Source organism: Nyctereutes procyonoides, unplaced genomic scaffold (genome assembly GCF_905146905.1).
Source record: "Nyctereutes procyonoides isolate TBG_1078 unplaced genomic scaffold, NYPRO_anot_genome, whole genome shotgun sequence".
Taxonomy (NCBI): Eukaryota; Metazoa; Chordata; class Mammalia; order Carnivora; family Canidae; genus Nyctereutes; species Nyctereutes procyonoides.
Genome location: NW_026575052.1, coordinates 12,868,177 through 12,938,093, shown reverse-complemented (window position 1 = coordinate 12,938,093; position 69,917 = coordinate 12,868,177). Strand labels below are relative to the sequence as shown.

General features: G+C 51.9%; 2 protein-coding genes across 7 annotated transcripts in view; both read left to right on the top strand.

The window, feature by feature from the left end:
- Positions 1-1,045, top strand: part of IFI6 (interferon alpha inducible protein 6) — a 3,766-nt gene extending 2,721 nt beyond the window's left edge. Inside the window, exon 5 of the mRNA XM_055332179.1 lies at positions 839-1,045. Within this exon, the coding sequence (XP_055188154.1) occupies positions 839-936 (98 nt within the window). The 3' untranslated portion in view covers positions 937-1,045. The remainder of the gene's footprint in view (positions 1-838) is intronic.
- A 28,177-nt stretch (positions 1,046-29,222) lies between these two features.
- On the top strand, positions 29,223-50,681 carry FGR (FGR proto-oncogene, Src family tyrosine kinase). 6 transcript variants are annotated; one of them, XM_055330950.1, is made up of 13 exons: positions 29,223-29,385; positions 38,044-38,106; positions 39,092-39,321; positions 39,811-39,913; positions 40,911-41,009; positions 44,609-44,712; positions 44,961-45,110; positions 45,791-45,946; positions 46,024-46,203; positions 46,776-46,852; positions 47,094-47,247; positions 48,015-48,146; positions 48,253-50,681. In XM_055330950.1, the coding sequence occupies exons 3-13, from the start codon at positions 39,102-39,104 to the stop codon at positions 48,459-48,461; spliced, it is 1,584 nt and encodes a 527-aa protein (XP_055186925.1). In that variant the 5' UTR covers positions 29,223-29,385; positions 38,044-38,106; positions 39,092-39,101; the 3' UTR covers positions 48,462-50,681. The 6 variants fall into 6 exon arrangements, with proteins under 6 accessions (XP_055186925.1, XP_055186920.1, XP_055186926.1 ...); XM_055330945.1 differs by having other exon boundaries at positions 39,089-39,321; XM_055330951.1 differs by lacking the exon at positions 29,223-29,385 and adding an exon at positions 29,759-29,935.
- Positions 50,682-69,917: the final 19,236 nt, after the last annotated feature.

The following is a 69,917-nucleotide window of genomic DNA, read 5'->3' as shown; positions in this document are numbered from 1 at the left end:
TTTAATTTTTTAATTAAAAAGAAAGATGCGTTCACTTCTGTCTCTCCTCCACCCCTTTATCTTTCTCTCCCTCTCTCTCTGAGGCCTCCAAAATCCTAGAGAAAAGTTGTCCCTGACAGGCTCCCCTCTGCCTTCCTGAATCTTCCATCTGTTCTCAATTCTGGATGACAAAAGCTCAAAGAATCAGCCCAGAAAAATAGAGCCCTTCACAGAAGGGGCAGAAGGGAAGACAAATCAGGCCACACTCCAGCAGTGGGAGGTGAAGGGTGTGGGCAAAGCTAGGGACAGTCCTGTGCTTAAGATGCTTATGCTCCTGCATGTGGCTCACAGGGTGGTGAGGAGGATGAAAACTCTTACTGGTGAGCCCCCAGACCCCACAGGGAGGTCTCCACTAGGTGGCTGCTATTAGCGTTATTAATAATACAGTGTGGGGATACCTGGGTGGCTTCATGGCTGAGCACCTACCTTTGGCTCAGGTCCTGATCCTGAGTCCCGTGTCAGTCTCCCCGCAGGAAGCCTGCTTTCCGTCTGCCTCTCTGTGTGTCCTTCATGAATACATAAATAAATAATCTTAAAAAAAAAAAAAACAGTGTGTTTACAGCAGATGTGACAATGAGCTATGATTTGTGTATTTTCCATCTCTGAAACACATCTCTGATTTGAGATGGCAAGTAAAGGGGGAGCTAGGATTCTCTTTGTGGAAGTCCTGTTCCCTCTCAGGGCCCCTGTTCCTCTAACTGGAAATAAAGAGGCTGGACTTAACTAATGGTTTCTAGGCGTTTGGATTCCCAGTTCTGGTGCCTGGGCCCCAAGTGACCTGGCTGTATTTGCTTTCCAGGGACTGGTGGTGGCAGTGCCCTCATGGGCAAGATTGGTGCCTTTCTGGGCTATGTCGTCCACAAACAATTGGAAAAGAGCGAGGAGGATGAGGAGTAGCCAGTGCCTACCAGGAACCCAATCCCTCTTCCTGTCGTAGCCCAGAGCTTTCTCTGTCACACTCAGCAGTGACCTGCGTAAAAGCACAGAATAAAATTCTATCAGAAAACGTTTTGCCCTTCTGGAGTCACCCTTGCTATGAGAAGCCCTGCAAGATCTGGCTCTGATTTGTCTTATCCACACACCTCCAAGCCCTTCTCTCCTAAAGCCAACCATAGCTCCCAGAACACAACCAAGTGGTTTTATCTCTGGGCCTCAGCACGTGCTGTTCTCTCTGCCTCAAATGTCCTTCTGAAGCTCATAACCCAGCTGAGACATCCCCTCCTCTGGGATTCCTTCCCAGCAGAGCCTCCTGCCACAGCGTGAACACTCAGGCTCGATTTCACAGGGCGCCTGGGGAGGCAGAGCTCAGTCTGTTCTCAGTGGGAGAAGCTTCCAGCTACTTTTCTGATTAGGCAGAGATGGAGAAGACGGATCTCCATTCTCTGAAGAAGCTCTAGAGTGGTCTCCCTGAGATGGGGAATATAAGGTCAGACCTTTTCCTTGGGGAAAGTGTGTAACAGCAGCTTTCTGAGGGCTCAGTAAGGTTTCCTTCCCTCCAAGAACTCTGAGGATAAAGTGGACAGTTTGCATATGGAGCCTTTACACCTTCTGAGTGGAACAGGAAGGCCAACCCAAAGCTTTGGGGAGATCCAAAGTTAGCGAGGCCTGTCCAGGTGAACCCAGGGTGCCTGGACCTGGGGGTGGGGATGGAGTGGGCACAGAGGTCCTGGAAATCAAATAGCAGTGAAGACAGGGCTTGTGCCAGCACTATAGTTCTGGTCTGTGAGCAGGCACATCAGCCTCCATGCCAAATTGGCCACCCTGGGAAGTAGTCATGTGTGAACCACAGAAGCTGGTCACCAAAGGGCCACAGCAGCTGTGCTCAGCGCCATCCCCCCACTTATAGTCCAGAAATTCTTCTTCAATTACTGATGTGTGTGGGCGGGTGGATGGGTAAGAGTTCCCATCCTGCCTGCTCCTGCCCCCAATCTAATGCCATCTCTGCAGCTGGCAATTGCTTGCCTCAGCTGGCTTGCCCCAGGCCCCAGAGAAGCACTGCCTGTGGAAGAGGTCCAGAGGCAGTAGAGACACCACCTGCTCCTCACACACTCCTCATGGCTTGTGTCCAAGAGCAAAAGCTGGGCTGAGTCCCCTGACCTGATACTCACCAGAGGGCCTCAGCAGAGTCCTGTCTCGGTGACGGCCATCCACAGAGGAGCAGAGAGTGGACTTCTGCCTATGGAGGGAGGTGGAATCTCAAGCATCACACTCTACTGAGGCCTGTACCCCAGTTTGTCTATAAGGTTGACATCCCTTGACACCTTCAGGGAGGGCATTGTCTCTAATTTATCTCTCCTCCCCAGTGCCTGGCACAGGCCTGGCACACAGTAGGTGCTAATATATGTGGGTAGAATCAAACCTGAGGTCAGTCTCCTCCCATCTACCTATCCCTTCACCTTCCTCAATGTTCATGGGAAGGATGACTGGACCTCTTGTACTTTCCCTGGGTGACTCTTGATAATACTCACTGTCACTATCATGTAGGCGTGGGGGTGGGAGACCTGAAACCCCTTTTACACTGTGGTATGAGTAAACACAGGCCTCAAACCTTTTAATCAGCATCCTCCAGCATAGATAAGGCTGGGGTTTTCAAACAAAGCAGTGGAACATAATAGTTAGGAAGTTCCCCTGGAGTCCTATACACCTAACATGAGTTCCTTCACTTCATGTTACTCAGTTTCTTCCTTTTTAAGATTAAAGCATAAAGCAGAGAGGAGGGATGCCTGGGTGGCTCAGTGGTTGAGTGTCTACCTTCTGTTCAGGGCATGATCCCCGATTCCCGAGATTGAGTCCCACATCAGGTTCCCTGCATGGAGCCTGCTTCTCCTTCCTCTGCCTGTGTCTCTGCCTCTCTTTCTGTGTCTCTCATGAATAAATAAATAAAATCTTGAAAAAAAAAAAAAACAGAGAGAAAAAAGCCAAATAATAGCCAGGAACTAGATCACATGATCTTGGGGTCAGGGTTTATTTTCAGGAGCTCACAGACCCTGTTCTTTCTTCCTCCCAAGGGTGGGCATCCTGCCCCCAAGAGCATATACTGCCCCGCACTTATTCCCTTGGCATTAAAAAAAAAAGTATTTATTTAAGACACACACACACACACACACACACACACACACACGAGGGACAGAGGAAGAGGGAGAGAATCCTTAAGCAGACTCCATGCTGAGTGTGGAGCCTGATTTGGGGCTCAATCCCAGGACCCTGAGATCATAACCTGAGCTGAAACCACAAGTGGATGCTTTAACCACCTAAGTCACCCAGGCGCCCCCTCCATTGGCATCTTATTCCCTTGGATAGCTTCAAGGCCAGAGAGAGACAGACAGCTCTGCCCCCAGGATTTCAGATTTGAGGCCTCAGCACTTCTCAGGCTGAATGACACTGAAAATGACCCGTCTCTAAGGAGACACTCTTCTTATCAGAGGATCCCTTGGGTCTGTGCAGGATAACTCCCTGCTTTCATTCTGCAGGCATTCACTGGGCACTCAGTCTGTGTCAGGCACTGTGCCAGCTGCTGAGAACACAATGGTGGAAGAGACCCAGTTCCTACCTCCTTGGAGCCCACAGTGCACACACTAGGAGCCTCCACGAAGCATCTACAACCTCCTTCGACCTCCTTGCCCCCATCTCCTTTCGCGCATCCTGACCCTTGTGAGCCATCATGGATCACAATCATCCTGTCTACAAAGTGTGAGGCAGAATGATGAACACAAACCAGAATTCACTAACTCAACAAGTCAGGAGATGCTAATGCATTTTTAGACTCCTCCGTGGCAATGGCCGTCAAAGAGACAAAAAACTGAGTCCTGGCCCAGCAATAGGTGGTGCTGCTGGCAGGTTACCTGCCTTCTCTGAGTCTTAGCTTCCTCGTTTTCACAACAAGGGGGCTTGGATAGTATGGCCTCTGAGGTACTTCCTGCTCTAAAACTGCTGAGCCTGAAGCACATGCTTCAGAATCCTCTCAGTCCTGTCTGGTCCCAGCCCTCTGAGAGTGGATTTTATTTTTAGAAGCTGCCAAAAGCCACCTTGTGGTGCCAACTTTGGTGACTAAGGTGGGTGATGGTGCCGAGGGCTGCCATGTTTGGTCACAAATGAGGGTGACTAGAAACCAACAGGGCAGTTCCTCACTCTGAGACCACACCCTAAGACAAGTCCAAAAATAGATCCCATCTGTGTGGCTGACTTGATGGAAAACAACACTGAGGTCCTCTGTCCTCATCATTTCTCTCCGGACCTCTCAGTATCCTAGTCTATGAAATGGAGGAGGGGAGGAGTTGGACTCTCATCTAGACCTCAAATGTCTTTCCCTAGTACTCAAGTGAGAGGTGCCTTTCTCTTTAATAAAATCCCTTCACGTAGGGATTCCTTTTATTCAAGAGCCTCCCTGGCCCGCAGACCCTGGAAAAGTCAGCTCCGTCCCTCTCAGGGCAGCCCTCCCCGCATCCCATGGTGCGATGTGCTACTGTGGCCACCAGGTGGCAGTACAGTCCCACCCTGAATCTTCCTCAGCCTGAATCATCCTTTAGCTGCTCCACAATTACCAACAGCCCTCCCAGGGGCAGACCCCACAGTGGATGCTGAAGACCAAAATGAATCGACCTTGCCCCTGCTCTTCCGCAGGAGCTCCTGAAGCTCGCAGGAGTAGTGAATCCTGAGGATCCCTGCAGGGCCTGCCCCTCGTCTCCCTTGCACTGCAGGCCCTCAGTCCTCTGAGGATCTGAGGATCTCCACACTCCCCAACAGAGCATTAGGGACCCTCTGCAATCAGATCTCACCTTCAGGGCTACAGCCTGTGCTTCCAGACCGCTGCTACAGGGATTTAAATGACATGAGAACACTCCACAAACACTTCCCCTTGGCTGGGCAGTAGAGAGTGATGTCAGATACAGGGTATCCCTGGACTCAACCTTGAAAAGGGCCTGGGCCAGCAGAGGGTCTGGGTCAGCAGTAACTGGAGGGAGCAGAGGCAGAGGAGGCCTGTGGCTTCCTGTGAAGAACTAAAGAGCCACTTCCTTTAAGCAGATTGCTGTGGGGGAGGGGCAGAAGAGTGGGGGTGTGGGCTTCCTGGCTTAAGGGAAAAAGAAAGGGGCCCCAGGAAGGCCCCCTATAGAAGTTTGGAGCAGGCTTCCCTTCCCTCCAAGGTTTCCATGGAGCAAACAGTGCAGACAGGTAGGGTCACACTCTTCTCATGTGTTATGAAGCCACAGGGAAGAGTCAGGTTAGGGGCAGGCTCATTTGTCTAAGGCCAGTCAAGAAATGGAGCCTGGGTTACTCAGCCCCAAGTAGCCAAGTCCAAGTACTAAGCCTCAGAGTCCAGTCCCAGACCTCTAGATCCAAGGTATTAGATATATTAACTCATTTAACCCTGACAACAACCCTCTTGGGTGTTATTAGGATACTTGCTTCATAAATGAAGAGGATCAAGACTGAGAAGGGAGGTTAAATGACTCCCCTAAGGTAAACAGCTAGCAAGTGGTAGGACCAGGATTTGAATCTTGACAGGCACTGTAGAATAGTACTTGGCACCAGAGAGGACCATATAAATAATTGTCCAATAAAGGTACTTAATCTCCTTTGGTCCCATCCATCCCCCCACACTCAATCCAGCAATCAATCAGCCTGTAGAACCTATCTTCTAATTATTTCTGGAGTCTGTTCACGGCTCTCCACCCACATGGCCCCTCTCTCTCTCTCTCTCTCTCTTTTTTTAAAAAGATTTTATTTATTTATTCATGAGGGACACAGGGAGAGAGAGAGAGAGAGGCAGAGACATAGGCAGAGGGAGAGGCAGTCTCCATTCAGGGAACCCAGTGTGGGACTGGATCCCAGGACCCCAGTATCACCATCTGAGCCAAAGGCAGACGCTCAACCGCTGAGCCATCCAGGCATCCCTTTGGCCCCCCTCTCATCATCTAGCTCACTACCCTCAGTCCTGGAGGTCACCTACAAGGTCTTCCTAATGGGTTTCCCTGTGTCCACTCTTGTATATTCTCCACAGAGTCAAGAAGATCTTAAAGCAAAACAAAGTGACCCCCCCTTCCAGCTTAAAGCCCCCCAGTAGGTGCCCATCACACTTAAAATTCTACTACCGGGATCCCTGGGTGGCACGGTTTGGCGCCTGTCTTTGGCCCAGGGCATGATCCTGGGATCAAGTCCCACGTCAGGCTCCTGGTGCATGGGGCCTGCTTCTCCCTCTGCCTGTGTCTCTGCCTCTCTCTGTGTGTGTGTGTGTGACTATCATAAATAAATAAAAATTTTTAAAAAAATTCTATTCCCTAAAAAAAAAAAAAAAAATCTACTCCCTTACTCTGGTCTTCACAGTCTTGAATAATCTGCTCCTCCAAAGCTCCAGAGTCTTTCTTCACCTTGCTTCCCCTCCCCCAACTCTCTTCCAGCCATACTGGCCTCTTTTCCCTTTCCAGAACCCTCCAAGTGCCTGCCAACCTCAATGCCTTTACACAAGCCCTTCCCTCTGCCTGGAACACTTTTGTTGCTTCAGGAGTCAGCTCGAATGTAACTTCTCCAGAGATCCGAGCCCCCAGTCTAAATTAAACACTCCGTTATCCCAGCAGCCTGTACCTTATGTTCCTAGAATGGATCACGATTGTAATAAAAGCATGATTGGTGTAAGCATTTGTTACTGTCAGACTCCGAGCTCCCTGAACACAAGCACAGAGTTCATCATTATTTATCGCCAGCACCCAGCTCAGCTCCAGGCACACAGCAGGCGCCCGATAGCTAGGGTCGAGTGGATGGTCCAGATGGATGGACAGACGGATGGGTGGATGAAGTGTGATCGAGTGAGCACATACATTTTAAAGTTAGGAGACTATTCCCCCGTCTGTATTTCTCAGGGCAGGTATACAGTGTGCGATTCACACGGGAGTTATTGCCACCCTAGAAGAGCCCGCTGCCCCCGCCCCGCAAGGCCTTTCCCAGGCACGGCCACTGGGCGGGGCTTCCTGGGCTGCTGCGTGACGTCACGGAGGAGGCGTGGCCGGAGCCCGCCTCTGCTCCCTAATTGGCGGGCGCGGGGTGGCGGCAGCCGCGCTCAGCGGCGCTGCGGGCCGAGCGGCTGTGCCGGGATGGGGAGGTGGACGAGTGTGGCTTCGTGTCCGCATAGACGGCCGCCAGGCCCTGCCGCAGCGGCCCCGGCTTCAGCCCTCCGGGGCACCCGGGGCACGTCCACGGCGCGCCGAACGTTTAGCCAAGTTCAAGCCGTTCTCGGGGAAGATGGGACGCGCGCTGTGTCTAGACCGCTCCCCCCATCGGGCGGGGCAGATGACGCGTGGCCAAGCTTCGGGGGCCCACTGGAGCGCAACTGTTTCGGGGCTCTGACCTCAGAGGAAAGTCCCAGAAACGCAGCCCCACCCTCCCCCTCACTCTCGGAGACGCCCCGCCTCCTTCCCCCCTCCCCCCCACCTTAACGTAGACCCGAAAGTGCTGCAGGACAAGGAGTCTGCACACTTGGTTTCCAGCCCTATCCAGTCCCGGGAACGAGAGCCCCACCATCTGCACCTCAGTCTGCTCATCTGCAAAATGAAGCGGTACTTGCCTCACGATCTGGTGTATAAAGAGCCCAGCACTGAACTGGCGCTTGCTGGGTGCTCAGTAGATACTAGTTTCCTTCTCCCTGGCCCTGCCCCTGCCACTGATTTGCTCTGTGGTCTGCAGCAATTTCATTTCACCTCTGTCTGGGGGGCCTCACTTCCCCATCTTATGATGAGAGAATCGTCCTTCCAGCCCCCCTACCTTCTGAGAGCTCAGACTTACTGACTCACTGAATCAGCGATGAACTGAGACCAGAGCCCACCTCCAGGTGTCACTTGACCTCTCTGAGGTTCCTCTGACAAACCAACTTCCTCATCCTTCCTGAGATGCCTCTAAGGGGGTTTCCGCCAAAGAGAGCTGGACTCCTCAGAGTTTCTGCAGGGTCTTAGGGTCTGCAGGGACTTAAAAGGGCATCCCAGACTACCTTCCTCAATGTTTTTACTGGGGTTGGGTCACTACCCTCCCCCCACTTCCACGACCAGGTAAAACCCTTTGTTGGGTCCCAGTGGCCCTCAGGCTACTCAGCAAGACCCCTAGGCTCTAGTCTCAGCCTCGCAGCTCCCCTCTCTCCCAGCCAGGCTCCAGCCAGACTGAGGAGCTCTCAGCTTTCTCTCCTCTCTTCCAGGTATTTTCAAAGATGTGCTCTATGTTCCCTCTATGTGCTATCCTCTCTCACCTGGCTCACTCCTCATCCTTGACCATCATGGGACAGGGTGGATCCTGACCCCTAAGATGGGTTCCCCTTCTTAGATGAGGACTGGTGACTTCTGACCTCACCCAACTCAGCCAGTTTGCTTCCTACCTTCCCACTATGCTAAACCTCTAGTTCCTTCAAAATGCAGGGCTCTCCCTTGCCTCTAGGCATTGCACTTCCTGTTCTCTCAGACCTAAACACTCTTCTCTTCCCTATTTTACCTCATACTGTTCCTCCATATCTCAGTTTAGAAGCCCTTGACCAGCCCTCGCACATCAAGTACCCACTTTCTTGCCACTACATGTCTGTTGAGCAGTGAATCCTTGCCCAGGGCTTGTCCAGTCTCTGCTTACACACTTCAGAGACAGGGAGCTCACTACTATTGAAGCAGCCTACTTCATCTGCCTATTTTTTGTTAAGATTTTATTTGGGGACCCCTGGGTGGCTCAATGGTTTAGCCCCTGCCCCTGGAGCCGCAGGATCGAGTCCCACATCAGGCTCCCTGCATAGAGCCTGCTTCTCCCTCTGCCTGTGTCTCTACTTCTCTCTCTCTCTCTCTCTCTCTCTCTCTCTGTGTGTGTGTGTCTCATGAATAAATAAATAACATCTTTAAAAAAAAGATTTTATTTATTCATGAGAGACACAGAGACAGAGAGGCAGAGACACAGGCAGAGGGAGAAGCAGGCTCCATGCAGAGAGCCCGATGTGGGACTCCATCCTAGGACCCCGGGATCACACCCTGAGCCTAAGGCAGACGCTTAACTGCTGAGTCACCTGGGCATCCCATCATCTGCCTATTAGAGGGCCTCTAATTCCTGCCCATTCTCAACCAGTACTCAAGAAATTGCCTGGAACTGAGGCCCAGAGTGAGCCAGTACTTTGAGGTAATTGGTGCAGAGCGGGGTCCACCCACCTGTCCTGAGGGCTTGTGGCAGCTCCCCTGACCCTAACAGGCATCAGCACTGGCCAGATCCCCCATAGTCTGGATCCATTCATAGGCCTGGGACTTGAGACAGGGATACAACTCATGTTCCCTTTCACCTAGGAGGAGTGGATCAGCCTCTGCTGGCAACAGGACACCAGCACCCTAGTCTGGGTGGGGAAAGACCAGGAAGGAAGCACTTTCAGGTAGCACTGGACTCCTATTACCTCATTCAACCCCATGCCAGCCCTGTGAAGATGAGATGCTGTTCCCATTTTACAGATGCACAAACTGAGGTTTCTGGAGAGATGCCATTTACCTAAAGTCACACAGTGAGATTGTGGCAAAGCCAAGCTCTTTTTCCTCTGCCCGTTAGCTTGATGCCTCTTATCTACCTGCCCTGCTCCCAGGCCCATTCTGCTCAAAGCATCCTGAAGTCCTGAAGGGTCCCATTCTCCTATTCCCCACAGCTGAGTCCTACCCCCCACTGGGGCATCAGCAGATGTGCCTGGGCAGCAGCTAAGGGCTGGCTGAATGCCAGGAGTCACCTCTTCCTTCTGCATCTGCTCACTCCCCCAAACTGCAGAGGGGCCCAGACCAAAATTAGGCACTGGCCAAGGAACTATCTTATACATACCAAGTCCCTGCAACTGGACTGGGCCACTTATTTGCAGTGTGACCTTGGGTGAGTTCCTTTCCTTTTTGGAACCTCAATTTATCATCTGTAAAGAGGACAAATTATCCCTCCCTAGGGCCTCAGTGTGCCAGAATTCAGGAAAGCTGCTCTCTTTCCCAGGCTATCTCACCCTTGAACCCTCCATCCTTGAGGAACAGAGCATCTCTCCAGGGTCCCTGTGATAGCAAAACTCCAGCCTAAACTGCACCCTGCCTGGCCTCCATGTGGGGGTTGCAGATCCTGGGTTGGGTGGGCACCAGGTTGGGAGGACTAGCTTCACCAGCTTTAGCCCTTTCCAGCCTTCATCCCTGCCGGGCAGCGCTGGCTCTATTATCACCACGTCTGCTCCCTCTACTGTCTGTGGCCTTTGCAGAGCCATTCCCCAGGGAGTGCCTCTCCTGCCTCCTCTCGAGTCTCTCCTCCCTCCCTTCTTCCTCCCACAAATGTTTGTCCATGCCTACGCTGTGCAGAGTAAGCTCAGTGCCTGTCCTTGTAAAGCTCACAGTTTAGTGGGGGAGACAGACAAAGAAACTGAGTTACAATCCACTCACCCATCCTAAATCCTGCCGCCTTCCCTGCTGCTGCCCTCTCCTGTATTGCTCTGTTCTCCACACTGCAGCCTGCTGAAAGGGAGGTCAGAACCAGTTACTCTGCTGTTCAGTCCCCTCCCGTGGCGCCCCATCTCCAAGGAAGAGCCAGCGTCCTTGCTGTGACCTGCGAGGCCTGCATGAGCTACCTCATCGCCTCCCACTCTCCCATCTGAACACTCCGGTCCGGCTGCACTCTCTGCCCTGCTGTTTTCAACATGCCAGGCATGCTCCTGGCTCCGGCCTTTGCATTTGTCCTTGGTCCTGCTAGGAATGCCTTCGGCCAGGTATCCCTGTGGCCTCCATCCCTTCACTCAGGTGTATTCACCTCATCCAGGAGCCTTCCCTGGCTACCCACCTAAATAGGACTCCCTGCTTGCCTTCTGTCCTTTTATTGGCTTTATTGTTTTTCTTGGCACTACCAAGTGACATGTAATTATTGTTTATTGTCTGTTCCCCCCTAGAGTATAAGTCCTATGATATCTCCTAAAGTTCCTTACCCTCAGAAAAAAAAAAGGGGGTGGCGTGGGGGGGAAGAATACCAGGAAACTGTATGGTGGGGGAGAGAACAAGTACACTAACTTCACTACCATAGATAATATTTAAACCATTAGTAATTAAAACAACTTGATTTGGATGCAGGAGGAGACAAACAATCCAATAGACTGTCCAGAAATAGACTCAATGCACAGTTATTTAGGATGTGATAAACGTGGCATCTCAAAGCGGAGAATGGCCTCTAAGTTGTTAAGACAACTAGGTAGCCAACTGGAAAAAAAAATTAGATCTGTACGTCACAGCGAGTACCTCACCAAGGATAAGCTCCGAAGGGATCAAATATTTAAATATTAAAAACAAAAACAAAAACAAAAAAATAAAAAAATAAAAACAAAATCATAAAAGCACTTGAGGAAGACATTAGAGAATCCATAATCTCAGAGTGGAAAGGTCTAACCATGACTCAAGACCAAAAGTTCTTTTTTTTTTTTTTAAAAGATTTTATCTATTCATTCATGAGAGACATAAAGAGGCAAAGACATAGGCAGAGGGAGAAGCAGGCTTCCGGTAGGGAGCCCACTGTGGAACTCAATCCCAGGACCCTGGGATGAGGACCTAAGCCAAAAGCAGATGCTTAACCACCAAGCCACCCAGGTACTCCTATAAGGTCATTTTTAAAAGTTTGATTAGGGAGCCTGCTCAGTCAGTTAAGTGTCTGCCTTTGGCTCAGGTCATGATCTCTGAGTCCTGGGATCAAGTCCTGTGTGTCGTCCTCCTAGGGGTTCCCTGCTCAGTGGGGAGCCTGCTTCTCCCTCTCTCTATGCCTCTCTCCCCATTCATGCTTACTGTGTGTGTCTCTCTCTTAGATAAATAATCTTTTTAAGACAAATGACAAACTAAAGGAACATATTTGCAACTCAGATCACAGACAAAGGGTCATCTCTCTAATTTATAAAGCATTTCTGAAATATCATTAAAGGAACCAACAACCTAAAAGAAGCAGGCACAGGATATGAATTGACAGTTCCCAGAAAGGTAAATACAAATGGCTTCTCAACATATGAAAAGAAGCTCAAATTCAGAAGAAAGGAAAATCAGGAAAAACACACTAAGATACCATACCATTTCTTATCAGTCTGGCAAAAGATCCCGAAGTTTAATAATATAATCTGTAGCTATTTCTGTAAGGAAACCATACTCTTGTACATGGTGTCAGAGAGTATTCTCACACACATGAATATAAATCGGTACAGGCCCCCAAAAGGGCATTTTGGCAAAATCTATCAAAATTCTCAATGCATCTGGATATCCTGATTCTGGGAATTTATCCTTCAGATATGCTCGCACAAGTGAGAAATGAAATCTGTATAAAGTTATTCTCTGCAGCACTGTTGGCAATAGCAAAAGACTCAAAATAACCCAATTGTCATTAGTAAGGAGTTAAGTTAGGTAGAGGACAGTCTACTCATTAAATGGGATACTAGGGAACTATGAAAAAGAATGAGGGAGAACTATATGTCCTGGTAGGGAAAGGGAAAGTTCTTTTTTTTTTTTTTTAAGATTTATTTATTTATTTGAGAGAGAGAGTATGAGCAACCACAGGGGCAGAGGGAGAGAGTCCTCAAGAAGACTCCCCACTAAGGGTGGAGCCCAAAGAAGGTCTCAATCCCATGACCCATGAGATCAAGACCTGAGCTGAAATCAAGAGTTGGTCATTCAGGGCAGCCCAGGTGGCTCAGCAGTTTAGTGCTGCCTTCAGCCCAGGGTGTGATCCTGGAGACCCAAGATCAAGTCCCATGTCAGGCTCCCTGCATGAAGCCTGCTTCTCCCTCTGCCTATGTCTCTGCCTCTCTCTCTCTCTCTCTGGTCTATCATGAATAAATAAATAAAATATTTTTTTAAAAAAAGTTGGTCATTCAACTAACTGAGGCATCTCATTTTTAAAACTTAGTATCCCTTAAAAACCTTGCTGGGGTACCTGGGTGGCTTAGTCAGTTGAGCAACCAGCTCTTGATTTCCACGCAGGTCATGATCTCAGGGTCCTAGGATCAATCCCATCCCCACTACGTCCTCCCCATGGAGTCTTCTTAAGATTCTTGCTCTCCCTCTTCCTCTGCCCCTCCCCCTGCGCAGGAGCACTCTGTAAATAAATAAATAAATAAATTTTATTTTATTTTATTTTTTTAAGATTTTATTTATTTATTCATGAGGATACACAGAGAGGAGAGAGAGAGGCAGAAACACAGGCAGAGGGAGAAGCAGGCTCTGCGCAGGGAGCCTGACGTGGGACTCGATCCCGGGTCCCCAGGATCACGCCCTGGGCCAAAGGTGGTGCTAAACCACTGAGCAACCCGGGCTGCCCAAATAAATAAATAAATAAATAAATAAATAAATAAATAAATAAATAAAATATTTAAAAAGTAAAGTATGTGGTGCTTGCCTGGTTTGATGGGTAGAGCATGCTACTGTTGATGTCAGGATCCTGAGATCAAGCCCCACACTGGGTGTAGATCTTACTTAAAAAAAATAAGCAGGGGTGCCTGAGTAGCTCAGTTGGTTGAGCATCTGCCTTTGGCTCAGGTCATGATCCCGGGATCCTTGGATCGAGCCCCATGTCTGGCTCCCTGCTCAGCAGAGAGTCTGCTTCTCCCTCTCCCTCTGCCTCTCCCAATGCTTGTGCTCTCTCTCTGTCTCAATAAATAAATACATTAAATCTTTAAGAAAAAATAAGTAAAAGGCAAGGTACAGAGAAGCATATATGATATTCCACTGTTTGTAGAAAAAGAGGATTTTAATATTTTTTGTTTATATATATTTATAATCCTACTGAGTGACAGCATAGCCAGTGATTAGGAGCACAGACTCAGAAGCCAGATTGCCTTAGTTCAAATACACATTCTAGTACTATACTGGGTTGAGTCATGTTGCAGTCCACCTGAAACCTCTTAATGTGACCTCATTTGGAAATAGGATCTTTGCAGGTCAAGTTAAAGTCATACCTGACTAGGGCAGTCTCTTAATTCAACACGAGGGACGCCTGGGTGGCCCAGTGGTTGAGCATCTGTCTTTGGTTCAGGGTGTGATCCTGGGGTTCTGGGATCAAGTCCCACATCGGGCTCCCTGTGAGGAGCCTGCTTCTCCCTCTGTTTCTTATGAATAAGTAAATAAAATCTTTAAATAAATAAATAAATAAATAAATAAATAAATAAATAAATAAATAAATAAATCCAACACAACTGGTGTCCTTATAAGAAGAGGAATATTTGGACACAGACAGACATACAGTAGAAAATGCCATATGAAAACAGAGGCAGAGATGGGGGAGATGCATCTACAAGCCAATGAATGCCAAAAGTTGCTGGCAACCACCTGAAGTGGGGAGACAGGCATGGGACAAATTCTCCCTAGAGCCTCTAAAAAGAATGAACCCTCTTGACTCCTCAGTTTTGGACTTCTAGCCCCCAGAACTATGAGAGAATAAATTGTTTGTTTGAAGCCATCCAGTTTGTGGTAATTTGTCACGACAGTCCTAGAAAACAAATATGGGGGGATCCCTGGGTGGCGCAGCGGTTTGGTGCCTGCCTTTGGCCCAGGGCGCGATCCTGGAGACCCAGGATCGAATCCCACATCGGGCTCCCGGTGCATGGAGCCTGCTTCTCCCTCTGCCTATGTCTCTGCCTCTCTCTCTCTCTCTCTCTCTGTGACTATCATAAATAAATAAAAATAATAATTAAAAAAAAAGAAAACAAATATGGCTATTTAGATAGCTGTGCAATCTTGGGCAACAATTTAGCTTCTCTGTGCCCTAGTTTCCTCATCTGTGAAGTAGAGCTAATAGTATTTACTGTGTAGGGTTAAGAGGATTAAATGAGTTAATCTTTTAAAGAATTTAGAATAAAGTCTGAATAGTAAGTGCTACATAAATGTTAATTAAATATATTCATGCATTTGTATAAAGAGATCTTAGGGCAGCCTGGGTGGCCCAGCGGTTTAGCGCCACCTTCAGCCCAAGGTGTGATCCTGGAGACCCAGGATCAGGTCCCACATCCGGCTCCCTGCATGGAGCCTGCTTCTCTCTCTGACTGTGTCTCTGCCTCTCTCTCTCTCTGTGTCTCTCATATATAAATAAATAAAAAGTTAAAAAAAAAAAAAGAGCACCCACAACAAAGAATCCTCAGATGGAGACTTCTGTGCTAATAGCTGACATGTCCTACAAGCTCATGATGTGCCAGGCACACCTAGTTCCCACAACAACCCTAGGAGGTAATGGTATTTAGTGCCCCATTTTGCAGACAAGGGGGACCCTGAGGCCTCTTGGCCAATCCAAGGTCCGGCTCCCTGCATGGAGCCTGCTTCTCCCTCTGCCTGTGTCTCTGCCTCTCTCTCTCTGTTTCTCTCATGAATAGATAAATAAAACCTAAAAAGAAAGAAAGAAAGAAAGAAAGAAAGAAAGAAAGAAAGAAAGAAAGAAAGAAAGAAAGGAAGGAAGGAAGGAAGGAAGGAAGGAAGGAAGGAAGGAAGGAAGAAAGAAAGAAGAAAGAAAGAAAGAAAGAAAGAAAGAAAGAAAGAAAGAAAGAAAGAAAGAAAGAAAGAAAGAGAAATCTTAGAAGGACAACCAAGAAACTAATACGTGTGATTGGTGCAAGAGAAGGAATAAGAGGATAAAGGGGAATAAGACTTTGCAGGGCCTTTGCATTTTGCGTATTATTACCCAATGTAATATCTGTTTAAAAATTAAATTAAGGGTGCCTGGGTGGCTCAGTTGGTTGAATGTCTGCCTCAGCTCAGGTCATAATCCCAGGGTCCTAGAATGGAGATGCAAGCTGGGCTCCCTGCTCAGTGAAGAGCTTGCTTCTCCCTCTCCCTCTGCTGCTCCACCAGCTTGTGCTCTCTTTTTCTCTCTGACAAATAAACAAATCTTAACAACAACAACAAGAACACCTGACATCATAAATTTTTTTAAAATTAAAAAATACAAATTAAATTAATGGGCGCCTGGCTGGCTCCGTCAGTGAGGTGTGAGACGCTTGATCTCTTAGGGTCAAGATTTTAATATTGTAAGTTATCAAGATTGCTTAAAAATAAAATCTTAAAAAATATTTTAAAAAATAAATCATATTATTGTCCTTTTTTTATTTTTTATTTTTTTTAAGAGTTTTGTTTTTTTTTTTTTTTTTTTTTTTTTTTTATGATAGAGAGAGAGAGAGAGAGGCAGAGACACAGACAGAGGGAGAAGCAGGCTCCATGCACCGGGAGCCCGATGTGGGATTCGATCCAGGGTCTCCAGGATCGCGCCCTGGGCCAAAGGCAGGTGCCAAACCGCTGCGCCACCCAGGGATCCCTATTGTCCTTTAAAAAAAAAAAAAAAAGATTCTATTTATTTGAAAGAGAGAGAGAGTACAAGCAGGGGAAACAGCAGGAGAGGGAGAAACAGGCTTTCCACTGAGTAGGGAGTCCAACACAGAGCTTGATCCCAGACTCCTGGGATCATCATGACCTGAGCCAAAGGCAGACAATGGACTGAGCCACCCAGGCACCCCCATATTACTCTCCTGCTCAAAAACCCTCCAGTGGTTTCCCATCACATTATAACAAAATCACATACCATGCTGTGGCTGACCAGTGCACACCAGAATGTGTGCACCTCTCTCCTCTCAGCTCTGGTTCACATCCCTTATTCACACTCACAGGCGGCTTGCTGTTCCCAGGGTCTACCAGGCACACTCCCACCTCAGGGCCTTTGCACTGGCGATCCTCACACTTTATTCAGATCTCTACTTAATGTCACCTCTGTAAAGAGGCCTTCTCTCACATACATACATACATACAGGGCAGCCCTGGTGGCGCAGCCTGCAGCCCAGGGTATGATCCTGGAGACCCAGGATCGAGTCCAATGTCAGGATCCCTGCATGGAGCCTGCTTTGCCCTCTGCCTGTGTCTCTGCCTCTCTCTCTCTCTCTGTGTGTGTCTCTCATGAATAAATAAATAATAAAATCTTAAATAAATAAATAAATAAATAAATATACATACATACATACATACATAATAAAGCAGTCCTGACTCCCAATTGCCACCTTGCTCCATCCCCTTCCCTGCTTTACTTTTCTTCAAAGCATGTATCACCTTTGATATTACATATGTGTTGATTGTCTCTTCCCCCTTCTAAGGTCCAATGGGAGAGGGACTGTGTCTGCCTTGTTCACAGCTATAGCCTTAGAGCCTGGCCCACTCCATAAATATCTGTTGGATGGATGGATGAAACGGCACACCACATGTAAAGTGCCAAGTGTGGTTCTTGGCATACAGCCAAAGGTTTCCTATTGGGACACCTGGGTGGCTCAGTGGTTGAGTGTCTGCCTTTTTTTTTTTTTTTTTTTTTTGAGCGTCTGCCTTTGACTCAGGTTGTGATCCCGGGGTCCTGGGATCAAGTGGGGAGCCTGCTTCTCCCTCTGCCTGTGTCTTGCCTCTATGTGTCTCTCATGAATAAATAAATAAAATCTTAAAAAAAAAAAAGATTCCCTATTACTCCCTTCACTTGCCTTGGAGATCCTCACGCTCTTGTTACCCAGGAACACCTCCCGTGTGATCCCATGAGTTCCTTTTCTCGGCCCCCATCTCCCTCAATTCTCCTCTCTCCTCTCCGGTTGCCTCACACTTGGCTATTGTCCTGGGGGTGTGATAAGTCTCCTCCATTAGGCAATGCCCCCCCCTTTGCAGGAAGTGTGGGGACTGTGATTCAGCCTCATTCTGGCTCCCTCCTTTCCCAGGTCACGGCCTGTGGAGCCACCCACAGGGACCACCTCGTCATTTCCTAACTCTAGTAAGGAACTCCAGGCTTGTTCCCCTCTCAGTTGGTAAGTCCCTTCTGCAGTCTAACAGAAATCAGGCTCACTACAATAAAGAATGAACTTCCTCTTAGTTCCCCAGGATTTCTGAGAGAGCAGCTGGGCAATGTTTTCCTATGTTCTTTGTTGGTTGTCAGAGACTTGGAGATGGGCCCTCACCATAGAATTTCCAGGTCAGGTTCTCTGGTAGAGCCACACCGGCCAGATGCTTGGCAGGAAAGATTTCTCCTTTATTCACCTCAGAGGATGTCAACAGGCCCCACAGAGCTGCCAGGTCTCTAGGACGGTGTCCATCAGGTGGTCGGGGGCCAGGCACAAGGTGTGGTGGGCATGGTTGTGATAGTTAATAAAGCTGGATGAGGGGAGAGACTGACCCCTGTGACCTTCACCTCCTTGCCTCCACCTCCCCTTCTTAATGTGTCCATCCATTCATTCAGCCTTTCAGAGTAAAAGGAGCACCAACTGCGTGCCAGATACCCACCTCTTATCATCTCTAACCTCAATTTCCCTGTCTATAAAACAGGAATAGTAATGTCCTCTTCTATGGCCACTGTGAAGATCAAATGAGTGAATGTGCAAATGTACAAAAAGCCCTTAGCGTAATACTTGGCTCATTGTAAATACTCAATAAACATGTTGTTTTCAACATAATCAGCATTGAGAGATGCCAGCTCTGGGCCAGGCTGTCAAGGATCCAGTGGGAAAGGCTCATATAGAAACAATATTTAGGAAATAAACTCCAAGCAACAGGGTATAGTACTTGGGGGCAAGGTGAGGCTGGGAGCTTATGATCCATTCCTTAACACCTCCTCCCTTCTCCTGCACCTGATGAACTCACAAGTGGAGTGATTTCTGCCACCTTGATTAGCCTCTCCCAAGGCAGGATCCCTAGGCAGGATCCCTAGGCAGAGCTTTGTCTCTTTCTTGAAACTGCGGGGCAGGGCTTTGTCTCTTCCCTATGTTCCAAATATTGGCATTACCTAACATTTACTCTGAACACTGAAGTACAACAGGTACTTCACATGTATCATCTTAGTTCATCATATGACATAGATTTTTATTAATATATCCATTTTACAGATCAGGAGACTGAGGTTTCAGGAGTTAAAGAATTTGTTCAAGGTCATTCAGCCAATAGGTGGAGAAATGAGGATTTGTCCAGTGGCCCACAACAGGGTTATGGATGAAGGCAGTGCTAGTCAGTTCAGGTAGACCCTGGGCCAAAATCCAGCTTTTTTACTTATTTGTTAGCTGTGTGACCTTGAGCAAGTCTCTGGAGGTCCCTTGCCTCGGTTTCCCTATCCCTATAAATGGAAGAACAACTCTACTTCACAGGGAAATAATGCATGTAGAATGTCTAAAACAAGGCCTGATACACAGAAGGTGCTCGATACAAAGTGATCCCTCTTCCCTTTCTTCTTTTCTTCCTCTGTCAGGGACTCCATGCCTGGGCATACGCCAAGCCAGGCTGACCTAGCTGTCTCAGAGACAATATTTGTGTTCTGTCTTCCCATACTGATAAGTCCTGGAGGACTGCAGAGGGCCCCCCACCCTCACCCCCACCATCTCTCCATTCCCAGGGAGCCTCAGTCTGCTGGGAGGTGAGAAGATAATCTTTAGTTTGTTGGAGACAGCACATTCAGAGAGGGGAGATACTGGCCCCAGGCCTGACACTGGTGAGAAACCACAGCATCGTGCCACATCATTGCACAGAGTGTGTTGCTAGGATGTAGACACAGAAGGTAGAAATGTTGGTGTGCTGGCAGGGAGGATATGTGGGGCTTTGTCCTATGATTTTTTTTGTTTGTTTGTTTTGTTTTTTTTGTTTTTTGTTTTTGCTCTGTCCTATGTTAAGTGAGCTGGGGCCACTCACCCTTTGGAAGGTGGAGCGCGTCATGCGTACAGCAGTTGGAAAAGTTGGCATAGTCCAGCTGATACTTGGTGAAGTGACAGCCCAGTGGGTAGCTAAAGTCTGCACAGTAGAACAAACAGGAATTGACCTCTGAGGGCTGAGGCAACCCAGAATTGGCACATGATCTTCTGCCCACTGCCTACTGACACCCTCTCCAGCACTGAGCCCTCCTGGCCCCCATGGGCCTCAGATCTCACAGGCAGCACAGGGCACCAGGGAGCACTGAGGCAGAGTAGGATCCCCCACCCCAACAGGGCTCCCATACTGAGGAAATCAGCAAGCTGTCCCCCTATCAGTGCAGAAGGGACTGTGGGTAGGCTGCAAAGAGACCCCTGGAACCAGAAGGGTCTTTGCCCATCAGTGTTCCCTACTTCAACTGGGAATCTCACTCTTGGAAGGGAGTCTTGCCCAGAGGCAGAGGAATAGTCAAGTTGGTCTGACTCTTGTCTGAAAACCCTAGAACTCAGGTGGGAGTCTGCACTGGGACTGGCTTCTCCTTGGTGCCATTGACTTGGAGGCAACAGCGGATGTTGGTTCCCAAGGCCATGGTCACTAGCATCTCGTTGTAGCCCCTACCACCTATGACTCAAGTGGAGGTGATGACCTGTTCTGGGAGGAGGCAGGAAAGAGCATGAGACTAGACTCCCAGGGATGCCCCTGGAATCCTTGGACTGCAGATTCAGGGCTACGGGGGCTTTCCAGACAGCCTCAGGGCCACGTGCAATCCCCCCTACCATGCTCACTCACCTCTGAGATATCCCATCCCACCTTGTAAAGGACTCCAGCCCCCTGTGAAGTACTCCTGCTCCCTCAAGTAATCCAGCCTTTCCCAGGAGACTTTAGCCTTCAGCATAATATCCCAGCCTCCCTCTGAGATGCTCTAGATCTTCCTCTTTCCCTGTAACATTCTAGCACCTTGTGAAATAACCCAGCCCTTAGTGACATTCTGAAAACCCCCTTGTACAATACCTTATTTTCTCTGAAGTACTCCAGACCCTGCTGTGAAGCTTCAGATCAACTTTTTTTTTGTAATTGTTTTGATTTTTTCGTATTTTTTAACCAATTCTTTTTTTTTTTTTTTTAAGATTTATTTATTTATTCATTCAGAGAGAGCGAAGAGAGAGGCAGAGACATAGGCAGAGGGAGAAGCAGGCTCCATGCAGGGAGCCTGATATGGGACTCGATCCTGGGTCTCCAAGATCACACCCCAGGCTGCAGGCAGCGCTAAACCGCTGCGCCACCGGGGCTGCCCTCTTTTTGTTTTTAATTATTTATTCATGAGAGACACACACAGAGAGAAGCAGAGACACAGGCAGAGGGAGAAGCAGGCTCCATGCAGGGAGCCCGACGTGGGACTCGATCCTGGGACTCCAGGATCACGCCCTGGGCTGAAGGCAGATGCTCAACCGCTGAGCCACCCAGGTGTCCCCAGATCAACTTTTTTTGGGGGCGGTGGGCCGCAAAGTTTGTTGAGCAATAGTAAAGCAAAGTTTATTGAGCTGTAGTACAGAGCTCCTGAAGAGGGAGGGGACCCAAGAGGGTTGCCTTTTATTTATTTTTTTATTTTTTTATTTTTTATTTATTTATTTATGATAGGCACACAGTGAGAGAGAGAGGCAGAGACATAGGCAGAGGGAGAAGCAGGCTCCATACACCAGGATGCCAGTTTTCCCACTGTCCTACTCTGGGACACCTGTCCTGGGGCTCCATGGGTCTGTTGATTAACAGGCAGCTAAGCCAAAGCCAAGCTCCCTCTCTGTCGAAGGAGCAGAGCCTCTAGGCTATCAAGGAGCAGAGTTGAACCCCTAGACTTCGGGGGGAGGGGGGCTATCTGTCCCGCTTTGTGCTTGTCCAAGTACTGCCTGCCAGGTCACCCTTATGTGAGGGTGAGTATGGGCAGAGTCTGGCAAGTCCCTGACCACAAATGGCTGCATGGAACCCATAACTGCAGGGTCTCAGGTATGGGTTCTGCAAGCCAAGGAGCCAGGTTCCAAACCTAGCTCTCCTGTGTTACATTAGGCAAATCATTTTCCCTCTCTGAGCTGCAGTGTCTTTACCCTTGCAACAGAGAAAACCATTATATTGCCCCTTCCCAGTTTGCTTCAAGGCTCTGAGACAGTGGTTATAGAATATATCTTTCATTTATCAAGTATTTAGGTGCCTACTATGTGCTAGGTCTGCTTTAGACATAGACAGAGGGATGCCTGGGTGGTTCAGTGGTTGAGCGTCTGCCTTTGGCTTGGGGCATGATCCTGGAGTCCCAAGATCGGGTCCTGCACTGGGCTCCCTGCATGGAGCCTGCTTCTCCCTCTGCCTATGTCTCTACCCCTCTCTCTGTGTCTTTCTTTCTTTCTTTCTTTCTTTCTTTCTTTCTTTCTTTCTTTCTTTTTTTTTAGATTATTTATTTATTCATTCATGAGAGACATAGAGAGAGAGAGAGAGAGAGAGAGATGCAGAGACACAGGCAGAGGGAGAAGAAGGCTCCATGCAGGGAGCGCGACGTGGGACTTGATCCCCGGTCTCCAGGATCAGGCCCAGGCTGAAGGCAGCACTAAACCACTGAGCCACCCAGGCTGCCCCTCTTTCTTTATTTTTTTAGTCTCGGTGTCTTTCATGAATAAATAAAATCTTTTTAAAAAGATATTATTTATTATTTAATTATTATTTATTTATTATTAAAATATTTTTTTAAAAGACATAGAAAGTATTTATGATTTTTTCCCTTATCAATCAGCTTATGAGCATGGAACGACTAGGGTAAGGAGCATTTGGGGGAGAGATTCTAAAACTCCCGGTAGACTGCCCTCCCTGGCTCCTGGTGGCTGGTTTCTATATCTGGTAAAGGTGCTTTCAAAGCGATCTTTTCTTCTACTCCTCCTCCTGGAAGATAGGTATTACTGTTCTGATTTTATTGGTGTAGAAGCTAAAGTCTAGACTTGTTAAGTCACTTGCCTAAGATAACACAGCTGGTAACTTGTAGGGCCAGAATGAACCACGCTGCCTTTGACAAGGAAGGAGTTCAGAGCATCACCACAGACACAACAGCCACCACCCCACCCCACCCCACCCCACCCCACCCCCCTGGTTCCTGTGCTCTGTGGAGACCAGCCACTGTCTCTTCCTGGGTGTCTGGCAGAGGGGCTTCAGCCAGTACTCTCCCTGTCCTCTGGGAGTCCCCAGTCATCTATAGGCCAAGAGGACCAGACAGGCTTCAAGCAAGACGTCTGGAAATTGAAGAGCCCTCGTTGGATGTCTTGTTTCACCTTGTCCTTGTACAAATCAGGAAGCAGAAGCCCAGAGACAACATACTTTCTCAAGGTCATACAGCCTTTGAGAAGCCCTGCCTCTAAACCTGATGGACTTAACTGCCCATAAAAGGCAAGCATGCCGAACGCCCCCTACTGGTGCAGACAAGGAGTGCTTAAGGTTCAGAGAAAGGAGAAACCACCTGCCTAGAGTCTGAGCCTGGGCAAAAAAAGAGACCAAATATGGCAGGCACCTTGGTACAAAGGATTGGTGGTGGGACTTGTTGTGATGTGTATTATCATGCAGGCCCACCCCTTGCCCACTTGTGGATCTCCTCTGCTTGCTCACTCTGGGGCCTCCTGAGACCAACAACTCTGGGGCTGAGCTGTTCTGACCATTGTAGTTCTTCCTTCTCTTAATCTGAAACTCTGCCTGCCTGAGCCTCCACCCACTAGTCAGAGTTCTGCTTGTCGCCTGGGGCCCCCGGAATGAGTGTCATCCCTGGCCTCTGAGCCGGGTGGAGTTGTGGTGGGGGTCGTATCAGAAGTTTTGCCTGTGGGCAGTCTCTTTTTTATCCTTCAGAACCCACTTAGATGCTCTCTCCTCTGGGAGGTCACCTCTGTCCCTCAAGCAAAACTGACTCCTTTTTTCATTCCTATTTTCAACCAGCATCTATCAAGCACCTACTAGGTGTCAGGCACTTGAAAGGTGTTGGGTAGATTTAGAGACAAAACTCCTGCCTTAGTGGAGCTGAAAATCTAGGAGAGAGAGAAAAACACTTTGACCACTACCTTCAATAGTAGGTTTTTCTCCAAAAATATCTAACCAAGGTTCACACGCAATGTTTGGTGGTGATGCCTCTTTGGTCTCTTTTAGTTTAGAATGGTTACCCCCTTCCTGCCTTTTTTTTTTTTTTTTAATGACAGCAACTTTGAAAGTGAGCAGGTCAGTTGTCTCATAGAATATTTCATACTGCAGATGGGTTTGAAATTCCCCTCCTAAAAAAAAAAAAAAAGAAAAAAGAAATTCCCCTCCTAGTGTTGTTTACCTTAGCCCTCTAACCCCTGTATCTCTTGTACCTGAAGTTAGGTGGAGAGCAGAGGTTGGCACACTTTCTATAAAGCCAACTAAATCTTTTTGGCTTTGCAGATCATAGAGCCTGTGTTGCAACCATTCAATCTGCATGGTAACATGAAAGCAGCACAAGTCATACGGATGTCACTGGAGCATGGCTATGCTTCTATACAACTTATTTATAGACATTGAAATTTGGATTTACCCTAATTATCATATGTCATGCAATATTATTCTTTCTTTGAGTTTTTAAAATATTTATTTATTTGAGGGAGAGAGAGAGAGGAAGAGGAACCAAGCAAGAGGTGGTGGGGGAGGGGGCAGGGAGTAGAGGAAGTGGGACAGGCAGGACCCTGAGCTGAGCATGGAGCCCCATATGAGCTGAGCAGGACCCTGAGATCATGACCTGAGCCGAAAACAAGAGTCTGACGCTCAACTGACTGAGCCACCCAGGAGCTCCTCTTCCTTCAATTTTTTGGAACCACTTAAAAATGTAAAAGCCAAAAAAAAAAAAAAAAAAGTAAAAGCCATTCTTAGATTAGAGGATGCACAAAAACAGGCAGAGGGTCATATATGACTTATAATTTGCTGACCCCTTGATTGCTTTTAGATTAAGCACCTGTAGTGAGAATTCTCCCCAGTGATGATGTATACTTTAATAGTCATCACAAGAGAAGGCACATAGTGCCAGCTTACTCCAGTTATGAGATGTCTACTGGGGCTCTCCACTGAAAAGGAGAGGTCCCTTTCGCAAATACCAGGTCAGTTGTTTGGTGCTCCCTCAGCACTGTGTGAACATTCTGTTCTTTAAAACCTTTTCACCTGGTATTTTTAGCATCAATTATTCACTGAATTGTGTTCCCCCAAATTCATACGTGGAAGCCTTAATCCTCGATGTGACTACATTTGAAGATAGGGCACTTAGGAAAGTAATTAGAGTTAAATAAATTAATGAGGGTAGGGCTCTAATCCAAGCAAACAGGGGTCCTTCTAAGAAGAGACACCAAAGAGTTCACCTTCCCAGGTGCCTTGGTGGTGCAGTCATGGAAGGACTGGACTCTTGATATATCCACAGCTCTGCTTGTGGTCTCAGGGTCATAGTCTCAGGGTTATGAGACCGAGCCTGAGAAATGAAGCCCGTGGAGTCTGTTTGTCCCTTTCCCTCCCTGTCTCTGCTCCTCTCTCATGCTCTCTCTCTCTTTCTTGAATAAAATCTTCCCCCCAAAAAAGTTTTTCTTAAAAAAAAGAAAAAAGAAAAGAAAGAGTTCACCTTCTCTCTGCCATGTAAGAATGCATCAGGGGAGTGTCTGTCTGCAAGCCTGGAAGAGAACGCTCACCAGAAACCAGTCCCACCAGACCTAGATCTGGGACTTCCAGCCCCCCGATATGTAAGAAATAAATTGTTGTTTGAGCCACCCGGTCTACACTCATGGTGGCCCAAGCTAACTCACACATCATTGATGATTCTTGACTAAATCAATTATCTAATTGGAGCTGCAAATGGGGTTTTTCTAGTTCTCACATTCCTCCTTGTGTATTAGTTGGCATTTTTCTGCACACACACACACACACACACACACACACACACACACAGGCTTTCCCTCATCAACTAGGAATGAACTGCAGTTCCTCCTAAGAAGGCAGGATAAATGCTTAATTCTCTAAGGGAAGGTTTTTGTTTTTTTGGTTTTTTTTCTTTTCAAATGGGAAATTCTAGAACTTATTTATATGCTGCAAGGATAATTCTGTGGAGAGGGAGAGATGGATGATGCTTGAGAGGGGGTTACAGAAGGTGGGAAGTGCTCAAAAGGTGAGGGCATTTAGAGGGCCAGTGGGGAGCAGGAGGGGGAAAGGTGGAAGACAAGGAAGGACTTGAGCTGGTCCTCTGGGCAGACATATAGGGCCAGGTTACTAGGAAATGCACTGGAGGATTCCTGGATTAGGTTCATGTCCTTTTGAGGCTGGTAGTCGTGACCCTGCCCGCCCGGTAGGTGCTTTTCTCCTCCACACCCAGAGAAGGTGGGTGGTTGGATTGCTGCAGGCTTGGGGACTTCCAGGCAAGTGTGCTGGAAGGGAAGGGCGGCAAAACAGAGACCAGGGAGGATATAAGGACTGATGACAGAATGTAGGCTGCTTCAAAACAGAAGTGAGAACAGGAGAATAATGGCTAGATGGAAAATGGATGGCAGGTCTCAGCGGGCTTGCTGGATTTTGATATTTGGTTTTGGTAGAGCTTTCAGAATTGTTTTAAAGGAAAATGTGAGTGGGGGGGCTAGAAGGATAGTGGGGGATTTCAACAGGCCTCTCCTTTTTTAAAGAAAGACTTTATGTATGTATTTATTTATTTGACACAGAGAGAGAATCTGCCTGTGTGCACACAAGCAGGGGAGGGACAGAGAGGAAGGAAGAAGCAGGCTCCCTGCTGGCAAGGAGCCCTATGTGGGGCTCCTTCCCAGGACCCTGAGATCATGGCCTGAGCCAAAAGCAGATGCTTAACTGACTAAGCCACCCAGGCACCCCTAATAGGCACCTTTGCCTATTAGGCATGGCCTCTTTGCCCCTATGGCTACCAATCTTCTGTGCCACATAGAGGGCAAGGACTGGAGCTGATTCCTATTTGAGACCTCTGCACCCAGCCTGGCACAGAGAAGTCTCAGGAAAGATCTGAGGTTTGATTAAATATTTTTTTAAAAAGATTTATTTATTTATTCATTCAGAGAGAGAGAGAGAGAGGCAGAGATACAGGTAGAGGGAGAGGGAGAAGCAAGCTCAATGCAGGAAGCCTGACATGGGACTCGATCCCGGGTCTCCAGGATCACACCCTAGGCTGCAGGTGGTGTTAAACCGCTGTGCCACCGGGGCTGGCCTTGATTAAATGTTTGAATGAATGATAGCAAACACTCCTATGGCACTTGCTACGTGCCTAGCACTCATCTAACAGCTCATTGATTTTTCCCAAGACTCCTATAAACTGGGGTGTACTAGTACTCCCATTTTATGGATGGAGAAACTGAAGCACAGAAAGGTAAAAGGTAAAATAATTTGTTCAAGGTCATAGAGTAAGGAAAAGGCAGAGTTGGTCTACAAATCAGGCAGTCTGGGCTCAGCGTCTGGGTCCCTGGGCACTTGGTTATTCTGAATAGATAGATGAAATTCCTAGATTCACTCTGCCTGCCTGCCTGTCCTGAGTGATGCTGGTTATCTCTTGAGGTCAGAGCCCTGACCTGAGAAATATATGAACCGAGACTCTTGGAGTCTCATATTTATATATGAAATAAATGAACTGAGAAATATACAATTTTAGATTGTGACAACTGCCACGAAGGAGACAAACTAGGTGCCAAGAGCAGACATGAGGGGACCTCCTCCTTAGATGAAGTGATCAGAGAAGGCTTCTCTGAGGAGGTAGCATTTTGGGTCAAAGAGTGAAAGGAGTCAGTACTGTGAAAAGCAAGAAGAGTGTCCTAGGAAGAAGGAACAGCACATGAGAAAGCCCTGAAGCAAAAATTCAATGTTTTTCTGGAAACTGAAGGAAGATTCCAGTGTAGCTGAGGGGAACTAGACAGGGAGACAGGGATAAGGCCCACAAGGCCTAGGAGGCCATGACAAGACACTTGAATTTTATCATCCTTTACTATTAGTGCATTTCATTTTATGTTTATTATTCCAAGCAAACTGGGAGGCAAGCCATTGGAGAATTTTAAACATGGAACTTATGTGGTCCAATTTGTATTTTAATTTTTTTTAATTTTTATTTATTTATGATAGTCACACACACACAGAGAGAAAGAGAGGCAGAGATACAGGCAGAGGGAGAAGCAGGCTCCATGCACCGGGAGCCCGACGTGGGATTCGATCCCGGGTCTCCAGGATCGCGCCCTGGGCCAAAGGCAGGCGCCAAACCGCTGCGCCACTCAGGGATCCCCCAATTTGTATTTTAAAAGTATAAGCAGTTTTGTTCTTCCATTCATTTGCTTATTCAGTCATTGATTCTTAAATTTTTTTCATTCATTCCTTAATTCTTACCTTCAATTATTTATTTTTTCATTGGGCTTCATTTGTTCACCTGTTAATTCCTTTGTTCCTTGATTGATTCATACATTCCTGTGCCCAGAGAACATGCTACTCTGTGTCAGTACTACTTTGGGTGCTGGGAGCATTGATGAGAGTCAGATTCACTCTGAAAATAATAAATGATATGTTAATTAATTGAATTTAAATTTTTTTTAAAAAGAGGCAGATTCAGCCCTTGTCCTTGAGGAAAACCCAGGAACCAGTGGTCACTGGTAGAAGTGAGTGCTTCTCACTTCATTCACTCACGGAATAAGTGCTCATTCTGCTGGGGATAAGGATGGCAGTCAGGGAAGACCTCCTAAGGAGCCAGAACTTGAAGGATACCAGAGAGAACCTAGTAGATTGGGGGATCCCTTAGGGACAGGGACCAGTCTCATTAATCTCTGTATCCCTTAAGCCTGGTACCTGAGAGGCAATGATAAATATTTGTTTGTTAACTGAACACATGGACCAATAGCCAGGTAGGGAAAGCTTGCTGGTGGCTGTGATGCTGCCCAGCTAACCTGAGACCACCATTCCTAAGCTCCTGTGCCTCCACCTCGTCCCCTGTGTCTTCTTCACAAATCCCTCCTTCTGTTTTCCTGAGAGAAACGCATTCTTACCTACATTTCACAATCACATTGGGACATACCTGAGCAGGCGTGCTCACGAGTGCACACACACACGGACATTCACACACATCCCTGCTCATACATAGAAAACACATGTGTCTGTAAAACGTGTCCCAGTTGTTGATTACAAAATTGCAGTCATCAATTTCATTGCCTACAATCACTCACACACACACACATCTGTGCTCACACACCCTCTCTCCTTTCCCATCATATGCCAATAAACATACTTCTCCACCAAACAGCCCTCCCACACACACACATCTCCTCCTCCCCAGAGGAGGAGGGATTTTCCTAGTTGGTTAAAAGCTGAAGTAACAGTGGTGGGAGGTAGGATTGAACTCCAGGTGGGGGGGGGGGTGGTGTGGATCAGGGATCCTTCCTAGTCCCATAGGCTAGGGGAACCATGTTAAAGGATGATGCTCAGTTTCTCTAAATCTTGGGTGTAGGGGGGGGAGGTTGACAGCTTCTCCTTCCTCAGTGTGGCCTGAGGGTTGATTCCTCTCAAAAGCAGTCTCCTGAGAGAAAAGTCCCCCGCTGCTCCCCAGTGTTCTACATCCCTGTGCCCCCCACTTGTCCAGCTCCTGAGGGAGACCAGGGATCTTCAGTGGCTCTGGTGACAGCAATCTGAAGCCAACGAGCTGTGGAGAACTTGGGTAAGGCCTGCCCGCATCTGGTGCAGTTTCCCCAGCTGCGAAAAGGGGTGGGGGTGGGCTTCAGGGCTAGAGAAAAGCTGCTTCTTAACCTGAAATCCAATCGATCTAAAACAGCAGGTGCTTCTGGGATTGAGGAACCTGCCCCGTCGGAGGGGACCTTTGGGAAGGCTGCGCTGGGGGTTCAGGTGGGGGGGAGGGGAGGAGTTGGGGTGCAGGCAGAGACGTTCAGGGCTGCGAGGGGGGAGGCACGGGGGAGGCTGGCAGTGGGAGCGGGCGGGCCTGCGATCCCGAGGGCCCCTCCCCGCCTGGGGCAGCCGGCTTGGGGCTGGGGCGTGACTGTGAATTCTCCCCGCCGCCGCCGCCGCCGCCCCGCTTCAATAAGAGAAGTCCGAGGCTTCCTCCTCCCGGCCCAGCGCAGGCGGCGGGCTGAGGCGAGCAGCGCCCCAGGGGCCCCCCGCCCCCCACGACGTCGGCTCTCGCGGCTGCCGGGAGCCCGGCCGGCTCGCCTGGGGTCCGTCGGCGGCGGCCCCCCCCACCCCCCCGGGACCAGGTAGGAGGCCGTCAGGTGCAGCTGGACGCGCCGCGCGGCGCCCCGGGGGTACTGCAGGGAGGCGGAGGGCGGAGCTGGAGGAGCCGGGACCTCGCCCCGGAAAGGACCCCCGGAGGACACCCGGAGAAGGGGACTGACAATCCCCTGGGGAGGGGGCCGGAGGAATACGATGAAGCAGAGTAAAGGGACCGGCCCCCTAGAAAGGTCTGGTAGGGAAAGCGGAGGGAACCTGTCTAGAGGAATTGATAGAAATTGGGAAGGGGGCTGAGTCAGGGGTGAGGGACCAAGGGGACCCTCCCCAGAGGGGCAGGAGAATAAGCTGAGGGCGCCGTGAGAGGGAGGATGGGGGAGAAGCTGAGGGTTCTGGAAGAGGGTAACGGGGGGGAGGACCAGGTGAGGGAGTTCGCTGCAGGAGGTCAAGGAGAACCACTTCTGCAGGATGCAGAACAATTCCGAGGGTCCAGGAAGTCCCCTATCCCAAAAGAGCAGAAGTCGCAGGGGAAGCCTGTAGCCCGGTGGGGCGGGGAGGCTGCCCGAACTGCCGCCACCTGCACCCTCCGGCAGGTTCCTGGTGGGCGGATCCCGGATGGCGAGGGGACTCCTCCAAGGCGCTAGAGGCGTGGGTCCCGGCTTCCTGGGGAAGTCCCCGCCCTCCGCAGGGATGGGCCTCTCTGGGTGCCCCCTTCCCGCCCCCAGTGGCGGCCTCGGTCCACGTTCCCCCTGGGATCCGGGAATTGCTGGCAGCCCCGACGGAAATCCTGCTTTTGACCGCAATTGCCCGGAGAGGCTGTCTCCGTAGCAACCAGAGGGTGGAGAGCCGGAGCCGCGAGCTCCGCTGCTGTTGGGCACGTCGCCCACGCAGCCCCCCTTGGTACCCCCACCGCCCCCATTTGGGGGTCCTCAGTCAGGGGTAGGCTTTTGGACAGAGGAGTAAGGCCATGATGCTGAGTGTTCAGGCATCCTGGGGGGAGGCTCTGCAGTCGCAGGAACTTAGCCAGCCCGGGGCCCTTGATTGCTGTGTGACTTTAGACAAGTTACAGGCCTTCTCTGGGCCTGTAATTAGTGGGGGGGGGGCATTACCTTTGCCCCTACTCAGCCCCTATCCCCCACCCCATCCCAAATCCCCAGAATCAGGTGCTTTAGAAAGCACTTTTTGCAGAGTGTCCTGGAGGGGTTAAGAGTTCTTACTGCCCTGGAGGGATCCTTTCTTTCACCTTCTCAAAAACATGGAGGGGGTACAGAAAGCCTGACGGGGCCTCCAGGACCAGCACACGAAGTGACATCTAATAAATAAATGTTTGTGGATCTGTTGAAGTCCCATCCTGGGAAAGTCAACAGGTTTGAGGGTCTATCCTCAACCCCTACGGTACCACACCCAGTGACCTCTGAGTCTTTTGGCATCCTTCCCCTGTGGTGGTGGTGGGAGAACAGAGCTGTTCTCACTTCACAGATAGGAAGAGGGAGGTTCAGGGGTCAAGGGCTGATAGGGCCAGAAGTGGGGACTTGGAATCCAGGGCATCTTGCCCGTGATGTGGTGAAAGAAGTAGGTGGAACCGAAGCTTGAGATCCCTCCTCATCCCTACTAAATCCCTTGAAGCCTTGTGGAAAGATGAGTGGGTGACTGGCGAATTGTTGGAGAAGGTGGGGAGTGTATGGGCTGCATGAACCCTGTGGGCTTGAAGCTATGAGCGAGGTGTCAGTGTTTGTGAGTCTGGTTTGGGCTTTGAGTGAATGAGCCCGAGCAGCTGTGTGGGTGTTTCGGTGTTCTCTACAGCCACCTGGAGCTAATGTGGCAAAGGAAGTGGCCAGACCTTGGGAGGCTGGTTAGGGGGACCCCAGAGCTGGAGAAGGAGAAGCCAGGGCCCTTTGTGCACCAAGCATACCAGCAGACGACCTGGTTTGAAGGTTTGACCTGGTATAAGGTGGAACCAGGGGAGGAGGCTTCCTGTCTGACCACATCATGGAATCTAGACTCCTATTCCCTCAGATCTCCCTGGACCACCCATGGCTCCCATCTCCTTAAAACCAGAATCCCTGAAGACCCTTGAAATAGAAGCTGGTGTGTGGGTTTTCAGAAACAGATGAGAAACCACCATGACCCCATACAAGTGGAGAAAATTCAGCTGACACCTTCAGGATCATGTGGAGGATAAAGCTAGTGTGGCAAAGATAGGGCCCCTCCCTCACATGCCCCCACCACACCTGGTGGTAGAGTCAGACTCGGGAATGTCTTCTTGGGGCCTGGGTGTTAGGGGTGGGGTGCTATAAGGCCTCAAGAAAGAATGGTGTGGGATGGGTAGAGGTTCAATGAGAGATGAGGTCTCAGTGAAAGAGATGAGGGTTAGTAAGAGACAGTGGAGTTCAGTGAGGGACAGAGGGCCTCTGCGAATGAGAGATAAAAGCCTCTGGTCAGAGGACTCCAGTCTTGGTGAGGGGATGGGGCGCAGTGCCCTGCCCCTGGCCAGCCCAGAGCCCTGAAGAGTAGCCGGAACTCTTGCAGGATGGTGGTTTCCTGCTGCTGCCCAAAGTCCCAGTTCCCTCTTTCTGAAATCCCCCCAGCGACCTAACCAACTCAGCCCTCCCACCTCACTCTGGGAACTTCTCTTTCTTCTCCACCCTGCTGCTCCCCCTCCCTGGGCCTTGGAGGGGCCTTCCTCGAGGGAAAGGAGCAGAAGTGAAAGTTCACTGCACACCAGCTGTGTGCCTGGTGCTTTCACATTTGATGCTCCGAAACAACCCCATGAGGTAGAGATTTATATCCCTATTTTCTATAAGGCAAAGAAACTACAGCTCAGAGAGGTGAACCGACTTCCCCAATGTTTCAAGCTAGTTGTCAGGCTGCATAGAAATAAGCTTAAATCTGTCTCCAGGTTCCACAGACACTTGGCAGGGGTTAGGGGGGAACAGGACATCCTGTGTCTACATCGAAGCCCTGACATGGCTTCGGGAAGCATGGACCTCAAGAAAGAATGGGTGGGCCTAGGACTCCTATGTTCAGGAGTAGGGCTAGGCCTAAGGCTGGCTCCCTGCTGAGTGGCCAGCTGCCCTTTGGCAGGAGTGGCATGTTCACTTGGCCATGGGCTGGAAATATGACGTATACTAGTCAGAGACAGCATGACCTGCGCAGGCTCTGAAGAACACAGCCACGGTGTGAACTGAACTCTGGACCTGAATTAATGGTCCTGGCTTTGAATCCCCTGTGGCTGTCTGACCTCGAGCAAGTCTCTTTCCCTTCTACACACAAGAGGGAGATGAAGTGATAAATGGTCCCTGGATGGGGGGCATTCTAGCTTTGCTGCTTATGGTTTTCAGCCTCACTTGGCCACTGCACACTGGGTAAAAGCCACATCTCTTCAAGCCTTCCCAGCAACTGCACAGAAGGTACAGATGCAAAACCGGAGGCTCAGAGGGCTTATATCATTCATCTAGAGTCCCGGAGCTAATAATATAATATAAAGAACAGGGATGCCTGGCTGGCTCAGTCGGTAGAGCATGCGACTCTTGATCTGGGGGTCATGAGTTCAAGCCCCATGTTGGGCATAGAGCTTACTTAGAAAAAAAAAAAAAAGTAAAAGAACAGAGCTAGATAAGGCTACACAGAGGGAGATGTTGAAGGCAGGAGCACCCTGGTCCAGGGGTGGACCTCAGCTCTAATACCTACCACTTGATTTTGACACAGATGAGGCTATGGAAACTAACTCCTATCAACCAGATATTTAAGAGACATACTCTTAAATATCTGTGCAGGCTCTGAAGAACACAGCCATGGTGTGAACTGAACTCTGGACCTGCAGTAACCAGAATGAACCTGAGTAACCAGAATGCTTATGGCCACTCTTTGAGCTGCTTCCTTTCTGGTGTTAGTAGGCAGCTGGCTCAGCTCTGAGGAAAGAGAGGCCTGGATTCAGATTCTAAGGCTATGAAAATCACAGTTGCCTGAGAGAACCCAGGCTTCCCCTCTCTAGGCTATCATGAGGACTTAGAGCATGTAGCACAGGGCCTGGCTCGTTGTACCTCTCAGAGGGACACATATTATTGCTTCTACAGGGGCTACAAAATAGAAGAGTGCTTATTGTGGGATTGGAGCCAAATGGATTGGGGTTGCATTTTTGTTTTATTTATTTTATTTATTTTAAGATTTTATTTATGAGAGAGAGTGAGAGAGAGCGAGCCCGAGAGAGCACTCACAGGAGTGGGGGGGGGGGTAGAGAGAAAAGCAGACTCCCTGCTGAGCAGGAAGCCCCTGGGATCATGATCTGAGCCACCCCAGGCCCCTGGGGTTGCATTTTGGCCTCCCCTTACTTGCGGTGTGGTCTTGGAGAAGTTACTTACCATTTCTGTGACTTGGGTTGCTTATCTGTAAAAGAGGGGGTAGTAATAAAACCTATTTCCTCGGGTAACTAAATGAGATCATGCATGGGAATGCGTGCATAATGCCAGACACTGAGTATTTAATAAATTAGAAACTTTAAACTCATAGTTATTGCCACCCAGACTTCTAGGAAGTCAAATTACTCTCCAAAGAGGGGGGGCAACCCCTTAGGACATGAGGCAGACAAAGAGGAAGAGTCCTGGGGGCTGTCTGCAGACACCTGAGCCCAACCTGCTTCTTCTGCCTTTTCTCCTCTGCCTTTGACTCTTTAATTCTCCAAGTTTCTCCTAATTTCTCCCTATCTCTTTTTCTGTCTCTGTCACTCTCTGTTGTCATTCTGTTTCTCGTTTTTATCTCTGTTTGCCTCTTTTTATTCCTTCCTGACAGTGAGCTGCTGGAGCCAGCTAGTCCTGGCTCTGGAGAGCTGATTGTGTGAATCTCTTCCCAGCCCAGTGTCCAAGAAGTCACCTCAGTTACCTGAAATCAGCCATGGTAGGAATATTTATACAACAGAAATCAGCAAATGCTACAAATCAGGCCTTTTTTTTTTTTCATTTTGAGAATCAGTATGCCAGCACACCACGCTGTGTTTCTCTTTGTACTTGTCTCACTCTTACCTCTCTGTATCTCTCAATCTCTGTCTCTGTCTTCTCTTTCTCTGTCCCTCCCATCTCTCTCTTTCCTCTGACAGAGCCACATGAGTATGGTCACACATTGCGTGTCTCCCTCAATGCCTTGGATTGTGCAGATGCCAGACCTTGTGCCCAACCCCCCTCACCCATATCCTCCAACCACTTCTGCACGCTGGCACCCAGAGAGCCATGCTTAACCCTGGACTTCAGTCCCCATCAGGCTGGGAGTGCCAAGTCCTAAGAGCTGCTCCCTACTGTCTGTTCCCTGCACTCTCCACCCTGCCCAGAGCTCTTCCTCAGCCCACAGAACCCTCTGGCTCCTTCTCAGAGGCTCACAGTTTTTGAACCATTCCCCACCCCCATTCCAGGCATGCAGAACTTGGGAATCTCATTAGGCTGCCTTAAAAATGTTGTGATAGGGCACCGGGCTGGCTCAGTTAGTGGAGCATGCCACTCTTGATCTCTTGTGAGTTTGAGCCCCACGTTGGGCCTACAGCCTACTTTTATTTTATTTTTATTTATTTATTTTTAAGATTTTATTTATTTATTCATGAGAGACAGAGAGAGAGAGAGAGGAGGAGAGGGAGAGAGAGAGAGAGAGAGAGGCAGAGACACAGGCAGAGGGAGAAGCAGGCTCCATGCAGGGAGCCCAAAGATGCAGGACTCTATCCGGGGTCTTCAGGATCATGCCCTGGGCTGGAGGGGCGCTAAACCGCTGAGTCACCGGGGCTGCCCTACAGCCGACTTTTAAAAAAGAATTAAAGTGCACCTGGGTGGGTCAGTGGTTGAGTGTCTGCCTTTGGCTTGGGTCATGATCCTGGTGTCCTGGGATCGAGTCCCACATCAGGCTCCCCATGGGGAGCCTGCTTCTCCCTCTGCCTGTGTCTCTTCCTCTCTCTGTGTCTCTCATGAATAAATGAATAAAATATTTTTTAAAAAAGAATTTAAAAAATGTTGTGATATTTATCTGGGTATTTTAGGAAGTGGCAACCTCGTATCTATGTGGGGACCCAAGAGGTTGCACACATTTGTGTCTCTTATAGAGAGGTGCTCTGTGTGGGTCTGTGAATCAGCAGAGGGCTCTGTATATCTCTGTGTGTCCCTCTGGGGGCTCTGTGCATCTGTGCATGCTTGCAGGAATGGCTGTAATTATCCATGTCTGTAACCAGGCATGGGAGAGAAGTGGCTCAGATTCTAGAGCCAAACGTCAGGATTCATTATGTATGTGACCTTGGGTCAGGCTCTAAAACTCTCTGTGCCTCAGTTGCCTTATAGTAATAGGCAGCAATAGTAATAGGTCAGAGTGTTGTTATGATAATAAAATGCAGTAATATATATAAAGTGTTTAATGCAGTGGCTGGCACCTAGTAAGTGCTAAAATCCTGTATATGGTATTCTCGTGGAGAGGCTGTGTGTATGGTATGTGTATGTGCATGTGTGTAGGTGGGTGGGGGCCGGGGGTGTCTGTATGTGGGGATGTGGGTATTTGAAGATGTCTGTGTATAGAGGAGCTCAGAGTCTCTGTGAGGTGCTGTGTGGAGCTGAGCTGTGTGTATCCAAGAATGTGTCAGGAGGGCTATGTGGATCTGGGTAGAGGCCCTGTGTGCCATTTGAGATGGGTCTGTGTCTTTCTGTGAGAAAACCTCCATTCTCACCCTGTAACCTTTGTTTTCATCCTATCCCCATCTGTCCCCTCAGTGCCTGAAATCCCTTCCTTTCCCAGGTCCGGGATGCCCCCCACCTCTACCTATTTTCTCTCCTCAGGCCCAACCAACCCTCAGTGTCCTGAAGACTTTCAGACACAGTGGTTGCACCCCAGGGGAGGGGTCCTGAGGTGAGAAGCACGGCAATGGCTTAGTGAACACAGGCTATTTTAGGGCTCTTACCACAGCCTGCTTCGCAGTTCACCAGATGGGTATCACCCCCCCTACACACATGGGAGAACAGTTACATTGAAGAGTGAGAGGGGCTGGTGGGTCTAGAGGAAGGGTGGGTCTAATGTGACAGAGCCATCCTCTGAGCGGCTGGATCTGGTGGAGCCAGGAAGGCTTCCTGAAAGAGGTGAGTATCCTCAGTAGGAGGGGCAGGACCCGGAGGGAAGATGAGGAGGATGTCCCTACGGGAACTGGACTTGGGGGCCGAGAGATGTCAGGTGGGAGCACCTGTCACAAGGGTCCTTCCTCAGCCCTCTGGGGGAAATCAGGGTTCACTGGGTTAGCCCCACCCTACAACTCTCCATTCCTCTCACATCTTAAGAAACTGAGCCCTCTCCCCAGCAGTTCCTCTCTAAGTGTTGCAATGGCAGAGTTTCTGGTGGGGTGTGGGGAGCCCTTGCTCAATGATCTGCCTGCCCCATTGCTCAGAAGATATCACTATCGGGAAAGTCTTGGCTCATTGGAGGGGCTCCTCCCCAAGGGATCCTGGGGGCCCTGGCTTCTGATCTGGGCCTTTACCTGATGTGTGGGAATAGGAGCGAGCTCTGGAGGTAGGTGTCCACTTTCAGCTGCCACCAGATGTAACCCTGGGACTGCTGGGGCTTACGGAGCCCAGGTGGGAGCAGAGGCAGCATGAGAAGGAAGGGCTGGTTTTTAGGAGCCAGTGATTGGGGAGCCTGTGAGTGAGCTGAGCATGGCTTGACAGAAATCCAATGAGAGAGGTGGGCCTAACACAAAATTGTGAGGATGAGTCTGTCAACCTATCAGGCAGCCTGTGTGCCTGTGTATGTGTGCGTGTATCTGGCGGCAGAGCTTGGACTTGCGTGAGAGTTAGTTTGTGTCAGCGTGTTGGTGTTATTGGTGAGCACACTCATGCGAATGTATGCTGTGGGTGTTGGTGTGTGACTGTGTGCTGGGGTGTGTGTGTGTGTGTGTCAGGGAGTTGGTGTGTCAGGTGGATATGAGTGTGAGAGAGTTCGTGTGGGTGGTGTGTCCTGTGTGAGGGTGGACATGTAAGTTTGCCAGGGGCGGTGGGAAGGAAAAAGAAGGCAGAAGTCATGCTGGGACAGAGCCCAGGCCTGGCTTCCTGAAGAGGGCAGAAGCTGGCAGCTGGCTTGCAGGAACCTTGGCAGAGCCTTCATCTTCCATGTCCTTCTCTCTCGCCCTCAGGTCTCTGGCCCCTCCCGAGGACCATGCCACAGCCCCACTGACCCAGGAGTAGGGGCCTAAGGGGTAAGTGGGGAGAGAGGGGGCTGAAGGCTTTCAGGGTCAGGAAAAGGGGTGGGGTGGCCTTCCTGAGCCCCACAACTCTGCATGGCTCCCTCCTCCTACAAGAGCCCTGTTGCTAGGTAACAGATGGGGGAGCCACAAAGAGGCAGCTTGAGAGGCCAGAGGCTGGACCCACAACAGGAAATGGCCTTGATCCCCCTCTGCAGGGAATCTCCAGGTGCAGAAACACGGAGCCGTCACACACACTCACACACCAACATGTCTCCATACATAGACATGCACATACACAGAGGGCTACACACACACATACACACAGGGACATTCACACATACTTTCACAGACCTGTATGGACAGATACACACATGCACAGACAGGCATGTAGGATCCCATGCAGGGTTATGCATGTGGTCATACACACGGATGCAGAGGCACCTACTCACACAGACCACCTGCACGCACAGATATACATGCGCGCACACACATAGGAACACACATATATACTTGCACGGCAACAGTGTACATATGTATATGCTCCTAAGACATGAACACACAGAACTACCACGTGCACAGGGACACGTACCCACCCACACTTTATACTCACACAGACACACAAATATCCACAAGAGGCTGCGCACACATAGGCACACCCACAGGCAAACTCACAAATACTTAGAGACACACAAAAGACACACATGTACAAGCACTCTGAAGAAGTGACAAAAACACAACTTTATCGAAGCAATAGGAGGCAGAAATATATAAATAAACACAAGCAGCATCCCAAAGCTGAAAACCAGCCCATTAAGGATATACATCCTCCCTCCAAACATACTCAGGCAGCTGGGAGGTAGACCAAAGGTGGCCCTGCCCCACCTTTATCCTTCACCAGGGAAGACCCTGAGAGGGGAAACTGCATGCCTGTGTGAGTGTGCGAGGGTGGCGTATCTGGTAGGGGCCCCAGAGTAAAGCATACCCCGTTCTGTAGCAGGGCACCTGGAATGGGCTGTGTGTTCTGCAAGAAGTCGGAGCCGGGGCTCAAGGACGATGTTGGCCTGGAAGGGGAATTCAGGGGCAGTGGGGCTGCGGACCGCTATGGCCCTGACCCTACTCAGGCCCGGGGCGTGTCCTCCTTTGCCCATATCCCCAACTACAACAACTTTCCCACTCAGTCCACCAACCCCACCTTCCTCGATGGGGGCACCATCAGGGGCATCTCAGGTGAGTCTCATGGCTGGAGGCAGACGCTGCGTGGACCCTGGAAGAACTTGGGGGGAAGGAGACAGCTGTACGGGGCTCCACTATGACGTGGGAGACACAGCCCCACTTTCAGACCACAGATGGAAACTGTACGGCCCTACCTCAGAAATCCCAGCCTGAGGGGAAGACATAGCTCTGTTTCCATCTGAGATAGGGACCCTGATGACAGGCCTGGGTGGGAAGTCTTGATGGAGAAGAGGAGGAATGGGTGACTTGGGAACTCCCCAGGGTGGGAGGGATGAGCTGGAAGGCATGTGCCCTGAATCCATGGGGAGCCAAGCTATGAAACCCAAGTCAGAAATCCACTGGACTCCAAAAGCCTCTGGGAAGCAGGCACTGCAGCTGTGGGGAGGCACAGCACCTGGCTGGGGAGCAAGACTCTGGGGGGTTCAGGCCCCTTGGAGCCCCTTGTCCCATGCCCTACTCTGCTGAGTAGCCCTGACTCTGCAGGGACTGGGGTGACCCTGTTCATCGCCCTGTATGACTATGAGGCCCGGACAGAGGATGACCTCACCTTCACCAAGGGTGAGAAGTTCCACATCCTGAACAACACGTAAGTAACCAGGCCACCTGGCTCAGGACACAGCCTGGGCTGGGAGCAGGACCCAGAGAGGAGTCCTACCTAGTCCCTCAGAAAGCTCCAGTCTAGTTGGGGACACAGATATATGACAATAACAACTCAGAGTAATCGCTACTATGTAGGGGGGAACATAAGGACATATGGGCCCAGAAAAGATACTATGGTCTTAAGGCTAGTGATCAGGGCAGGCTTCCTGGAGGAGGTGATTTCTAAGGCGAGACTAGAAAAATACACACAAGAAGTGAGGAGAAGAGGAAGAGAGAGTGAGAGAGAATGAGAATAAAGGATGACTTCTAGAAACCACCAAATGGTTCAGTCTAGGTAGATCATAAGGTATGAAGTGTAGAGTGGAGAGGCCAGAAGCTAGAGAGGCAGGTGGAAACAGATTCTGCAAGGTCTTTTTTTTTTAAATATTTTATTTATTTATTAATGAGAGACAGAGAGAAAGCACAGAGACACAGGCAGAGGGAGAAGCAGGCTCCATGCAGGGAGTCCGAAGTGGGCCTTGCTCCCGGGACTCCAGGATCAGGCCCTGGGCCGAAAGCAGCACTAAACTGCTGAGCCACCTGGGCCACCCTCTGCAGGCCTTTTTAAGCCATGTTGAAGAATCTAGATTTTATCCCGAAGGAAATATGGAAATCATTGGGGGTAGGGGAAGATTTCAATGGGGGACAAAGTGACTGAGTTAGCTGTCCACTGCCTACCCAAACCCCAGCCCAGCTGAGGAGCCAAAGGAGAAAGCCAGGAGGCCCACATGTCCCCAGACATGTTGCTTCTGCAGGGAAAAGTTTCCTGGGGCAGCATCAGTGGCTGAGAGCAGAACAGACAATATCCTGGAGGGGTGTGTGTGTGTCCAAGGTGAGGGGCTGGCAGGGCTAGTCTCCACCTGACCCTTCACAAGGCCCTGCCTGGCCCCAGGGTACTCCAGGGGGCTGGGTTGCCACTGACCCACTGCGTTCTGTGCCTGCAGTGAGGGTGACTGGTGGGAAGCTCGGTCTCTCAGCTCCGGACGAACTGGCTATATTCCCAGCAACTACGTGGCCCCTGTGGACTCTATCCAGGCTGAAGAGTGAGTAGTGGGAGTGGGAGGTTGCAATCCCTATGGACAGGACAGGATTCTGGAATCCAAGGCCACCTCTGAGTCACAGCCCCATTCTGAGCCTATCTTCTTACCTATAATTCTGTGAGGTCATTGTAAGAATAAGAGAAGAGAATAATGATGATTATGACAATAACTAATATTGATGTAGCATGTATTATGTTCTGGGCACTATTCAAAGTGCTTTCTGTGCATTAACAGAGTTAAGAACTAATATTATTCTCTTTGTGAATGAGGCAACTGAGGCACAGAGAAGTGAAATATCCTACCCAAGCTCATATGGCTAGTAAATAGGTGTAGTTGGTATTTGAACCCAGATAGGTCTGGCTGCACTTGTTATGCATTATACATGTTGACTCAGTGATAACAACAGCATATGAGCTTTTAAAAATTGTAAAAATGCTACACAAATGCAAGGGGATATTGCTTAGAATTAATTCTGTTAAAGGGGTGCCTGGGTGGCTCAGTTGGTTAAGCATCCAACTCTTTTTTTTTTTTTTAAGGATTCATTTATTTGTTTTAGAAAGAGAGTGTGTGCATGCACCAGCAGGGAGAGGGACAGAGGGAGGGAGAGACAGAGAGAGAGAAGTAGACTCATGGCTGAACTCAGAGCTGGATCCCATGACCCTGAGAATACAACCCCAGCCAAAACCAAGAGTCAGATACCAGCCGACCAAGCCACCCATGTGCCCCGCATCTGACTCATGATTTCAGCTCAGGTCATGATCTCAGGGTCCTGGTGTAGAGCCCTGAGTCTTGCTCCTAGCTGAGCAGAGTCGCTTGTCCCTCTCCATCTGCCCTTCTCTCTGCTTACACACACACTCTCTCTTGCTCTCTCCCTAAAATAAATAAAATCTTGAAAAATAAAGAATTAATTCTGTTCAGGAGGCAGGGAATCATCATTCGTGGTGTACCATTATAACCTGAGATATGACGACAGGGACTTTACCTACCTTGAGTCATTTAATTCTTACAGTCACACCATTGATATTTTGCCCCATTTTACAGATGAGAAAACCAAGGCTCATAAAAAACTTTTTTATCTATGTGCATATATATATATATACACACACATATATATATAATTATATATATATGGATCGGAGAGACTGCAGAGCAGGAGTCACTAGGATTTGTTACTAATTTGCCATTGGTTATAAGGAACAGGAGGAATTAAGTGTGATCCAAAGTCTTCTTGAGGAACTAAGTGGGTGATGGTGCCATTTGCTAACATGGGGAACACAGGAGCAGGTATAGACACCTGGGTTCTGGTGGGGGACTTGCTGAGTTGAGGTCTGTACAGAAGAACACCCAGGTGAAGGACACTGCCAGGAATTGGACTAGGCTGTGCTTCGTATGAGAGGGCGAGGCTGCTGACTTAGCCCAGAGGAGAGGTCATCTTTTCCTACTTGGCACTAAGGCTCTTTGTTTGCTGTAGCTCTTGCAGAGGGCACAACTGGGCTGGCGTAGAAATCTGGGAGTCTCCAGGATGGAGGTGACAATTAAAGCTGCACAGGAGGGTGAAGGAAGAGGAGGAGTGTGAGAAAGAAATTGGCCCTAGGACTCAACTTTGGAGAAAGCTGCCTTGAAAGAGAAGTTGCCGTTAGGAAACCAGGCCAAGCCAAGTCAGAACAGCCAAGAGGGTGGAGGAGAGGTTTCAGGAAACAAGAAAGGGAGTGTCAGAGGCTGCCACTGGATTTGGCAATGGGGTGACCTTGGTGAGAGATGTCTCTGTGTGAAGTGGGGGTGGAGGCCAGACAGCAGAGCCTGGGAGGGAGTAGGAGGTGAGGAAGTGAAGACCCAAGTGTGAAGTGCTTTTTCAAGTGAAGAGAAGGTGAGAGATATAACAGAATGTTGATGGCAAGTTAGGGCTTAGAACAGTTTTTTGGGGGGGAAGGAAGAAATGTGGGCATATGTAGAGGTTGGTGGGATGGAGAGGCTGCAGGTGGGGGCTGGTTTGTAGGGGAGAGGTGTCCCTGAGCGAAGGGAAGTGGTTGGGGTCCTGAGCTCAGAGGAGGTGAGGCCTTCATCCAGAGAAAGTGGTAGGAGTCTTGGAAAAGAGAGGGGTGATGATGCAGAAGGTGGGAGGTGTGGGAGGTTCATGCTTGTGTCCACATCTTAGAAGCAGTGTCACGAAGCTCTGAGAGACACTCATTGCAGTGCCATGGTTAAGAGCAGCGTTGTGGTTAAGACTGCAGGCCATTGAGCGACAACTGGTGTTCCTATTCTGGCCAACACAGCTTAAGAGCGTGTGGCCTTGGGCAAGTTGCTTAACCACTAGGTACCTCAATTTCCTCATCTGTCTAATGGAGGTTAATAATAGGACCTACCTCACAACGTTGTTATAAGAACTAAATGAATATAAGGTGTTTTAAAGCAGAGCATGACATAAAATAAGTACTGTTATTATTAAATTAATTATTAAGGAGGTAACTACTCCCATGGGTATGGGTGGGGGCACGGCTTTGAAAAAACTTGGGAATGTGTCCTGTCTACATAGGCCTTCTACAGTTCCTCTTTCCCCATCCTGCCTGCCCACCTGGACACTCTACTTGCCAGTACCTTCCTGTCCCCCAAACTATGCCCAGTACCCAGGTGTAGACTGGTTTGTTTATTTATTTATTTATTTTAAATATTTTATTTAGTTATTTGAGAGAGAGTGCACACATGTACACACACATAAGAGCTAGTGGGGAAGGGTAGCTAATGGGAAGAAGCAGAGTGAGAGAGGGAGAAACAACTCCTCACTGAGCAGGAAGTGACACAGGGTTCAAGCTGAGGACCTTCCAGATCATGACCTGAGTTGAAGGCAGCCAGGTGCCCCAGATTGGCCAATTTTGTAATCAAAGGACATCTGAGTCTTCTATGGCACTTGTGGGGCCACTCTGGTTCTCCCAGTGTATTTTCACAGTTGATTTAAGGCTACAGTTCAGTCTTAGGAAAAATATCCAAGACAAAGAAGGAATGCCTGACATCTGAGGTTGAAGTCTAGCTTTATAAGAATATCCAAGTTAAAGGGAGTGGAGGAAAACCAGCAGTCAGAGCCAGGCAGGAGCAGTCATGAAGAGGGGAAGAGAAGCAGGAAAGGCTGTTGTTTGGAAGTCATAGGAGGAAAGGATTTGGGGGTAGGGATGGATGGGGAGAAGGATCTGAGAGATTGCCTAGGTGGTGGGAAAAGAACTAGGCTGGGAGGTAAAACATTTCACGTAGACCTCATCAACCAGTCCTGAGGGAAGGTCACTTCTCCTCTCTGAGCCTCAAGTTCCACATCTGCAAAATGAGCCCTTGGAGGAGCGGTAGTGAGATGAATTCAGAAACTGGTAGCACCCTGATGAGATCACTGGTGACTGGGGTCCTAAAGATTTTAGTTGAAGGGAAACCCGGAGAGTGGAGAGAAGTCTAACCTTTACTGGGTGGCTACCACAAGCCAAGCATTCCACATTCCTAGTCTCTGTGCACCTCACTGAGGAAATTGAATCTTGGCGAGGTGGTTTTCCCCAGGAGGCTGAGTTGTGGATTGAACTGGGTGTATCTGGGTGTATCTGACTCTTGCTGGCCCTTCCCAACAGGTGGTACTTTGGAAAGATCGGGAGGAAGGATGCTGAGAGGCAGCTGCTCTCCCCCGGGAACCTCCGGGGGGCCTTTCTTATTCGTGAGAGTGAGACTACCAAAGGTGGGGGCCTGGGAAGGGGCAAATGGGAAGCTCAGCTGTTAGGGTGGGACTAGGAACAGTGGTGAGGGGCTTGGGTCATGGGGGAGTGGGGGGCAGATGGGACAGGGGTGGAGGTTCAGAGATTTGACTAGGACCGAGTTCAAGGGATGTAGCCATCCAAGTTCTGAGTCACCAGGCATTTGGGTGTCTCAGGCTCCAAAATGAAGAACAAGGAGGAAAGCAGACTCGAAGACAACCCTTGCCCACAGGTGCCTACTCCCTGTCCATCCGGGATTGGGACCAGACCAGAGGCGACCATGTGAAGCATTACAAAATTCGCAAACTGGACACGGGTGGCTACTACATCACCACACGGGCCCAGTTCCACTCGGTGCAGGAGCTGGTACAGCATTACATGGGTGAGGGCTGGTTTCCAGGGCTGGTGTGTGCTTTGGGTCCCTGAACTAACCCACTAAGAATTAGGGCCAGAGAAGGAAAGGGGTTCCCAAAGCAGTAGTGGCTGGAGCAAAACTGGAACCCAAGTGTTTGGGTTGCCAGCCCAGGATTCTGCTCTGTAGGATTCCAGAGGGAACAGGTGTGAGACTGTCCACGTCAGAAGGGCGCCCCCTAATGTCTAGCTGGGCAGGAAGCCAAATAGACCTGACTTGGAGGATGGGCTGTAGGGTTGAGAGGAAGCTGGGAATCAATGCCCAGGTTTCTGCTTTAGTTATACCAAAGGTGAGGTGCAGGGAAGGGCGAGGGCCTCATGTCCACACCACTGTCTCGAATCCCCAACTCATTTCTACCTGTCAGAATCCCACCTTAACCCTGAAGGCCCAGCTGGAGGCCACCTCCTATGGAGAGGACTCCAAACCCTGCAGGGGTCATCCTTCCTTCCCTGGGCACCAACATGTTCACCTACTCAGTGGGTCAGGTTGCCTTTGGCCCCGGCGTGTGACCTCCCCTGTGGCCTAGTTCCTTTCCACTGATGGGGGAGGGGAGCAGGGAAAGGGCTGCGCCTGGGACTGGATGAAGAATGGGTGGGGCGTCCTGGCCTGCCCACGACATGCAACACCCCCGCACCCCCCACCCCCGCCAGAGGTGAACGACGGGCTCTGCCACCTGCTCTCGGTGGCCTGCACCACCATGAAGCCGCAGACAATGGGCCTGGCCAAGGATGCTTGGGAGATTAGCCGCAGCTCCATCGCGCTCGAGCGCAGGCTGGGCACCGGCTGCTTCGGGGACGTGTGGCTGGGTACGGAGGTCCCGGGGGCGGGGCGCGGGCTTGGGACCACCGGGAGCCGGTGCTGACGAACCAGGACCACCTGGCAGGCATGTGGAACGGCAGCACGAAGGTGGCGGTGAAGACGCTGAAGCCGGGAACCATGTCCCCGAAGGCCTTCCTGGCGGAGGCGCAGATCATGAAGCTGCTGCGGCACGACAAGCTGGTGCAGCTGTACGCCGTGGTGTCGGAGGAGCCCATCTACATCGTGACCGAGTTCATGTGCCACGGTGAGGGGCGGGGTCAGGAGGCGGAGTCTGGGGGTGTTCAGAGACGTGTCTCTGCGGGAGGGACCCGAGTGGCGATCAGTGATGGGACAGGGGACTTTGGGCAGAGTCCGAGAGTGAGGCCGGGGTGAGGGAAACCACGTGAGTCCTGAGAGTGGAGGCGGGCCCATATTTAGACAAGGCTGGGGCCGGGGCTGGGGGCGGAGCCTCGGTCGCTGGGGGCGGGGTGGTCAGTTGGTGGGTGGGGTTTGGGGGAGCGGAGACCGAATCTGTGATGAGGGAGGATCTGGGGCGGAGTCTGAGTGGGGCGTGTCTAGGGGGACGGAGGCAGGGAAGAAACGAGCTGTGGGCCGAGTCTGGGTGTCTGTGGGAGCGGGTCCTGGGCGAGATCTGTGAGGGTTTGAGGCAGCTGGCTGGATCCCGAGTGGGGGCGGGTCTAAGGGAGAGGGCTGGGGCCAGGGGGCGGGGCCAAGCTGGGTGAGAAGGAACCTGGCTGGGGGCGGGGCCAAGCGAGGGAAGGCTGGCTTGGAGCTGGGGGTAGTCTTGCTGCTGATTTTCTGAGTTCCTTTCCTCAGGTAGCTTGCTGGAGTTCCTCAAGGACCGGAAAGGCCAGGATTTGACACTGCCCCAGTTGGTGGATATGGCAGCCCAGGTAAACTGGGACAGCAGCCTTTATCTCAGACTGCCCTCCTATTAACCTCCGCAAACCCCTATGCCCTTAAACACTTGCCCCTGGAAGTACAGTCCCATCCACTGGATCATCTGTGCTACCTGAGGCAGGGCAATGCTCCTCACTGAGCTTCAGTCTCCTCATCTGGAAAGTGGGGTTTTCAAGTGATCTCATGTACAAGCCATGGTGTTCCCATCTGTCCATACCTTGGCTCCCCCCCTAGGTAGCTGAGGGCATGGCCTACATGGAACGTATGAACTACATCCACCGGGACCTGAGAGCAGCCAACATCCTTGTTGGGGAACGACTGGTGTGCAAGATAGCTGACTTCGGGCTGGCCCGTCTCATTGAGGATGATGAGTACAATCCCCAGCAAGGTGCCCTGCCTCTCCTCACCTTCCGAGAGTTCCCCAGTGCACCAAGGGGCTGCCACGGGGTCCCACATATTCTGGAACCATTCCTCCTACTCCTAGACCACCTGGGGTACTCCCATCCTGAAGTAGTATAAGAGGCCACTCTAAGTTTGAATCCCAACTCCTCTACTTACTAGCCAAGTGACCTTGGGCAAGTCACCTAACCTCTGTGAGCTGTTTTTTTCTCATCTATAAAATGAAAATATTCAGACAAAAGTAAGTCAACAGATATCTATCAGGCACCTACTATATGCCAAGCATTGCTATAATTCTCAAGTGAAAGACAATAGAGTCTAGCTAGAATGTCTGGGAATGAATCCTAGCCACTTATAAACTATGTAATCTGGGCCAGTTACTTAACTAGTCAGTGCCTCCTTTTCCAAATCTGTACAATGGAGTTAATAATAAAAATAATATTTATTTCACGGGCTTTTTGTAAGGTTAAGTGAGTTAATGCATGTAAACCACTTTAAAACAGTGCCTGGCAGGGGCGCCTAACCAGATTGGTTGGAAGAGCACGCAACTCTTGATTTCAGGCTTGTGAGTTTTTTTTAATTTATTTATTCATGAAATCTCTACACTCAACATGGGGCTCAAACTCACAACCCCAAGATCAAAAGTCACATGCCCTTCTGACTGAGCCAGTCAGGTGCCCCAACATGCCATTCTCTTAATCCAGCTATCCCCAGGGACCTCCCCAATACCTTTCCCTTCTCTCCCAATCTCTGCAGGGGCCAAGTTCCCCATCAAGTGGACAGCCCCGGAGGCTGCTCTCTTTGGCAAATTCACCATCAAGTCAGATGTGTGGTCCTTTGGGATTCTGCTCACTGAGCTCATCAGCAAGGGCCGAGTCCCCTATCCAGGTTTGCTGGGGTGGGGAGGTGGAAGGGTGGGTGGTCATGGAGGGGCTTTCCTGGTTGCCTCTTTCAGAGGGACTAGGCCCCTGAGTGACAAAGCCCCACCCTCCAGGCATGAATAACCGGGAAGTGTTGGAACAGGTGGAGCATGGCTACCACATGCCATGCCCCCCAGGCTGCCCAGCATCCCTATATGAAGTCATGGAGCAGACCTGGCGTCTGGACCCAGAGGAGAGGCCTACCTTCGAGTACCTGCAGTCCTTCCTTGAAGACTACTTCACTTCTACAGAACCCCAGTACCAGCCTGGGGATCAGACATAGCCTATTTGGGCATCAACCACCTTTCTGGGGTACCCACCAATCCCTTCCAATCCCCAGGGCTCTGATCCCAAAGCTCCCAGGCTTAGAACCCTTTAGGGTCCTAGCATTTCAGAGCAACCTGCTTGCCCCTCTAGGGCAACAATCCACTCATTTTAAAGATGGGGCCAGTAGAGGCTTAGAGATCATCCCTCACTCCGGCTCCAAGCACTATTTCTCCTCTTCCCACTTAGGCTCCTACCTCTAGATTCTCTTTCCACCTCTCCCCCAGAAGAAATGCTCAGACCTTGTCTAGTTATTTATAAAACTGTATATCCTTTCCCTCATTTACCTTCTATCTCTGCTTTTTTACCCTATCCATCCCACTCTGAATTTACCTCCTACTCAATTCTCTTGTGTCTGTTAATTGCAAGACAGGGAAAGTTTTTGCTGGATCCCTTTCCTGCTGGGTGGACACTGTAGTACAGGACTGAAGTCCAAGCCCAGGGTGAGGGAAGGCTTGCTGAGGGCTCACCACCTCTCTGAATCATGTGTGTGTTTATTGCTTTTTGTAAATAAGAAAAGTGACAATATGAATCCTTGAGCCATAAAAATCCCTTCTGTTAGGGGAAATGGTGGCCAGAGGAAGGGGAGTGTGACTGCTTTGGCTGCTGGGAGGAGGGAGAGGTAAAAGAGTACCCTAATTCCTACTGAATAGAGGGAACTCAAAGTGTGTTTTGGGATACTCAGAAGTCCTGATGCTCATCCCCATGTGAGTTTAGGACAAGCTGAGAGATGGATACAGAAGATAGGCAGGCAGAGATCAAAATGTCCCCCTTCATTACTAAAGTGGCTTTCAATCTATGTGCAGTAGGTCTGCTAATTCTCTACTTGATTTCAGCAGATATACCATTCATCACAGGCAGAAGAGCATAACTTGTTAGGCCTCTTTTGACAGGGACAGTGGGGAAGACCACAGAGGACTCTCTGCAGCTCCTCAAAAAAAGACAGAAGGGAAGGGAAAGGAGAGGTCTGAGAGCTAGTCTACCTCATTGGATTTCACTCCAGGCAACTCTGCTCCCTAAGGGGCTTTGGAGAGGGTGGAAGGCACTTTTGTTGGTCACAGGGACTGGGGGCTCCTACTGGCATGTCATGGGCAGGGATTGGGGATACTAAACAACCTGCCATGCACCTGTGCAATGAAGAATATTCCTGTGCCCTTGCTGCCACTTTGAGAGACTCTGGCAGCTGATGTGCTTCCAAGCGGAAACAAAAGTACCAGGGAATAAGGGTTCCCACTTCTCCCATCAGGAAATCACAGACCCCTGACTTCCTAAGGGAATGGACTGGGGGAGGGGTGGTGGGGAAGAGTCTGGGAGCTAGGAATCACTGCTGCAACTGGCCAACAGTTACTAAACATAACTCTGGGAAGGGCCCTTTGGTAGGTAGGACCCCAGGAAAACAAACTCCAACAAGACCTATCTGTCCCAGAGGAGTTCACAACCAGGCTGGGGAGAAATAGTAATAATAACTCACTTGTTAATTGTCTGCTGCATGCCAGATGTGTTTACATCCATCTTTTCATTTAATCCTGAGTCTGGTTCTATGTCCAGCCCCCATTTACAGATGAGGAAACTCGAGGCTCAGGGGTTACATGATGTATCAAGGTCAGCCGGGTGCATGTGACAGAGCTGGGACTTGAACCCAGGTCTCACACTAAAGACCATGATCTTTCTAGGCTTCAGTCTTTGAAGGGATCTTATCTGCCCCACGTAGATATTTGGAAGATCTTTCTCCCTCTAGATATTGGTAGAAAGGTTCCCAGAAATCCCTCCAAGTTGAGGATCCTAAGGAAAGGAGACAAGGTGACCAATGCAGATGGAGTTTCCTGCGCTGAGCCCTGTGTTGGAGACTGCTGCATGGGAGCAGTAAGATGAAGAGGCCAACTGGCTGCTGAGAGAGGTGGTCAGAGGGGTGGGAGTCCTGTACATTTGTGCTCTCTGCACACTTGAACTCAGGGGCCATGGCTTTCTGAGAGCCTGTTTCTGGCTGACTAAACTCAGAAGAGCCTGACACAGAAGCCAGAGGCCAGTGTGTTCGCTTGCCATGGAGTAAACCGATAACTGCACAGCTCTGGAGCTGCAGTGCCTGGTGTGAAACCTGCCTCGACCATTCACTTGTGAGTGAGGCAAATTATTAATCTCTCCAAGCCTCAATTTCCTCCTCTGTGAAAGGACAATAAAATGTTCAACTCATGTTCACCCTCTTTGTCACGTCCATTTATAAATTACTTATCCTATTTATTTCAAATGAAGGCCCAGCAGAATAGTGAGCCTCCTGGAGTTTACCAGGCCCTTGGTGCTCCCCAGCAGAGACCAGAGCCTGGAATCCCTGTATCTACTGGTTCCCTGTCCCTCCCTCTGGTGCAGCCAAATGAATTCTCCCTTGTACCCCCTTTTCTGTGTATCCTTCTGTTCCCTTCTGATAGAGCACAATGCAATTGATTAGGCCTCTGTTTTCTCAATTTCAATCACATCCTGGCCCTGCCTCCCTGAGATTACAGGCGGGTCACCTTGATTGCGGTTTCCACTGTTCACAAAACTCTTCAGTCGTTTACAAAACCATCTCTCGCCTCATTCACTCCCCCACCTGGCTCTTCTCCTCCGTGATGCTGTGTGGATTTTACTGGCTTAAGACTCAGAGGGCAATTTTATTTCCAAGTTCATGGTGGGGGAGGAGGATACCTAATTGGCTAATGCTGGGTGTTTCACATGCATCATCTAATTTGATCCTCACCACAAGGAGTGCAGAAGGGTGATTATTCCCATTTTACAAAAGAGGAAATGAAGACTCCGAGAGGCTACAACATTTGCCCAAGGTGACACAGTTGGATGATAAGAGTCAGGATTTTAGCCTATGGACTTCAAAGTCTCATGCATTGCACTGTATCATATTTATTCCTTATTTGATGGAGCAGCATGGGAACATATAATACTAACCCAGAGTCAAGTTCAGGGAGAGCATGGTGCAGACAGGGGTCTGGAGTAGCCCCATATATACACATAGGATTATATTCATAAGAGAACCAAGTCATTTATTAATTTTGCACACATTTACTGATGTCTCCTGTAGGCTGGTCCTGTCCAGGAGGCAAAACAGTAAACCATTACAACACTTAGGGGGCAAGGCCAGAGTGGAGGCCGGGGGAGACTTCTTGGAGGGTGTGAAAGAAAAGTCAGCCCAATGAAGCAGCCAGAAGGTGAGATCATCTCCCATGGAGGGAACAGCATGTGCAAAGGCTCAGAGATACCGTAGAGCATGGCCAAGTGCAAACAGTTATGTATGGGAGGACTGAGGGTGCAGATGCAGCGTGGAAGAAGGTTGGAAGGTCAGAGGCAAAACGTAGAAGGGTCGGGAATCCAAGGGGTATGGAGTGTGGAGAAAAGTAAGAGAAGAAATGTGTGGGCAGGACTTACTGTGGGGAGTCTATCCTGAATCCTATTGTTCCCGTACTGAGCTGGGTGGACCTATTATCTACTCCAGTAGTTCTCTCCCCCTTCCCATCTCTCTCTCCTCCCTCCCTCCCCATCTCTCTCTCTCTCTCTCTCTCTCTCTCTCTCTCTCTCTCTCTCTCTCTCTCTCACACACACACACACACACACACACACACACACACGCCCCAGCTCCTGGATGGTCCTGCAGTGATGTCCATACTCCCTCTAGTGTCCATTCTGGGTTCTACACCAAGAACTCCAGGAAACTTTCCCCTGGGATGGGAAGACTAAGGTCCCTTTAGGAACTTCCCACCACAGGACCGGAGCTAAGGCACAGTTCCTGCTCTCAGAGCTCACAGTTTAATGGCGGTGAGGTGAATAGGACCGGAACGGGCTGAAAATTAGAATAAAGGGCGTGTGGGAGAACAGGGGAGAGTCCTAACCCAGTTGGACAGGGGGAAGTCTGGAAGGCTTCTCAGTGGAGGTGTTGCTTCATTGGAGATTTGCAAAAGGAGTAAAAGTCTGCTTGATAAAGAAGAAAGAGAAGGACATTCTAGACTTGACAAAATTAAGTGAGCTCAGAGGCAGGAAATAGGACCGTGCGGGGAGTTTCAAATAGGTAGGTTGACTGGAGTGTGAAATTTGAGGGGCATTAGTGGCTAAAGATGAAGAGAGCCAGGTAGGCATGGGTCATGTCTGCCATGCATTCAGGCTGGGATTGCAAGCCTTGGACAAGGGGAAGCCATAGGATTTTGATCAGGGGAGTAACAAAGTCAGATTCCTTTTTCAGAATGAACCCTCTTGTGACCAGAGGAAGGAGGGGAGGGGAAGCGGCAGGAGAAGGAGATCCCTCTTGATGCAAAGAATCACACCGGGTCATACTACTAGGAGGATACATAGCTCTGAACAAATCTGTGAACGATACATATCGATACATGTGATCTCACCTACAAACATGTCAGTGAGATTCCAGGCTGAGCACCCACAGACAAACAAATCCATACTAATAAACACTCAGATGCACAAGGCAGACCCGTGAGCCCAAGGGAACCAAGGACATACAATTACCTCCAGACACAGGCTGATAGTGAGAACCACGTGTACCCTGACAGACCCAGGAATTCACACACACACACACACACACACACACTCACACACACTCACACCCGCAGGGTGGCTGTCAAGGGTCCTACCCTGCCCCCTTCGTGTCCCCATCCCCCTCTCCCACCCCGTCCTTCACCACCTCCAGCAGGAACAAAGCTGACCTTTGCCCTCTGGCCTCTGGCCTCTCCTCCCACACCCCCTGCCCAGAGGGAGGAGCTGTTTGAAGTCTGGGCTGCAGCTGGGGTTTCCTGTTGCCTGGAGGAATGTGGAAGGACCTGTGAAAGGAGGGGGGGCGCCTAGCCCAGGAGGAGGGATAATGGGGGCCCGGGAACCTTAGTTCCCCTGTACCACAAGGAGGAGGGGCTTCCTGCTTCCCTGGTCTCTTGAGTCCCAGCTCTGAGCTGTTCCCATCCTAAGGAGGGGAAGACCAAGGCCAATCCAGTGGGCCTCTTGATCCTGGATCTGTGGCTCAGAGGCTTAGAAGAGTCCTTCAGTCTCTCTCGGCCTCAGTTTCTCCTTCTGCGGACTGGGCTGAACCACTCTAGCAAACCACACCTCCCCTGAGGTGAGCTCCAAGAGTGGGGCTAGCCCTCAAACTTCTGTAATCAGGGAAGGCGGTGTCCACTCCCACCCAAGGCTCACTTCATTCTGCTCTCTCCATGAGCCCCAAGGGCCTGGCTCCAGGCTGCTGTGACCTCATCGTTATAGTCATGATTATTATCATGACTCAATCCCTCAGCAGGCCCTTGTCAGTTTTCAAAGTGCTTTCATATCCTTGTGCTCAATCTCCCCAGCCCTGCCTGTAAGACAGGGAAGGAATTACTCTTCTATTTTATACATATGGGAATTGAGACTCGCAGAGGTGAAGGACACACTAGTAGAAGCAGAATCAGAACCAGGTCTGGCTGGCTCCTCTTCCATATGGCCTCCAAAAGCCTATAGCCCCACAGTTTTATCCCTAGAATCTCACCTCCACTTCCCTAAGGTCTAGGTATACCTCCTTCTGCTACCTTGAAACAAAGGGGGTTGGAGTGAGCTGAGCTCAGAAAGGGATGATGCAGGCTTTTCCAGAACCTGGGTCCTCTCCTTCAAGCCTACCCTCTGGGGGAACTTCCAGCCACCCTGCCCAGCCTGCGGTGACCCTGACACCGTTTCTGAAGACTGGGTTAGCCCCCTTTCAGTCTGCAGCTTCTGGAGCAGACATGGAGATTAGACACTAGGTGGCAGCAGCAGCCCATAGGAAGAATCAGCTTGCGCTCCGCTGGGAGACCCCCACCCCCCCACCCCAACACAATTTAAAGAAGCTCCAAGAGAAAGACCAGCCTCTAAATGACTGGAAAACCTGGTAATGCTTCAGTTCCAGCGATGTTCAATACCTAAGGGGCTAACAGTACCCACCTTCTCTGTGAAGGGGGCAGCTGAAACAGCCTGGAGCCGAAGGTGCTTGCTTGGAAAACACAACCAAACTTCTCTGACTTTCTCACACAAGGGGCCATGGCCCACCCATCTGATCTTGCCCTCTGCACCTCCTCACCAAACTTCTCCCTTTTCAGGCCTTTCCCAAATTCCTTTTCATCTCAATCTACTTGGGGTTTCCCTCTCCCCTAAATGATCCTGGACTACCCCACCCAACGTCCTCCCAAAACTTGATTCAGATTAGGTAGGCTCTTCTGGCTCTGTGGCAAAGCCTAACTGGTAAGCATGTATTGGGGGGGGGGGAGGATGTAAAAGAAAGGGGAACCTGAGCCTCTTCCACCCTTCCAATGCTAAAGTCTCTCCCATAGGGTACCTGCTAGAGTAAGATGCTAAAGCCTCATCCATTTGCAATAATTCTCAGGCTTTGGACCTGAAAGGCCCCTAACAACCTAAACCACTGCTTTCATGAATATCTGACCTTATTGTACTCCCCATTCCATGAATAAATCTTTGAGTCCAAGGTTTGCCTGCAAAGAGAACCTGCTCCCAAGTGGGGGGCCTCTCCAGCTGGCCATGCCAGCCCCCTGATGCCAGATCAATAGGTGGAGTGTTTAGAACCCTAGACCTCTCTCACTGCTGCTGCCTCCTCACTCACTCCCTCCCATCAAAGGGTAAATAGAGAGTTCCCCCCAGAACCCTCTTCTTTTGTCCTTCAGGGGTTTCAGACTGTCCTAAAGGAGGTGCCTGGAAGGGGTAGGGGTGTAGGGAAGGTGGTGACAGGCAGTTGCAGTTGGAGAAATGTCACCACCTGCCTTTGTCACACTTTGGCCATCACCCTGCTGGGCCAAAGGAGGAGTCAGAAACAGCTGGGCCAAGGATAAAGGCGCTGCTGGAGGAACTTCAGACATGGGGCAAGACAGACAAGGCCAGGGGACATAGGGCAAAGGAATGTCAGACACACTGATGAAATGGGGCTAGCAGAGTATGGGGCAAGGCTGATGTTGGTAGATACTTAGGACTGCATTATTCCTCTCAGTGTCCCCAGTGAGCCCATATCTTAGTTAACATCTGTTGAGTTAAAGTACCAAGGGAGGACACACAGATGTTGAGAGTGAAGGTCAGACAGACCTGGGAGTCACAACTCCCAGCCACAGCCCAGAGGTTTAAAAGTGGGCTCTGGGATCAGATAATCCCAGGTCTAGCCAGGCTTTACCACTTCCAAATGAGGGGACCTGGGCCTCACTGCCCTCATCTCTAAAATGTAAATGACAATAGCACCATTTCAGGGGGTCTTTGCAGCTGATCAAGGGGCCCTGTTGTGTCCAGTAATTGGCAGCAGCAGCAGCAGCAGTTTCCCTTCCAGGGCCGCCAGCTACTTTCCCCTTGGTAACTAGGCCCAGGCAGGGCACATTCCCATCTGGGGGGGATAGGCCAGGCAGGGGGCCTGGAGCTAGGGGCTGGATAACAGATGTGACCTGAAGAGGAGGTAGGTGAAAGTGCTGAGCCCAGCCCCCTGGCCGCAGCAGGAGCTCTGAACTGTTGAATCTGAATCTTGCTTCCTGACACAACCAAAATGCGCAAATTCAGGAAGGGGGAGGGGTGCTGTTTGTGGATCATCCTGGACTTTTGTGCCCTGGTCAGCCTCGGATTTTTAGGAAAACTAGGAATTGGAGGGGCTAAACCGAAGGCTCTGAGCCTGGGGGGGTCCCTGAATGAGGTGGAAGCAGCAGTGGAGCTCTGAGATTTCTGGAGCAGCCCTCCCGTCAAGAACGTCGTGCTTTATTCAATAGGAAACCTTTTCAGAAAGGTAGAACGTTCCTTTCTCAGAAAGGCCGTCCTCGCCTCTCTCTTCTTGGTCTATCATTTAATTGGGGCGCCCCAGAAAGTCGCAGGCCCTTTGGCTAATCCCTTGATTCCCTATTCGACTCATTCCATTCTCAGACCCCGCCCCTTCGCTCCCACCCGCAACCTCCGCTCCAGCCAGAGCCCCCCGCAGGGAACAAGGAACGTGGGAAACAACACTAATCCTGCGGGAGAACCAGCACCCGTGGCAAACCAAGACGCGCTCCCGCCTTCCCCCACGAAGGGACGGCGCGCAGTCCCCGCGGGCTCCCGGCCGCGCCGTCGGGGCAGCGGGCTCGGCCCCGCCCGCCCCGCACGCCGAGCGGCCGGGGTGGGGACTACAAGTCCCGGCGTGCCGCGCGCGCGCTCCCCCCTGGGGTTCCGGATGGTGAGCGGCGAAGGTAAGGCGAGCTCGCAGAGGCAGCGGCGGCGGCGGCGGAGACGGAGAGAGGCAGGCAGGCAGGGCGAGGGCGAGAGACGGAGGGAGGGAGCGAGCGAGGCAGACCAGACAGACAGACAGGCGGGCGGGCGGGCGGGCGGGCAGAGCGAGCCACCCGCCAGGCTGCGCTCAGCCCCGCTCGCAGCGGAGAGAGCAGAAGGCAGGAGGAGGGAGGGGAGGAGGAGGAGGGAGGGAGAGAGGGAATCCAGCTACCACCACCCAAAGCCAGCGTCTGCTTTCTGTCCTCATTTCCTTTTCCCACCCAGCTCGGAAAGCAGAGAAAGGCAGAGAGAGCGAGAGATAGAGACAGTCAGAGAGACAGACAGACAGCCGGAGAGCGGGAGGGAGGAGGGCGGAGGAGGAGGAGCAGGAGGAGGACTACGCGGGGCGCGTTCCCTCCCAGGTTTGCAATGGGGGGGTGGGGGCGGGGGTGTCCAGGGCTGTGAGAGTGTGTGCGCGGCGGGGGGAGCGAGGGGGGCGCAGGGAGCGAAGGAGTGATCGAGGTGGGGGGGGCGCCGCGGGAGCGGGGGGCCGTGTCCAGCGGAGTTAGCGGCGGAGAATGTGAGCCGAGACGCGAGCCATGCTGTCAGCCACGGCGGGCGGCTCAGGGCTCCTCCACGACTCCTCTCCCCAGCAGCCCGGCGCCCGCGTCGCTGCCGCCGCCGGAAGACAGACGCCCCCCAAAGCCCCTCGCCTGGCTCGGACCCGCGGAGCCGGCAGCCCAGCACTCCGGTGAGTGGCGCCTCCTCCCGAGCCCTAGACCCCGCTGGGGACCGGCCGGCCGGGCTCTTTTGTGCAGCGCGCCGGGGGTGGGGGGGCCCGCGCCCCCTCCGCGCGCCCCGGTCCGGTCCGCGGGACCCGGTGGCTGCGGTGCCCGCGGTGCGATCGGTCTTTGTTTCCACCGGGGCCCGCGGCTCGGCTGGGCTCGGCTCGAAGCCTGGCAGGCAGCGCCGGGAAGGGGGAGGGGGAGGTGGACGAGAAGGGGGGGCGGGGAGGGGGGGTTCTCGGGTTTCCTGGCCGCCCCGCAGCTCCCCCGGCTCGGGGGCGAGGTGCGCGCCCAGCGCTGCCGCGCGCCCCCTCCTCCTTCCTCCTCCCTCGGTCTTTGGATTTAAAACTGCAATTTGCTCTCCAGCTTGCTGAGAATGTGGGGGGGGGAATGAAGGGGGGACCGTGGGAGCGGAGAACAAGGCTGGATTTTAGGAACGGCGCTGGGAAAGGGGGAGACTGCGGAGGGAGGAGCCCCTCCCCTCCAACCCCCAAATCCCAAGGTTCCGCTGGTGCTCTGGGAGTTGAGGGGCGGGGACCTAATGACCCGGAGGGGGTGTGGGGCGGAGGAGGGATTTGGGGGTGGCCAGGGCCGGAGGGGTTGGGCCGCGTGCCCGGTTACCTGGCGAACAAAGTCGGCTCACTTTTGCATAAATAAATAAATAATCGCCTATCAATGCGTTTCCTCTGGGGCTCTGATTGAATCGGGCCCCCTCTTCCCCAGGGGGTGGGGTGCTGAGTGACAGCTGTCAGCCCCCTGGGCCGGGAGCTGGGGGTGAATTGCTGAATCCCTATGCCTTTTGGCTAAGGGCGCCTTCTCCTGCTGGGTCCTGGTCCCCCGGCAGAGCCAGAGGGGCAGGGGGCTGGCTCTGAGTCTAGGAAATAACCTTGTTTCCTGTTCTACAGGAAAAGGGACAGTGACCCAGAGTTTGGGGGCTGGGGATGAGGACTAATGGGAGCTGGAGGGGTTCTCTAGCAGCCTGACCCCCCCAGCCTCCTGCCAGGCAAAGGGGCCAGCTGAGGGAGGAAGGATGTGGGCCTTGCTGGCCGGAGGCGGGAGCTGGGGCTGTCCCTGAGGCGGGCAGCGGGCACAGAGCGGGAGGAGGGAGAGAGAGAGAGAGAGAGAGAGAGAGAGAAGCGGGGGCGGGAATTCTCTACCGCAGACCCTGGGGGCCAGGGCCAGATGTGGAGGGGTGGGGAGTCCCCCCTCCCTCCTAGCTTGGGGGCCCTGAAGCTGGGCTGGGAGGGGCTGAGCCTGGTGCCCTCGGTTCTGCACCAGTGCCTGACTGGCAGGGCCAGCTGAATTTGGGCCCAGGCGTCACCCTGGGAGGCAGGGCCAGGCTGCACCAGCCTGGTCCCTGAGCACAAGGAGGGACCCTTGGGGGGCCTGTGCCTGTCTGGCTGGGCAGGCGTTTCCCGCCGGACCAGTTGGTGTCAGGCGGGACTTGGCCCCAGCTCCCTGGGCAGAGCTCAGGGTGTGAGGACAAGCTTTGCCTCCGGGTCAGGGTGGCCACATTTTGTCCGCTGCTGCTGCTGCTGCTGCTGGCGGGGCGGGGGCATGTGCCCGGGCCTGGGCAGAGTCCTGCCAGGAGTATTTGGGGTGTTTCTATTGTTGGCTTGTTCCTGTTCCGTGTGGCCCTGTGTGTGTGTGTGTGTGTGTGTGTGTGTGTGTGTAGTTGTGTGAGCTGGGGCTTTTAAGTGAAAGATTACCAGTCTGTCCATCCCCCCCACCCCTGGCTTGGATGGGGGGGCAGGCTGGGTTGTGGTGGTGAGCTGTGGGGGGACCCCCCAGGTGGCATGTGCATGCCGCTTGCCATCTCCCTCCTTTGAGCAGATGTATATTTATTTTTATAGCAATGGAAAATCAAACTGGATAGTAAGTTGAATTCATTTTTTTTCTCTTGCTGTGTCAATAGTTGGAATAACCCCCAGAGACTGGTGGTGAACTTCTTGCCCCAGAGCTGCCACCCTTCAAAGGTTGCAGAGATCAGTGAGGGTGTGAGCTTAGGGGGACCAGTGGGCACCAGTCCAAACCAGTGACTCTTGTCCCTCTGGGTCTGACACTGGGGCAGGTGCCCTGGTGGGCAGGTATTGCCCCCTTCCCAAACATTCCCCCCCTATACCCCAGGGTGTTGTCTGGCCTCATAGCCACCCTCCGTGGTCAGCACCTAAGCTGTGCCTGAGCCCTCGGGAACCTTCTCCTGGTGGGCTCCCTCCTCCTGCCTGGGCTCCCAGCCCACGTGCTGATATTTATTTTCTGTAGTAAAATCCATTTTTAATGCCGTTACTTTTGAAATAATATAGAGAGAAACAAATGTGATGTGTTTAAGGTGCCCTCTGTGAGTTTTTAATGTGATCTATGGCTGAGGTGGTGATGGAAGGGGAGCTGCTGGGCTTGGAGAAATTTGGTGTCATAAAGCAAAAGAGCTTGCTGTTTATTACATTTGCTGGGCTGGGGGGGTCTGGAACAGGGTTGGGGGGCAGGGAACCCCAGCACCCCCACATGCTGTGGACAGACAAGGTGGCTTCTCTGTTTGGGGGTGTGCGCGGTCCAGGGTTATCTCTCAATTGCTTCCCAGACCTTGACCCGGGACTTTGGTGAGGGGGCTTGGGAGTTGGGGGGCTCTGTTAACCCCATTCCACCTGCCTAGATCTTGGCAGGGAGGCTTCTGGACCCCCTGCTGAGCTAAGTGGAGGTAGACTGTTGGGAGGTTGGACTTGGACCCTACAGGAGATTAAGGGATGGGATCTCCTCCCGAGGTTGTGGCTGTGCTCCAGGCTTGAGGGGCCAAGTGTCCCTGGCTGGAAACTTGGGAGGGGGCGGTGCTGCTCTGGACTGGCCAAGTCCTAGAGGGACATTGCTGGTTCTCAGATCAGCCTGGAGCATTGACTTCCAGCCACTCCCTCTACTTGCTTCTGTTTCTCATTGGATAGGGGCTTTCTCCAGGCAAACCTGATCTCCCTTGTTTCCCTTCAAACCCCCACATCCCACCCCCCAGGCCAACTTTTTTGTTGGTTTGTTTGTGGAATACAGAGCTCTGTGTCTCATGCCAGTCACCCAAGACCAGGGGGTGCCGTGCCATGCCTTCATACCAGATGCCCAGACACTTCTGGTCTGGTTGAGTGAGGTCAAGCAGACTCACTATTATGGGATGGAGCCCAGCTCTGTGTCTGGGTCCCCTGGGTCTCCCGGGACACCTCCACAGAGGGGGCAGCTGGGATGGGGACTGCAGGAGGGAGCAAGGATAACATTGTTGCTAATGTCAGCAGATGGGCCCCCCCAGGGAGAGAGCCAGGGGATGGAGGAGAGTGGAAGAGAGAGACCCAGACAGCCACGTGCCAGGTGGAGAGAGAAAGATGGTGGCAGAAGCCAGGGATGAGGGAGTAAGAAAGCAAACAATCAAGAAGGAGAGCCAGGATCACAGCCCCTGGTGGGGGAGCCCCTAGGGGACCCAGAAGGCCTAGGTGCCATTCCCTACCCCACGGCCTGGAATGAGCAGGCATTGTTTTTGGAGGAGAGATAAGCAAATGTCTCTGGGAAGAGGGAGGCAGACAGGTGGAAGAGAGGGAGAAACTCCCACACGGGAAGGGAGGATAGGGAGACCCGGGGATTCCAGGGGTCACTTGACTAATAGTCCTGCCCCAGGGCAGCGTCTCCCCTCTGCCTTCTTGGCGAGTCTGGGAACAGAGAGGAGCTATTCTTTGGACCTGGGGGGCGGGGCCTGAGGCAGGTACAGTGCCCCACAGGTTGTGTGTGCTCCGTGCCAAGAGGTGCCTGGGATTTTAAAGGCGGGGAACATTAGGGTCCAGGGGCATCATCCAGTTGGATCCCCCTCACGCATTGTTCTACAGGAGAAAACCAAGTCTAGAGAAGGGAGCCATTTGCCCAGGGTCACAGATACTTGGCAATGCCAGGCCTGGGACCTAGGCTGTCTGCACTCTAGCACTCTGTAGTGAGAGAAGAAGGAGATGCAGGGGGCCTCCTGGGTGCAGAGGGGAGCTGGAGCCCAGAGGGAGAGGAGCAGGCGGGCACCCTTGTGGCCAGAGCCCCCCCAGGGGAGGGGGAGGCGCTGCCGCTGGGAGAGAGAGGGAGGGAGGGGAGAGGGGAGGGGAAACAGTGAGTCAGGCTTCCAAGAGCTGAGGATGAGAGAGCCAGAGCTGGGAGGGAGAGGGCAGGGAGGACTGCTCAGAAGCTCAGGGAGGGAGGGGGCCCAGCCGGGGGCAAGGAGAGCTCTAGAGGGAGGGAGCCAGCCTCTGGCCCCGGCCCAGTTGTAGAGCAGTGCAGAGGGAGCAAGCCAATATGGACTTTGCTCGTGACAGGTCAGCGTCCCTTTCTCTGCGATTCCACGCCAGGGTCTCCGAGGCATAGCTCTCTGGCCTCTTCTCCCTTCCTCAGTTTCCCCATCTGTGGTGGGACGGCAGGGATTTGGACTATTCTTGGAGAGGGAACAGGAGGCACAGAGCAGCCTGGGAGGGGACTAAGGGATGTCGCCTCTAGCTGCTGGCTGTGTGCTGGGGAGACTCTTGGAGCCTGCCACCAGTGCGGGGTAGGGTGCAGGTCTCTGGGGGAGGGCGCCTTCTCAAGTCCTCGGAGTTGCTGGATGGGAGAGTGGGGGTGGCAGGCCATGAATGCTGGGGTGCATTTCTGCGCGCGCTTGCGTGTGTGACAGAGAGAGAGAATAAGATGCTGGTCTGGCAGTAGTAGGTGGGCTACCTGGGGCCTCTCAGGATGGCCAGTGCCCTGACAGGATCAAGATCCCCATGGACCAGAACCAACCTCTGCTTGGGGAGGGGAGATACTCCTATATTCCCCCTGTATCCCTGTGGGTCAGAGGCTCTGGAGAAGCAAACTGGGAGGCGGAAATGGCCCCTGTGGGAGCCAGTGAGGACTGCCCATGCAACTCCATATGCCTGGAGCTGGAACCAGAACTAGAGCCATCCCCAGGGACTGCCTGGAAGGGAGGAGAGAAGGACACCCCCCCCCCCAACAGCTGACAAGAAACTGTGAGCTCTTAGCCCCTCCTTCTCCCAAGGTCTGGCACCCCCCACACACAGCCCCTCCCTCCTGGATCCCAGCATCTCTGCCTTTGGCTAGGGGATAAGTAAGGTGGGTACAGAAGATCCCTCTCCTGCAGGGCCTAGCTTGGGGGGGGGTGATTGGTGAAGTGAGGGTAAAATGAGGCCCCCTGCCTCCCCCCCCTTACACAGGCATACACTAACTCACTGCAGCAGGGCCCTGCTTTCTCTCCTCTTTCTGCTCTGGGGTCCTTGGCCTGGGAGCCCAGAGGAGGGGCCGCTTCTGCAGCTGGCTGGCCCCGAACTCCCAGCTCAGCCCAGCTGCTACTGAAGCTTCCAGAAGCTGCAGCTCTGCATCCCCTCCCCACCCCCTGAGCCAGGAGAGGCCTTTGCTGACCTGGGGGAGGGTACCTTGGGGAGCGAGTGGGCACCCTTAGAAGGACTCACACAGACAACCAGACAGATGGGTGGTGGAACAGATGGACAGGGACACCCACGCGCAGGCAGACGGAGAGAGACGGACAGATGGACCAGGACAGGGAGAGACGGACAGACAGAGGTGCTGGCAGAGAGAGGAGGAGTTTGAAAAATGGAAGGGCCTGGGGAGAGAGAAACAGAGAGCCTGAGACACAGAGACATGGAGATTCCAGAGGGGAGACAAGGTGACTGAGATAGGAGGAGGAGAGACACGGGGAGAGAGTGAGAGACAGGAAGAGATAAAGAAAGGGGAAACCCAGACAGAAAGAGAGAGAGAGAGAGAGAGAGAGAGAGAGAGAGGGAGGAGAGGCAGAGAGGCTTGAGGCTACAGACCACAAACAGGGATTTGATGAGAATCTGGAAGGTGTTTTCTCCTGCTTCCCTCCCCAAACCCCAGGGCCAGCCAAGTCTCCATTGCTTCCACCCCCGGCTCAGTTTCCAGCTGCTAAAGAGGTCAGAGAGAAAGAGAACAAGAGAGAGAAAAGCATGGAGAGACCCCTCCTCCCTGCTCTTTTTGTAGGGGAGGGAGTTAACCAGAGCAATGCTCCCAGCCCTGACCCCCACTCCAAGACAGACATGTCTCTTGTGTCAGAAAATACCACATTCAGCACTCACTGGGTGTCTCCTTGTGTAAATGCACCCCTACATTCATACCTGTCTGCACAGGCCTTCACACACACACACACACACACACACACACACACACACACACACACACTTTGTGACACATGAATCTCTAACCCTCACACTCATCCTGCATCTTACGAATGTAACTGGGGAACGCAGACCTATGCTTCCTTATCCATATGGGCAGTGACACACATACCTCCTCATGGGGTCTTAGGACATGTTGACACACACGCACACACAATCACACTTTCACATATACGGTGGCATTCACACCAGAGCAGAGGGAGGGTTCTTTCTTGAGGTGAAGATCAGTGTTCCTAGGTGTCTGGGTAAGGGTGGTATGCCCTCCCCCCTCCCTCCCAGCTGGCAGAGTGGGGAGGCTGGGGGCCCTTCTCAGCCAGTGGGAGCCTTCCTAGGGGTTGGCTGGTGGGTTGAGTGCCGTGAAAGCTATCTGAGAGTTGGTAAGGGTGAATGTGTGCACATACAAACACGTGCACATATGTACAGGTTCAACACAGCAAGTGTCTGTCATGGTGTGTGTGAGAAAGAGATGATCACGTGTGGGATATGGGTGTGACAGGGCGATGGAAGGTGCATGGAGTGTGTGGGTGTGTATCAGGTATGTATGTGCAGATGTGTATATATGTCACAGGTATATGTGACCACCTGGTTTTGCAGAGTGGGGGTGTGTGTAGTGGGTGTAGGTACATGAGAGTATAGGGCCCCAGGAGTGAGCCGCATGTGTGTGAGGGTGCAGTGCTATGCAGATGTGAAGGTGGGGGTGTGTGTGGGTGGGTGTAGGCAGTGTGTATGTGTGAGGGGTAGCTGCCTGTGTGAGGCTGTGAGCTTGCAGCCAGGGCTGGAGGGCTGTTTTCCAAGACCAGGATGCTGCTTGAACAGAGGCCATCAGCATGAACACATGCGAAGGGGCTCTGAGGCTCACAGTTGGGCACTGACCCACACAGACGCACAAGGACAGACATACCCGCCCCTGTCCTCCCTCTTCCTCTCTCCTGGCGTCAGTGGTTTTCAAAGGAGCCTCCAGGAGGACTGTTTGCTGTGTGGTTCCCCCCACCCCCCAGCCTGTGCCTCTTCAAACACAGTGATGCCCTCCAGGCAGCTTTGTGGAGGCTCCTGCCTCAACCATCTGAAGGCAGATGGGTGGGTTGAGATCCGCTGCTGCCCCCCAGGGAGCGAGGAGGCGGCTCTGCTCCTCTGGCCTGGGCACAGGCTGAGACAGATGGACGAACCCCCCCTTCCTGTTCTCCACACCCCCGCACCGGGTCTGGGGGTGGGCAGGCATCCCACCCCCCCAGAAGAGGGGTTCTAGCAAGCAGCCCCTGAGCAAAGGCGAGGACTCTGCCCATCATCTCCCCAGAGGGGCACCTCCCCTCACCCTGAGCCCCATTGCGCATCTAAGCGAAGGGACCCAACTGTAGCCCCTGACACCTGAATATACAGCTGCCCCTGCTATGCTCACGGCTCGCACAGCCCTAAACACACAACTGCTCCACTTACAAACACATAGCCCCAACACTTCCAGAAACATGCCACCTTTCTGACATCCAGCTGCCCCATAGGCTCACTTAGCCCCCCCACCCCTTGCCCTCCAAACACACAACCGCCACACACCTTCCCACACAGACGCATAGTTACAGCCCTAGTAATGAACCAAAACCCAGATTTTTATGATCCCCAGCACACTCCCAACACACACACACATTTATCAACTCCCTCTTCAATCCAGAACCTCCCCGAACCCTAATACCTTCCACATATTTAGACTCTCAGAGCACTAACACCTCACCAGACACACACATAGGCCCTCCATATAGCCCCAACATTTTCCCCCCAGCCACAGCCCAGCACCTCCCTAAACACACCAATCCAACCGCTATACCTTTCCAAACACCCAGTCCTCCCCCCCCCCGCCCACATCACACACATGCTGCCCACTCAACACCCACTCAAACAAGAACACTCTCTTCAGCCACACCATTTACCTCAAAGACAGACATAGCTTCAGTTCTAGTATACTTCTAAACAGATACCGTCCCCCCAGCTTCTCATGCCTTCCCAGGCATGCACATGCACGCACACCTGCACACACACGCACGCGCCCCCATAGACCCAACACCTCAACAGGCTGTCCTCTGTATGTCCCCAGCAAGCCCCAGCTCCAGTCCTTTCCTTAGCCACATAAGGGCCCAGACCAGCCCCCTACCTCTCCAGGCACACACAGACAGCCTCAGCTCAGTGACAGCCCTGCGCCCCCATTCACCCCTCGCCCCCATTCACCCCTCGGAGCTCACCAGCAGCTCTTCCCTGCCTGCCCCCACCAGACCCCCCCCCCACGTCACCAGGTCACATACCCCAGCTCAGTTCCTCTGTAGCTCTCACTCCAGGCCCCACACATACCAGCACACCTCCCCCCATAGCACTCTCCATCACAGCTCTCCCACCCCACCTCTTCTCCAGGTCCCCCTCCCCCAGACACCCTCCCAGACAGCCTCAGTCAACCCTGCACACACACTTGCTCACTCTTGTGTGCTCTCTCTCCCTGTCTGCTGTCCAGTCCTCCCCCACTTCCCAGAGCCTCCCCTGCCTGGGGAGGCGTCTCCACCCCCCCTCACTGCCCCAGTCCTTTCATTCCTGGACAGTGAGGCTGTACATCTGGTTCAAAGCTGCCCCACCCAAGACCCTGTGCTCTGGGCACCCTGGCCTGGGCTTTGGGGGTTTGGGGCCTCTTTGGGGGCTCTTGGCACCTGGTTACTCTAGTCTCTCAGCCAAGAACTCTGAGTACCCAGCCCTGCCCTGGCTCTGGCATGTATTTTGGGGGTGTGGGGGGCGTAGGGGATTTACCCCCAGCCTGCACATTCTCAGGTACTTGCCAACCTGCCCCCACCCTCAGCTTACCTGAGAGGGACAATGGGCCTGGGGCTTCAGGGAGACATGGGTGAGGTGTTGGCTTGATATGCTCCCCGCTTCCCCCCCCATCTGGGCTTCGGGGCTTGGTCTCCCTGGGAGTCAGTTCCGACAGTGAAGGTTACTTTACTAGATGCATGATTTTAAACGGAATCTCCACCATCTGTTCCACCCCCTAATTACAGATGCACAGAATCCGCCTCAGAGGGCAGCGTGAGGGGAGTGATTTAGAGGCTGAGCTGCTTCTGCCTGCATTAGGGCTGGGGAGATTGGGGGGGGGGGCTCTGGGTATTGCTCACAGCCCCCCACATCCCATCTCTTTCCCAGGGGCCCCTCATGCCTCTTCTTGCTGGGGAAAGGCTCAAAGAAAGTTTCCCCCGACCCCAAGACCTGAAAGAGGAAGCAACTGCAGTGCTGAGGAAGGGGTCCCCAAGCCACTGCCTGTGTCCCAGGCCCCAAGTCCTGGGATGCCAGCTCCATTAGAGCCTTAAAAAATTCAGTGGATCGATCTCCTGCCTGCTTCTTTGCCCTGGGGAGCCACAGACTCTGGCCTGGCCCAGCTGTCTGCCCACCCCAGGGGTAGCACAGATTGGTGAGGCAGAGTGGGGGTAAGAGCAGAGGTGGGGGCAGCTAGGTTCTGGCAGGCATACCAAGACTCATCAGGTGTGTTTGCACGTATGTGCCCATCTACCTTGGCACAACTGCATGCCTGACCCCAGCTTGAGCCATGCTCCGCGGGGCTAGCTCAGCGCTGGGGACCGGAGAGGATGTGCCAGGGCCTGGGCCTCAGGGTGCTGAGCGCCACCGGGCCCCATACACACCGAGGACCGATCCACCTCTGCCCAGAGGTGCCAGGGACCTGGCCCCTGGCCTGCTTGGTGGCGGCAGCGGCGGGCACACTGCGGTAAATGCTGGAGCATTCACTGCAGGGAGAAAGGGAGCAAGGTTGGGCTGGAGGAATTTTAAAGATTGCTGCAGGCAGGAGGGTCTCTGGAACCCCGTGGAGCGGGCAGTCATGCAGAAGTAATCCTATCGCCACCTGCCTGGAGGAGTGCAGGGGAGAGGGGGCAGGGAGGGGAAGGATGGAGCTGCTGGCCCTTTCCCACCTCGTCCCTTCCCCAGCCAGCTGCGGAGGGCACCAAGGACCCCAGGGGCCTTCCCTGAGGGGTACCTCGTCTTCTGGGTTCCACTGTGGCACATGCCCCCTGGAGGAGCAGCATGGCAGCTGTTGCTCAGCTCCAAGCTCTGGGTATTCTATGCAGCCCAGAGGTGGGGGCCCAGCTCAGCCCCCCGGTCACCTTGGGTCACCCAGTGTGGCGTCTCCAGCTGGCAGTCCTGTGGCGGAGCCCCTCACCCTTCCAGCTGGCTCCTCCTCTATTGCTGTGTGAGCTTGGGGCAGAGGCCCAGCCTCTCTGGGCGGGGGGCAGGGTGGGGGTCCAGGGCCAAGGAGTCTGGAAGAACCCAGAAAGCCCTATCCTTGTGTCCCACCCCCTGGCCCTCACAGGTTAGCTGGTAGCTGGCTCAGCCAATCCAGGCCAGAGAAGGCTGGCCTGCTCTATAGGGGCTTCACCCATTCTGGCTCCTCCATTTTGCAGATGGAGTCACCGAGTCCAGAGAGGGAAGGATGGCCAAGGCCAGCCAGCTGATGAACCCCTCCTTCCTTCCTGCCCCATTCTGCTGTCACTCAGGCTCTTCTCAGCCTCAGCTCAGCTAAGAGCAGGGCCTGGGGGGGGGGGTGGGCGGGGGATGTTTGGGAAAGTGGTTGCGGCTGAGAGGTTGCCATGGCGATGCTGCAGGATGCCGAGCTGAAGTGGGGGTCCTACAGGGTCTCTGGGGCCCCCAGCTCCACACCCCTGTGGTCTTCTCCTCCCCATCTCCTGTCCCCCACCCAGATGCCTGTCAGGCAGCTTCGGTGACAGGCCGGGTGGGTGACAGGTGGTGCAGGTGATGGGCTGGGTGGGTGACGAGCTGGGTGGGTGACAGGTGGTGCGGGTGCGAGGCAGGCAGGTGACAAGCTGGGTGGTGACGGGCCCTGCTGATGACAGGCAGGGGGTGTGGTTGGCGAGGATGCCGTCTCCTGGCTGGTGGCCTGTTGCAGCCCCCCACCCTCATGCGTGTGCACACACATAGACTCTGGGCACAGAGCTTGGGGCTAAGATACTAATGAGGCTTATTACGTGTGGAGGGGCAGGTGCCCAGGCTCACTAATGAGAGGCCTTTAACAAATAGGGTAGACAGCTGGGGGCTTCAAGGAATTTGGCTGGCCCTCCTGAGCTGGGGCCCTGGGAGTCCCAATATGGCTGGAGGATGGCTCATTCTCCAGCCAGGTTGGGACCTCTCCCCAGCTCCCCTGTGGCCACTTGGGTTTCTGTTAGTACTGCCACAATCGTGATAGTTACCATCATTCAGGCATTTGCCACGCTGCACCAAACCCTTACGTGCATTTTCTCATTTCAACTCAGCAGTTACAGGAGGAAGGCCCTATTGCCTTTTCTACAGATGTGGAAACTGAGGCTGAGAGAAGGCAAGGGACTTTTCACATGGTTTCTGGTGCAGCTGGAATTTTAACTCAGGTCTTTCTGTCTCCAGAGAACATGCCCTTTACCACCCCTCGAGTAGAAGTCAGGTTATGGTCCAGACTCAGACCCTTTTTCAGGGCCTCAGTTTTGCTCTTCTGGAAAATGGATGTGTGGTGGAGGGGTCATCACCATTAGCTCATCAGCTCTGACTTGGGTGGCTTCAGGGACTCCTCCAGGTAGCTGCCCCAGTCTTACCCCGAGTGGCCCAGATTCTGGACTGGAGAGAGGTCAGGGCTAAGTGCTAAGGGCACTGTGCTGAAGAGGGGACACCTGGGATATGTGAGCCACTTCCTGCATCGTGCGGTGGGGAGGCTGAGGCCTGGAAAGGAGCAGCAACCGCCCAAGGTCACACACCCTGTGAGCTGGAGGGCCTGCAGGATCCCAGGTCTCCTGGCCTCTTGAAAGGGCGGGGCTGGGTGTGGTGCCTGAGCTGGGAGGCACCCTCCTCCTCCGCCCCACCCACCAGCCTAGCGCCTTCCCTGGAGTTTCTGAGCCAGCTCCTAGGAGGGTGTCAGGGGCTGTTGGCTACCTCTTTAGGGCCATGCCCCCTCGCCATCAATCTGGGTCCCTAGTGTCAGTTGAGCCCCTCCCTTTGGAACCCATTGGGGTGGAAACTCCCTGGCAACAGCTGATGGATGGGTTAGGGCCCTGACATTGGCCTAGGGCCACAGCCTGACCCTGGAGGGACCAGGCTGGGGCTGGGGGCTTGGAGGGGAATTTAAGGGAGAAGAATTAGGCTCATAAATCTTGGAGCAACTCAGTTCTCCTCCACCTTAATCTCTTACCAAACCTG

Bases quoted from the DNA above. Each gene is read 5' to 3' on its own strand.
- FGR (XM_055330950.1), top strand. From the start codon at position 39,102: ATGGGCTGTGTGTTCTGCAAGAAGTCGGAGCCGGGGCTCAAGGACGAT. The intron at 44,713-44,960 runs GTGGGGGCCTGG...CCTTGCCCACAG, and splicing joins TGAGAGTGAGACTACCAAAG to GTGCCTACTCCCTGTCCATC. The intron at 45,947-46,023 runs GTACGGAGGTCC...ACCACCTGGCAG, and splicing joins CTTCGGGGACGTGTGGCTGG to GCATGTGGAACGGCAGCACG.